The sequence below is a fragment of the Narcine bancroftii genome, chromosome 10, assembly GCF_036971445.1.
Source record: "Narcine bancroftii isolate sNarBan1 chromosome 10, sNarBan1.hap1, whole genome shotgun sequence".
Lineage (NCBI taxonomy): Eukaryota > Metazoa > Chordata > Chondrichthyes > Torpediniformes > Narcinidae > Narcine > Narcine bancroftii.
In genome coordinates, this window is record NC_091478.1 from 22,879,529 (window position 1) to 22,951,617 (window position 72,089).

The window sequence follows — 72,089 nt, forward strand, 5'->3', positions numbered from 1 at the left end:
TGATGCGGCCCTGTTACTTGTTGTCTCTTTTAATTAAATCACAATTTTAAAAAAAACCCTGGTATCTGGCACCTAAGGAGATGCCAGATAAGTGGTTTTCCAATGACTTAAAAAGTACTCTTACAATGTCTAACAAATATATATGCATTAAGAGTAAACAGTTTAAAAGACACAAATACTGTACTGTACTTACATAGCACAAACTTCACTTGCATGAATAAATAAACCTGAAAGTATTTTATTTTCAGTCACATTCTTTGAAGACATTTATCCATAGCTACCTCTGAGGGTTCTTCCCTCTCCACGGAGCTATCTGAAAGGCAAATAATAACATCATAATTAGCCATCCCTCTCCCAAATTTACAGAGAAAGCCTCTGACCAGGGCACCTCTTACTAAGGGATAAGGAGACATTTTAAGAGAGTCACCCCAAAGCATCAAGCAGCTTTATCCTGTGCGACACCATTTTATTTAAACACAACTTTATTCAATCAGCTGCTATGAGGAAAGCATGACCAAAGCATTCCGTTGGATGAATATTTGCTCCCATCTTCAACAAAGGTGTGTGCTTACTTTTCCAATTTAAACATTTGTTTACATTTTATTTCAATTTTGAATTCCTCAATTTTTTTTTGCCAGTTACTTAAAGTTGCCGTTGCTTGAATTCCAGATAACAGGGATTTTACTGTTCTTGGGTTGTACTGGAAATCATCCACCTGCAAAGATTCTTTAAAAAAAGTTTAAGTTCACTGAATAGAAGTATCCCTTAATATACCTACCTGTCTGTTTAGATCAGTGGTTCTCAACCTTTTTCTTTCCACTCACTCACTCTCTCGCATACCACCTTAAGCAAACCTTTACTACTCCGATGACATATGGATTACTTAAAATGGTATGCGAGTGGAAAGAAAAAGGTTGAGAACCACTGGTTTAATGGGTTAGAACAGATCTAGTCGGATGGCAGTTCAATTTGAAGCAATTTGGGAATGATCTTTTGCAAAATGAACAAAAGCTGCCATTGTTGAACTTGATACATTGCTTTTGAGATCCTCGTACCCCAGCTACCAAATCTGAAATGACATTTAAATGATATTATCACTGCATGTTTGCTTTGAAGAGGGTTCTTTGAATGGTATCATGGTACCTGAATTTTTATCAACAATAAGATTGGGCTCTAAAAAGAATTATGGTGACATACAACCATGCATATGAAGTATTTCCTCATCTTCGTCTTAAGTGGGCTATCTCATTGCCTCTCTAGATCCAGACTGTCTACTAGAGATAGCTGTCTTTTTGCACCACTCTGTCAACTCAATACCACCAGAAAAAAAATTGCAGCAGTTCACAAAGGTAGCTTGCCATCACCTTTTTGAGGGCAATTTGGAATAGGTAATAAATGTCCAGATCCAAAAAGGATGGGGTACGAGAAATGTTTTACTCTTTGATCTCTTCCACCTCCTTCCTCCTGCTTCATTCTCTTCTCTTGCCCCCACCATTCTTTCTTTCTCTTTTCCTCATCATACCCTGACACTTTTCCACCACATTCTCTCTTATTCATTAAAATTTTCTCTCTCTCCTAATTATCTTTCTTGCTCTCCTGGTCCCTCTATTATGAGCAGGATAGAGAGAGAGGCTTTGAAGCCCAACATTGAAGGTGCAGGGAGAGAAGTAAGGACTGGACCCAGCATGGATAAGAGGTTTGTCTGTCAATGGAGGGGCTTGAGAGAAATCTAGCTGAGGTAACATGAAGTGTTAAATGTGGTCCCATCTAATGTTGAAACAGACATTTTGGGAAGACTTACTAATATTTGCATTGTTGTAGAAATGGAAATCCTTTATGGATTCTTTTTAAAAAAAGGACTTTTATATTAGGTTTTACAGTCGTTCTCTATCCATGCTAATATGTTACCATGACAACCTATGACCCCATTGGTTTATGACAGCCATTTGTATGAAAGCTTATCAAAATGCCCTTTTAAAGTACAAATATGCTACAAACCCTTATTTAGCTTGTCAGCATATCATCAGGGAAAGTTCCTCTTACCTTTTGTGAAACAGTATTTACTCTCAATATATCCTCTTGATTTTGTGTAATCATGTTATGATTTTTGAAGTGTCCTATACCATGTCCTTGACAAATACCAGCAAATTGGAAAAACTGACATTAAGTGAACTGAAGCACAAGCTACACATGCCAGAAATCTAAAACAAAATGGGTGAAAAGCTCAACACAACAGGCAGCATCGATGGAGAGAAAACCAAAGTTGATGGTTTGAGTCCATGACCCTTCAATTCTGATGAAGGATTATTGACTTGAAATTCTAATTGTTTTTTTCTTCTTCACCTTAGCCTAATTGTTACTTTCTCAATTTTTAAACAATCCAAACAAATTAGAAAGGAACACTTAAGAATCTGGAGAATTTTGAGTCGGCACAAATTTGTCTGCAATGTTTGTGCATTCACCTTTTTTATATTCTTAGTGGAGGCAGTCAGGTGGAACTTCTTGTAGTTCAGTGGCTCTTTGTGAATGGATGGGATGAAAGGGAGGATAATGTGAGGGGATCTAGTTTTCTCCAAGTTCCCTCTTTTGCTTTTTCTTACTGTAAGGGGCGAGGGCAGTACTAATGGCGACTCTGACTTGCGGCAGGCAGAAGGCAATGCTTTGTAATATTACGTGTTCCATGCTGTTACGTGACATAAAGGAATCTTGGATCTCGAATTGTCATGGTGATTGATATCAGTGGACCCCCTGTATTGATTTTAGGCAGAGTAAAATTTGTTTTCCTTCTTGTATATTTTGGAGCTTTAATTCGTTCAATTTACTTTAAACTCTAATCCAGTCAGAAACATTACAAGTTCAACCCTCTATTCCTGAACCATGTCGCTTATTTTTGCTGCATTTTGTTATGGTGGCTATGGTATCTTTTACAAACCAAATTTCAAGAGTGGGAAGCAGTGACCTAGCCAATGTTTTTTGCATTCTTCGTTGTTCCATTGTGTTTGTATTGCATTCACTAATCTATATTTAATTTTATGGGTTTAAATACAAAATACAGAAGCAGAGATTTGAGGTGCAAAGCCACAGTTTGGAAATTAGCGATTGGTCATTAGTGTTTTCGGGTTGTATCTCATTTTTGAAAATACCTGTATGTTTTATCTTGTCTTTTACTCAGCATTTTTAGGAAATAGTCTATTTCTCTTGAATGAATTCTATCTCATTTCTTGCTAGCTTATGTGTCTGCTCTGCCATATTCCACTGTGCTGTATGCCTTGAAACTAATGTGGTAAAATCAGTGGATTGTGACCAACAAGCTGGCTGCCATTGCCCGAAGTGGCATTTCGACTGAGATCAGCATTTATTCCGAAAAGAAGTGGCAAAAAAATACATTGCAGCAGTACATTAGGTTGATAGATTATTGATTCATTCAATTGATTTTGAAAATCTGAAATAATCAATTAAGTAGAACTGCCAGGTGAAGCTTTTATCAAATGGGCAACTGACCTAATGTGCCCAAGATCAATGGTAATTTACTGTGTTTTAAAGAATTGGTTTATGCTAACTGTTCATCTTTTAAAAAAAATTGGACTGAAACTTTAAATAGATTACAAACTGCTACTATAAAAATGATTTAAAAACAATCAGAAATGCTCTTTCCTGTAGTGATTTACAAACTGTTAGTAAAATACTAATCTGAATACATTTTTGTGTCAATTAATAAACATACTTGTCTTTAAAAATTGCCCAATGATAGATTTCCAAACTCATGGACAAACAATAAACTCCTCCACCTCGCTTTGCTGAAGACCTTGACATGAAGCTGCAAACTTCAAAGATCACATTGTTGAGCCATTCCAGAAATTTCTGTAAAGTTGATGCCTTACAAATGTGCTTTGCTCTAGAATGCTAACTTTACAAGTTGGCGTAAGGATCAGGAATTTTTGATACTGTTTCAAGGATGCCTTTTTATTGAAAGGAATGTAAAAATAGAAAAATTTATTTTTTATAGAGGTATGGAAAACGATAATTTTACACGCCTGCCTGAAATATGAATGAGTTAACTTAAGTTAGAGGATAACAGATTAAACAGTGAAAGTACAATATGTGGAGTCATTGTGCAGTAACTAATGGTGCGGCAAATTGAGGGCAAGTAATGCAGTGTAGATCTCTCTATTTTGATTCTGGCACGTGTAATAACGATAGATAAATAATTATTTTACAGTCCATGGATATCTGAATTTGTATTTTACATTTCATATCCTGCTCTGCCATTTTTGCAAAAGTTTTCATAATTGCAAAGTTAAACTTGCAGTAAACCAGGAGTGCATGACAGTCAAATTAAACATTTTGCATTAAGCATGCAGTGAAGATTAGAACCTCAACTAATGTAATAAATAAGTTGCAACTTTTTGTACAATGCAGCCCTCCTGGCATTCAATGATGTTCTATCTATGTTGTAATTAAAGATATATTGGCAAAAATGCATTGCTTTAGAGAGTTTGAACTGTACTCTAGTAAATTGACATAATTTACATTAGCAGGAAATGGTCTTGTTCTGCTGTTGTGCTAGAATCCAAACAAATGGAATCTGCATCAGGAAAGGATTAGGGATGCTTGTGTCCCACAAATACTTAGTCAGATGTCTACAGTGGATGCAGACAACTGTTTTTAGAAAAAGTAAGGGATAACATGCACACTGATGCAGTGCAGACAGTATTGACTCTTCTGCAGGCCCATTGTATCTTAAATAGTTGTCATGTAGTGGGTGGAGTGCAGTGGGCGGTTTGATTCTGCTGAGTTTGAGCACGCATCTTAAGCACGCTTTGTTCTGTCTGTAGGATTGACAAAAAAAAATTGGGAATTTCCTTAATTAGTCGAGGCTAAGGTTTAGTATAGGTCTTAAATTCAACTATTTGTTTTATATTCTGGACTATTAAAGGTTGAAATACCTGTCTTTTATTCCTTAAGCAATAGAATTTGTGTAGGCTTCAGCAAAACAAGATGTTCAGTTAAATGTAACCTTGTCTAACAAGTCCTATTGCATAATTTGGTGCAAGATGCATCTAACTATACAATGTTGTTTTCACAATGTCATATGGAGGAAAGACCATTTGAAATGTTGCTTTTCACTTTTGAGTCCTCTGTTCCAGGCCAATAAAATGAAAAGACATTTATCCCTCTCCCATGTGCAATGTGTATGAGTCACTGCGCAGAGCTATCAATAATTTGACATCAGTTGACTGGTCTTGCGTGAAGAGCCCATAAGAGTGTCTATTGGAAATGTCATATTGCTGCAGTAGGAACCATTCAGGCAACCAGAATGATTTATGAGGGCATGAAGCTGTGTAAAAGAATTTCATCTTGTATTAATCTATGTTTAGGAATGTCTAATGCTAGAATAAATGTGGATAGATTCTATTCCCAGTACATTATTTAATTCAATGTGATCATTTTGTATGTAAAAGGGATTTGGGGAAAGTTACTGAAGTGGGCATAAGATGAGGGCAGCAAACAGGCAAAGCATATTAGATGAGAAAATGGGATTTAATTAATTTGTGATGAGATTGGAATATTAATGGCAATGCCAGCATTTATTGTTCACCCTAATTGCTAATTGTTCCAGAATCTAGTAGACTAGTATTTAGTGTTGCTGTAAAATGTAATTGTTTGAATTTAAATCCCCCAACTCTGAGGATCCAGAATAAATGGTCCAGAATTCTGGCTTCAGATTCCATAACAACCATTCTGATATTCTGCTGCATTAATATAATTTTTTAAATAAATACTGAAGACATTTTGACTGTATTTACTGCAGTAGTCCTGGGATGTTTTGTGCTCTCCTCTTGCAGGCTGAGCTTTCTTGCTTTATTTTTGGCAGCCTGCTTTAGCATGCTTGGGCTGTTGCAAGATTGCACACAGGTTTTTAATGAGGATTTCTAAAAAGAGCGTTTATAAGCACTACTTAATCTCTGCCAACTATTCGTAACCATGTACCTGGGTGTGGTAATATTAATCTTTCATTATTTATTTATGGAGCTAGCACCATTTCACCTTTTTCTGCAGTTTTGAGCTGTTTATTCAGAGATGCATGGCCATAGCATTGCTCTATAGTTAAGCTTTTTTGTGGGTGGATCCTGTGGTTATCAAGGCATTCTGCTTACTGGGAATGGAATATGTTGGCACCATGTCCGTACCCCTTCCCAGGCATGACAGAGTAAACCATTCCTTGTGATTTGGCAATGTTTTCAACTCTACTGTTGTTACATCCAGGTTTTTCTTGACCTAAGCAATTCTTCGCCCACCTTTTGGGAAACTGTGCAACTTTGATATTCAGCAGGGAGGCTACAAAACTTAGAAAGTAGAAAGGCAATTCCTAACCTCAATCTGAGCTGATTCAAATCTGGCTCAGCATTAGACATTTGTTTCTTGAAATGGGTCCAAGAAATTATTTTCCATTATTTCTTCTTTGTCAAGTCACTTTTTCTTCTTCTGGCTGTTCTTCTGGTCCTATTTTCCACCTGATTATGGGTGTGTAATCTGTGCAAGCTCTGTCATCTTTCAGTTGCTTACAACTTCTAGACCAGCCATTCTCAATGGGGCCATAGGCCACCACCTTGCCCCCCAGCCCACAGCACACTTAAGAGGGCAGTCTGAAATCATAAAATAATTTGGGTTTATGTAGTCAATGGGAGAGAATTATGGAAAAAGCAAACAAAACTAGACTGGTTCATAAAAACGGGCTCCATAAATTTTGAGCAGAGTCTTAAGGGACAAAGCCAAACAAAAGGATGAGACTGGTTGTTCTGGAGGGTATTTGTGTTAACTACATATGAAGTGACAATGGGGAGTTTTTATTTGGGACAATGGCAATTGATGTGCATTGGGAAGGCTATGTACAAGGTGGAAGAGCATTAGTTCGGTGCCTAGGGACATGCCCCAACTTTTTTTTTTGCCAAATGTGTGATTGTATCATTTTCATTTGTGCTGTTCAAAAATTTATTCCTTCACTGCACAATGTTCGCTGTAGTTTTCAAAACATTATTCACCACTGCAGGAGAAGGGTTGGATCAAATGCCAATTGTTAGCTAGAATGTTGTTTCCTTTCTTTTTCAATCTTTTTATTAAACATAATATAGTCAGCAATATGAGGAAAATGGAATACAGAATTGAATAGTAAAAATAGAAACATCAATATATTGCAATACAGAATGCAATGTATAACATTATAACATATTGAACAATACTGTCCCTTTCTCCTCAATTTGGAATATTCAAAAAAGAGAAAAAATTTGTTTAAAAACCCCATCTAACCTACTAAAATAAAGAAAAAAAACAGCAAAAAGGAAAAAAAAAAGACTGGTCAGTCTAAACTGAGAGTTCACTACAAGAGATCAGTACAAACTTCCTTTCCAATAAAAAAATAAACAAGAGAAATCCAGAACAATCTGGAAGGTGAAGTCAAAATATAAATTAACTCGTACAAGAAAACAGATGCCAAGTTTCTTCAAACTTGAGAAGTATCAAAGGTCTAGCCTCTAATTAAAAAAAACATAACATGACATAACTTGAGCGAGTCATTGCATCAAAGTAGGTGAATTAGCATCTTTCCATTAAAATAAAATGGCTCTTCTGGCCAACAGCGTAGTAAAGGCTACAACCCAATGTGCAGAGGCGGGAACTCGACCCACCTCTCGAACTATAATTCTAAAAATAGCAGTCAATGAATTAGGTTGCAATCTAATACCCAGTATAATTGACAAAGTCTTGAAAATATCTGTCCAATACTTCTCCAATACAGAGCAAGACCAAAATATATCTATCACACATAGGACTAACATTAGGAAAGATGTGGGTCAATTTTGACATATGAAGCCAATGTACCACTTTAAACTGAATCAATGTGTGTCAGACATATATAATGAAGTGGTATTAACCATTCCAAAAATCTTTTCCCAAAGTTCCTCTGGGAGAAGTGACTGAAGTTCCAATTCTCAAGTTCCTCTAATTTTATCACTAGAGATCGATTGCAATTTGAATAAATTATTGTAAATATTATCTATTAAACCCTTATCAGGAGCTGCTCTTCCTTTTACAATTTCTTAATAGACATACCTTTAATCTAATACTTGTACATTATGGATTTCATTCCAATTTTGCAAATTTTAGATGTTTAAATATTTTTTAGTTTTCTAGTACTATTTATCTCAACTATTTTTTTCTCATTGTCTATAATGGATCAAACCTTTTTGGAAAAGCAAAGAAATTGTCTATTTTCCAAATTTATTTATAGATGGATGTTTAATGTTTTTTGATATAACATCTAACAAGTAAAATATACCTATCACTTTTATTTTTAGCTATTTCCAAGTTAGAAGTCTTTTGAATAAGGTATTACCTAACTTCCTTATAATCATACCAACCTGATTTGGTTGATACTCTTTTACATTTGAATCCTTTTCATAAAGATTTAATAGGGAATGTTGTTTCTGAGTAGATTTGAATTTCTGAAATTTTTAAAAAAAAAAAGTTTTAAAGTAATACAGTTATCAATTTTTAATGGGTGTATGAATTATCTAAATCTCAAAAATTAAATGCTATAAAGGAAATATTTTTAATCTGATGTGTAAAGTAAGAAGAGCAGGGAAGTTTCATTTTGCCATCAAGGGAAAAGAGTTGGGGAACCTTTCTTCTTAGACTTGGTTAAAGCACCGTTTTAAATCATTTTCTTAGCTGGTTGAAAGTTGTACATTTTTTGACAGTATTGAAGAATCCTGTAAATTTTAGGAGTCCTTTTAAATGGCAACCCATGTTGGAAGGGCTACATTTGACAGTTGAAAAGAATGCCATCTTTTAAGTGATTTTTCAAATAAAACTCATGGTGTCCCAATTCAAAATGTCTTCCTACTGTTGGAACAAAATGGTGTTTGGTGCACCACTTGCATCAAGGAAATCGTTCTAGAATTCATTCTAGCTGCTATGGTCTAGGAAAGAATTGCTGCTAAACAGCAAGTACTATTTTTGGCTTCAAGCATTCTAATGGTGGCATGGTTTGCACAATGTTGTAACAGCGCTGGCAAATCTGGTGCTGTGTGTTGGTAGTTTCATGAATTTTCCCCATGTATGCATGGGTTTCCACTGGGGCTCCGGTTTCCTCCCACCATTGAAAAAACCTACCGGGGGGGGGGGGGGGGTTGTAGGTAATTTGGCTGTAATTGGGTGGAACAGGCTTGAAAAGGTCTGTGACAGTGCTACGTGTCAAAATTGAAATTAAATGAAACGCTTTGCAGAATTTGTATAGGCCATTGATGTGAAATCTGGAGCACATTCCTGCACCAACAGCCAAGCCCTCCAGTTGCTGAGATTACAATAAAGTGGCAGCTGCATACTACTTACTGAAACTACTTGCATCCCTTTTCCCATTGTTAATATTAAAGAGATGGCTCATGAAACTACACTGCAAAACAAAGATCATTAGTTACTTAATTCAGGCCAGAAATAAATCCGATTCCCATTCGGTAATGGCTTAAGAACTATATCCAGTTTATTGATCAAGTTCAGAAAGAATTTGCCACATGCATACGTAAACAGAATTATTTTAAGCTAAGTTTGGAATGAAATTATTGCTGCTCACGGTGAGATCAATTTATTTTCGGTAGTGGGTGGAGAGGGGAAGAAATTAAAATGCATGCAGTTAGCTAAGCTTATTGTTAAGAATGGCTCACTTGCCACAGAACAACACTACCATAGTCACCCCAATTAACATTTTATTAAGGCTTTCTCTCAATAGGATGATTCAGGAGTAGCAGAGAATTTGAGTTCAGACAACTGTGTAAAGAGCACAATAACAAAGAAAAGGAAGATCAATTTGCACCAAGCAAGGACAGCATGATAGCATTATTATGGGGTTCAATCAAAAGCCTGATGGTTGCAGGGAGAAAATGGTCTTGTTGTCTGTTGGAGCACAATTTCACACTCTTGAGCCTTCTCAAAGAAAGGAGGGAGAAGAGAGTGTGTCCAGACTGAAATTGGTCCCTCAATATGTTGGCTGCCTTTCCCAGTAGCAGAACATGTAGATAAGGTTCACAGAGGGAAGGGAAGTTCACATGATGTTCTGAGCTGCATTCACCACCACCTGTTGCATCTTCTGATCTTGAGCTGATCAGTTTCAATACCATGTTCATGTTTAATTATTCATGAAAGGGGATCACTTTGTACAAATAGAACTTGTTTGGAATTGTTAAAATGGGGTGTGGTGGTGGGGGAGGAGAAATTAAAAATCTGTTATCTAAACTGTGCCTGCCTGGGGCATTAGAAATTTAATCATGCATCTCAGTATCATTTCCTTTTGATCAGTCTGCCTTTTTGAGTTACTCAGAGACTCTTGTTTATATGTGAAATATTTGGCTGTAATTCCTCCTTTGAGCTAAAGAAGTTGTATTTGACTCATTTCCTATCCTGTCATCAGCACTTCTCGTACTGCAGAGCATTTTGTGCTTGAGTCCAGATCACTCAAACCACCTTGCTCAAATCAGTTGGATGTTCCCTCCTGCTGCTTAGAAAGTCAAGAGATTTTGAGGTCAATTTACGTTTAATGCATTACTGAAGGGAGTACTGCGCTATTGAATAAACTATATGCAAATAAATTCAAATTAAAACTTACAAATGACCATTTGGGTTAGTGCAATGTTTCTTGACCTTTCCCCCCACTCACATACCACTTTAAGTAATCCCTTACTAACCATGGAACACCTGTGCTCTGTGGTTAGTAAAGGGATTACTTAAGGTGGTATGTGAGAGAGGGGAAAAGGTTGAGAACCACTGATCTAGGTGCTGTTGAGAGGAAAGTCATTCCACTCTCCTGTCTAATGGTTTCCATTACTTGATCCTTGCAAGATGTCTTATTTCACAAAAAGCTTGTGGAAAGTTTAAGAAGTTGAGGAAAAAGATTAGCCAGTCAGCATAACAGAATTGTCATGCCATTATTCAGATTTAAAGATACTTTCCTACAGTTATCAGACTCATAAATGGACCCCTTGAAAGACTGCACCCTGGCACTGATTAACTGTACTTTTCTCCATTCAGTACAACTCCGGTTATCTGAAATGGTCGGGACCGGGCCTATTTTGGATAAATAATATTTTCAGATAACTGAACATTTTTTAAAAACCGCAATAGCAAATCACTTGTAACAGTGTTTAAACAACAAGGCAAGGTTTTTTAAGCATGAAATAAAGTTTAATTCTCACCAAAAAATGACCTGAACAAAATAAGATAAATCCAACAGCAAAAACTCAAAATTCTACTCAGAGGTTTTTCAAAAATATTTCCAGCCTGTAACATCAGTTTAGCTTTGAAAATTTTTTGGATAACTGATGATTTCTGATTGTTTCGGATATCCTCATTTATTCAAAAAAAAAATGATCGGAGCCAAACAGATATCATGTGCGGGTCCAAAAAATTTCAGCTAACTGAGGGTTTTGGAAAATCTGAATTTGAATAATCTTGAGTTGTACTGTACTTTTGCCTGCTGTCAAAGCAAAGGTTCTGGCATTTAGAAACATTACAGAACTATTTAAAAATGGAATAAATCCACTTATGGATGGGTGCAGATCAATGGGACTAGGCAGAAAAATAGTTTGGCACAGACTAGAAGGGCCAAAGAGTCTGTTTCTATGCTGTACTGTTCTATACTATTGACCAAGCTTATTTCGGTAGTGTTTAATGGCTTTAACTGTCATTTAAAATACAATTGGCCAAACTAAATACTATGTTAAATTTAACCTTTTTATTTTAAGATGTAGAATTATTGTACAGTGCAATGGCATTTGGGATTCACAAGCTTTATCTTTATTAATATTCAGCCAATGTGCCTGAATTGACTAAACTGGGTCATTTATCTCCTTATGGTGAAGGCTGTTAACTGAAGGTATTTTGACACGTTGTGAGGATTGACAAACACTACATCATTGCAAGTTGCTTTATTCCTAAATAGCCATCCTTGTGCACCTAAAGACTTCCAATTTTTTTTCAGTTGGCCTGCAGTTGATAGTGAACCGCTGGGCATGGAAATAAGTGCTTATTTAGATGGCACACATATGATCAAGGTTATGAATAGTTAGGTTGAAATTTCAGTTATAACAATTCTCACTTAGTTGTTAATAAAGGAAAAACAAAATCATTGCAACACTGCGTTCCTGGTCTTTCAGGTGAAGTTGGTGCAATATTTTAATAGCTGGAGAACAGCAATGAAATGAAGAGATGCTTATCTGTGCATGTAAAGGAGTAACATTGTGCATTTGATTATTTGTAATTGCAAAATAACCAATTTGAGACAGGATTTCTAATTTTTAAGACCAAATCCAGTGTTGTTTTGATAAAGGATTTTAGCCCAAAACGTTGATGCTGCTTAACTCACTAAATTCCTCCAGGAGATTGTTGCTCTGGTCTCTTCTGTGTACCCAGAGCAACCACTAAATGGACTGATTTTTTTGAAATGCCCCTTGAATGAATGAAACTAGATGCCTTTCAGAGCCATCAAAATTTCATTAAGGAGGTTTAAAAATTGAAGATTCCAAAGTCTTTTACAATTCTTTAAGCACATACCTGTAGTACCATCAGAGCAAAAGATTGTTACTTAGTAATAAATCTCTGTCATTATCCATCTCTGATGGTTTTCTATACTTTAAAAATTCAACTGCTCATTCTATGATAATATGGACTGTCCATTATGTTCATAGTTTTTCCTATTGTGAGATCTTGTGAAATAAATTTTTTCAATTTAAAAAAAAAACTTTCTTTTAATTGGTACATTGATAAGATAACTAATATTTCGATTTTGTTTTAAAAAAGTTTGCTCAGGATCTCTTCCCGTTCCATCTGCTCTTGACGGGCTTAATTTGATATTCTGGCTGCTAATATTTGAAGATTAATTTGGAAACAAATATTAGAGAAAGTTGGTGACATCATTTAAAAATATTGTTGATTGATCCAGTACATTTTTTGCCATGAGAACCTTTTAATATTTGCACCAATGTTTTGAACTACACTTAGGCTGTTACAGCTGGTGTTTTCCCAGCCGCATTAGATTGTCTGTGTGGAGTTTGCAACTTCTCCCTCTGACTACAAGGTTTTACCAGATGCTGTGGTTTTCTCACACATTCCAAATGCGTGCTGGTTGGGAGGTTAATTGGTTATTGCAAATTACCCTTGCCATAGGTTAAAGGTAGAAGAATTTGGAGGGAATAGGGCAAGGACAAATGAGATTGAGGGGATCATTGCGTGCTGGCATGAACTCCATGGGCAGAATAGCTGCCTATTTTGTGACGTGAGAAATAGTAGTTGCACAACCCTTGATATTTCATCTGCATTTGGTATGATTATACTTGAATCTCTTGAGACAAGCTTGATAGAAGATCCTTGATCTAAAATGGGCAGAAGATTTTAGCAGACTAGTCAAATTCTGACACCTCTTTCAGTTTGGTTCATTGGATGATGGCACTATGGAAAATCAAATGGAAGAGCAGACCTTTGGAACATTAAAGTTAACATTTCTGAAAGTTCATTTTGATTGTCAACTGTAACCAAGGCATTCAGTATGAGAACAAAGGCAAAATACTGCAAATGTTGGAAATCTGACGTCAATGCTGAAAGAAGCAGACCAGATGGCACTTGTGGGTAGCATTAATACTTTAGGTTAATGACCTTTCATGTTTTGTATATCCTGATCAATAGAACCATGGATTTCCGTTGGCGTGACCATTTGTTTTCTGTTTCCTTGTTTTTTTTTACACATAGATGCAAAACAGCAGAGTGTATTGTTGTTTTCAACATTAAATTCTGAATGTTATTTGCCTGTTTCATGTTACACTCGAGGCTCTTTCAGGTGGCCAGAATACCCCAATATAAAGCCGCAATTCTACCCCTTTGCGGCTGTCAGGAGGCCACCTGAAAGAGCAGGAGATGCCTCCGAGGCACACTTTCCACCCTTACTCCGACAGAGATAATCGCCAGTCCTAACTTCCCGCGCTGGCCGCCCCTGCCTCGACGTCCCCCAGGGACAGAAGCCGAGTGTGCTCCGAGGCGCCTCTCCTGCAGTTGTCCCTTTCGGGTGGACAGCGCAGCGTTTTCAGGGCTGCCACCTGAACAGCCATTCCAAAGGTCTGCATCTGTTTCTGCAGACCCATTCTTGACAGAGATTGCACCTGAAAGTGGCTTCTGATTAAGTGATCTAAGCTTTAAAGTAACTATCAGTGTTTTGGACACTTGAAATGCCTGTGCAAGGATGGCACAGTTGGTGGAGCAGTTAGCGCAATGCCTTTACAGTGCCAGTGTTCGGGACTGGCGTTCGGATCCCATGCTGTCTGTAAGGAGTTTGTACGTTCTCCCCATTTCTGCATGGGCTTTCCCCAGGGGCTCAGTTTCCTCCCTCCATTCAAAACGCACCGGGGTGGGGGGGGGGGTGTGTGTAGGTTAATTGGATGCAAACCCTAACCCTAACCCTACCCCCCCCCCCCCCCAGGTGCGTTTTGAATGGTATGTGAGTAGAAAGAAAATGTTTGAAATCCACTGCTATACATCAGTACTTGTAATGGATTTTCCCACGCCCTTTTATAAATTCTGCACATATTTTCCCACACTCTTATACATTGCACGCGTATTTTTAAAAAATTGTGCATGTATTTTTCCCACACTTTTTATACATATGCACAATACAACATACGTGCACAGTTTTTTCATGCTCTTTTAGAAATTGTGCACGTGTGTTTTAGTCCTGCTACAATTTTTCTCATGCTTTTCTATTTGTTGTGTGTTAATAAAAGTAACATTTGATTGCAAACCAGTGTCCAGACTCGTCTCTCACGAGCCTGACACTTTCTTAACACAACTATGACCATTGTGGGGACCAACAGCGTTACTGTCGGCATTACTCACCATTATCAATCTAATTTCAACCTCTCATACAAGACCGGAGAATATATTTGAGCCATTTTTGGGGGTGGGGAAATGTGGACCTAACAGTGTTTTAACTGCTAAAATATTTCCATTTTAGGAATTGGGGTTAATAATTTTTAACATTTAGCGTAGCAGTTAGCGTAATGCTATTAAAGTGCCAGCGATCTGGGTTCTAATCCATTACTGTCTGAAAGGAGTTTATATCTTCTCCCTGTGTCTGAGTGGTTACTTTCAGGTGCTCTGGATAATGAAGGGATGTTCACCACAAATTGAGATGGTGTAATTGAAGGAATATGATTGAGGAGAAAGGAGAGATCTTCACCCCCAAAAAATTAAGATGAACCCTTAGATAATAGAGAATTCTGAAAGTACCCAGGAAACCAATCTGTAAGCCTGGAGGGAGCAACAGGGTATATATTACAGATTGCTGCTTTAATTGCAACTGGATAGTTCTTGCATGGAGTAGCAAAACTGGTTAGTTGAAATTGTTGATTTTGAGGTTAAGGTGAGATGAGAGTTTGTTGTCATGAACAATGTACAGATGCAATGAAATTCTTGGTACAGAAAGACAGGTACATAAACCACCCTAACAAACAATAAGTACAGATTTAAAAAGTGATAAATATTTAGTTATAGTGGTGCACAAAAGGTTGTTTAAATAGTGCAGACAGATCTTTGGTGGGTGACGGAGGTCTGCTATCTTGGTTGAATATTTCAAACCCAACCTAGTTCATTATCATCTGACTGTACGCGTACAACCTGATGAAAGTGTTTCACCTGACCACGGTGCACACATACACTCAGCAAATAAAAAAATCACATACACATAAAGAAGTACTTAAAAATAAATAAATAAATATATTTTGGGATGATTTACTCGATTACAAGATTCAATTCATCAATCTCACAGCCTGTGGGAAGAAGCTATTTCCAAGCCTAGCAGTCCTGATTTTGATGATCTTGCACCTCTTTCCAGATGGTAGTAGGTCAAAGATGTTGTGTGCTGGATAGAAAGGGTCCTCAATAATTTGTTGAGCTTTATTTAAGCAACACTCCCGGTAATTGCCTATAGAAGAAAGGGAAGCCTCCATGATCTTCTCGGACTTTTTGACGATCCTCTGCATTGACTACTGGGCCAATATTTTGCAGCTGTTGTTCCACACAATGATCCAGCCAGACTGTACACTCTCAATTGTGCTCTGTAAAATTTTGTCAGGATTTGGTCAAAATTTTGCCAGTAGCCTTTGCCCTCCTTAATCTCCTTAGGAAATGTAGGTGCTGCTGCACCTTCCTGATTAACGAGGAGGTGTGAAAACAAGAGGGCAGTTTATTTGGTCGGTTGGTGGTTGGAAATGCAATCTTCCACCATACAATGTTATGATGTATTGACTTACATTTTAAAACACTAGCAACTGGACTAAACATTTTGGTTATAAAAGCACTCAATAATAGATTTTTTTTTTAGCCCCATACCAAGTTTTCTTTTACTGTTTAGTTAGTTTTTTTTAAAAAAACAAACCTATTTTACAGTAATTTGCTGTCTCTGCTGTGTTAACTGGTTTGTTTCATAACATCCGGTAGGCGGATGGAAGTCTGTTAAATAACCTTTACATGATGTTGATTTTCTCAAATTGATCTCGCCATCACCCATTGAAAAGGGATGTTCCTGGGTGCAGCTCACATTTAGAATAACAATGCATGAAATCTTAAGCATTACAGCAACATTGGGCCAAATATTATTTTGCTAGAACTGTGATTTATTTACCACATGGAATTCTTGGTGAGAAATAGTAAAAATTAATGAGAACTTACTAATTCTGGATGTCATTGACTAGTGGAGTTCTGCAGGGATCTTTTCTGGGACCCCTACTCTTTGAGATCATTATAAATTATTTGGACAAAGAGGTAGAAGGATGGGTCAGTAAGTTTTGGAGGTGACACGAAGGTTGGAGGAGTTGCGGAGAGGCTATAGACCAGTGGTTTTCAAACTGCCCCGCTAAACTCACATTCCACCTCAAGCAACCCCAATGCCATAAGTGCTCTGTGATTAGTAAGGGATTGCTTAAGGTAGTATGTGAGTGGAAAGAAAAAAGGTTTGAAAACCACTGTTTTAATCGTACCTAATTGACTCGCGATGTGTACGGTTTCAGAACTCCAAAGGAAATGGGCCAATGACCATTTTTCTCAAGCACAATATTTCAGTCACATTTGGGTCTAGAGCAGTGTTCTCAACCTTCCCTTCCCACTCACATTCTACCTTAAGTAATCCCTTACTAATCACAGAGCATTTGTGGCATAGGGATTGCTTAAGGTGGAATATGAGTTTAGGGGGCAGTTTGAAACCACTGCTGTAGACAGTTGTCATTAATTACAACAGGAGATAGGAATCAGAGTTGGGCAAGGAAGTAGCAGATGGAAATCAATCTTGGAAGTATGAAGTGATGCATTTTGGAAATTTGAACTTGAAGAGGGAGTTAATGGCAGGATTCTTAACAGTGTGGAAGAACCGAGGGACCTTTGGATCCAAATCAGTAGATCTCTCAATGTTGCCTCAGAGGTTGATAAAGTAGATAAGAAGCCTTATGGTATGCTGACTATCATGACTCAGGGGATTGAGTTCACGAACCATGAGGTAATGTTGTAGTTCAATAAAACTCTGGTTGGACCACACTTGGAATATTGTGTTCAGTTCTAGTCATCTCATGACAGGAAGGATGTGGAAGCTTTGGAGAGGGTGCACAGGAGATTGACCAGGATGCTGCCTGGATTGGAGAGTGTGTCTTATGAGACAAAGTTAACAGAGCTAGTTCTCTTTGCAGCAAAGAAGGATGAGAGGTGACTTGATAGGAGTCTGCAAGATTGGGAAACCTAGATAGGGTGGGCAGACAGCACCTTATTCCAGGGACAACAGTAGCAAATACCAGAAACATCTGTTTAAAGTGAGGAGGGAAAAGTTTGGGGGGGGGGGGGGGGGGGAGATTGTCAGAGGTATGTTTTTTACACAAAGAATAGTGGGTGCCTGGAATGCATTGCCAGGGCTGGTGGTAGAGGCTGGTACATTAGGGATATTTAAAAGACTCAGACAAGCACATGGATGCAAGAAAAATGGAGGGTTCTGGGAGTGAGGTAGGGAAGGTTTAGATTGTTGAGTAGGTTTCTGGAGGTCGGCGCAACCTTGTGGGCTGAAGCGCCTGTACTGTGTCGTAATGTTCTGTTTATTTTTTTAATTAAAAAGATGTTAGAAAGTTGTAGATGCTAGATGTTTGATGTTGAGACAGAAAAATGCTGGAGCTGCTCAGCAGGGCTGGAAGCATCTGTGGAAAGAGAAGTTGCTGAATTTTCACTTTAATGATCCTTCAGAGGCAGAAGAGCCACCAATCTTAAATGTTAACTCCTTCTCCATCCTCAGGTGTTTCCTATCCTGAGTCCATTTATTTCCGTGTTTTCAATAGTGAAAAATCCAGATCAAAAAAGCAGCGAATGGTCAAGAACTAGTTCTTTGCGCACGAACATTCCATTGGTGACTCGGGGAGTGATGTGCTATTCCCAGAACATCCGAATTGCAGCTAAAAATACTATTCTGTTGCTGTGAAAGTGCAGCCTGTGTGTCCAACTGCTTTGGAAATTTGTAAAGCATTTCCTGCGCTGAAATGTAAATACCTTCCTTGGCAGATTCTTTATCTGTGTTCCTCTGATTCTTTTTGGCTGCTTTACTTTCCCGGACAAAAATAAATTGAAAAATATTCAATTGAGAATTGAACAAATGAATGAAAACTCAGACCTGTGAAGGGAATAGGTATTAGTTTGAACATGTCACCAAAAAATTTTCTCCTTTTATATTTCCCTGTATTATGCATTGTTTGGAGACAAGGTGATGGGGAAAAAAACCAAATACAATCTTCATTTTCAATAGAGGCCACTGTTTAACTGGCTGAAAAAACATTGTGTTTCTTCTTTTTCCACTCTTCCCATCTCCCTTGATAAATTATGTCTGACATCAGGGGTTCCTGGTAAGGAGTCAAAATGAAGGGTCAGTCCTGCAATAGACCATGGTTGGAAGGATTAGAGAAAAAATGAATCAAGATGGTGATGCAAAGTTTTGACATAAAGCACAGAGGAGTAAGCAAAAATGATGGGTTTAGCCTTCCTAGTGATGAGGCATAAAAGTGCTTCTAATTCCATTCCTAATCTACTTGCATATTTTGTTTCTTTTAAATCTTGGATTAAGTGTCAGTAGCTCTCATCTTGTCGGCCAACAGCAGTCTTTGTAAATTTGACAGACCTGAGGCAAGTGGTAAGAAAGAAACAGCATCTCGGCCCACCATCCCTCTTCCTTCACCGCTGCTGCCTGACCTCCCGAATTCTCCAGCAGCTCCCCCCGTCTTGATTATAGCATCTGCAGTCTCTTGTGCAAGGCCAGAGTTGGCGAGTCTCGGTGAACCTGTTAGTTAGTCTTTGTGAATATTTGGGATTGCTGTGACTGGTTTTGCCTGATGCATAAGGGATACCAAATAAAGTTTGTGGCATACCATAGAATTAATATGTTGGGATTGTTATTTCTGAGTATTATTGTTCAAATGTAATGACTGTTTTTGAATAGAAGGGTCACTTTGCTTTATTTCCTTTTTAAAGCAAATGCTGATGAAACAACAGGAGAGATTGTCAGAACGAGAACAGGATATTGAAGAACAAATATACAAATTAAAAACTGATAAAAGTGTAATTGAGGTAAGTGAAATTCATTGTTTAAACCTTTTAGGCTTGCAATTTTGCATGAATGTTAAATGGAGATGATTTAACATGGATAGCTGAGCTTTTCTTGGATTGGATCAGTGCACTATTCAAGCTGATGAATAACGTCATTAAATAGTCAAGTCATCATTCTACCATTATTGGTTAAAGCTTCAATTCTAAATTCCCATCTGGAACTACTAACTTTACTGCGTCAAGAATTTTTTTAAATTTTTGTCTCTTTTAATTCATCTGATCAGTTGGTATTTTGTTCAAAAACCACTTGTGGCCTACCTGAAATTTCAGTTTGGCTTGTGTGTCTGAATTTAAACTCCAATTTTAATACAAGCATGACATCTTTGCAGTTAAAGGAATATACTGGTGTCCGATATTTTGGGTGAGGCACTAAACATGAACGTAAAAGATTATCAAATATGCTCGTGAGGATGTCCTGTTATTCTGGCCAACATCCCTTTGCTTAACATCACCAAGACAGATTGTGGTAACCTTGCAAATTGACTGTGGCATTTACTTCCACAAGTAATTATGCTAAAATACTTCAGATTAAAATAATGTTGAAAAGTGGTCTGAGCTATCCGGAGGATGGAGAAAGTATTAAAGGAATTTGTGGATTATTTCTTTCAATTCCTCCTGGAGTTTCAACAGAATGGAGACAAGAATGCCATTTGCTGAAAATGAAATGTGCACTGATAACCTTTATTAAATTTTGAGCAATTTACCTGTGGGAGTGTGGAGAGGAGAATTACATAAACACTGACATGATTGCATGTCTTGTGCTCCACTTGAGCCTCCTCTCATCTGCACTTAACACTACCAATGTAATCTTTTTCTTCTGCATGCAATTATGCTCCCCTTAATGTATACCTACACTAGTCTCTTCACTCATTCCCAGTCAAGGGTAATTTCTACAGTTTCACCAATGTTCTGGGGAAATCATCTGCTTGATTTTTTTTTTGGTACTTTGTATTTGTGGCCTCCGTGTTTGTACAGCAGATTTTCTGGAGTAGAAATTCGTCCTATGGTATATTCTATTCTATTCACTTCATTGGAACTGAATTTCAAAAGACGAGGTCAATGCACATATATTACTGTGGTGCACATTTAGTGCATCTAACAGATTCAATTTCTTCCCATTTGTGCCTTTTCATAATCCTAAAGATTTCTAGCGTTATGCAATAACATCTCTCGAGGTCAATAAAATGAAGGAAACTTTTTATTGTCTTTAGGAGAGGGGCAGAGTCCACACCCTCATCCACATTAATGGTGCTGACTGAAAGGCTTTCAAGTTCTTAGGAATAAATATCTCCAGTGGCCTGCTATGGGACAAACACATTGAAATTACAGGCAAGAAAGTGCACCGACACCTCTACTTAGAAGGCTTAGGAAGTTCGGCATGTTCCCCCAGCCCCTCAGGAACTTCTACAGGTGCACTATCAAAAGCATACTTGGTAAATGATTTGCAGCATGATGTGGGAGCTCCTCTTCAACATCAAAAGAAGCTGCAGAATGTGATGAATGCAAACATTTTTCTCCCCTTTATGGACTCCATTCACATCTCCTGCTGCCTAGGAAAGTTAACCAACACTCTGAAGGACCCATCACACCCTAGACACATTATAACCATATAACCACTTACAGCACAGAACAGGCAAGTTAGGCCCTACTAGTCCATGCTGTAACAAATCCCCACCCTCCTAGTCCCACTGACCAGCACCCGGTCCATACCCCTCCAGTCCTCTCCTCTCCATGTAACTATCCAGTCTTTCCTTAAATGTAACCAATGATCCCGCCTCGACCACGTCTGTCGGAAGCTCATTCCACATCCCTACCACCCTTTGCGTAAAGAAATTTTCCCTCATGTTCCCCTTATAATTTTCCCCCTTCAATCTTAAAACATGCCCTCTAGTTTGAATCTCCCCCACTCTTAATTGAAAAAACCTATCCACATTTACTCTGACTGTCCCTTTTAAAATCTTAAACACCTCTATCAAGTCCCCTCTCAATCTTCTACGCGCCAGAGAAAAAAGCCCCAGTCTGCACAACCTTTCCCTGTAACTCAAACCTTGAAATCCTGTCAACATTTTCGTGAACCTTCTCTGCACTCTCTCTATTTTGTTTATATCTTTCCTATAATTTGGTGACCAAAACTGTACACAGTACTCCAAATTTGGCCTCACCAATGCCTTGTATTCCCCTCTTTTTTTTGGGAGAAGGCTTAAGACTATGAAAACATGCACCAACAGGCTTAATGACAATTTATTCCCCACAGCCATCAGGCTCCTGAATGAACCCCATAGTAAGGTTTATCATGTTACCCTTGATGTTAACTGATCTTTCTTTGCATTGAAATCCTATATTCTGTAATTATGTTCTTTACACGGCTGTATGAATACAATAAAATCCCTATTATCCGGCACCTATGGGGATGTGGAGGTCAGCTATGAGAATTTTCAGGTTGTCTGAAACTCATTTTTACAATGCCTAACTAATTAATACACCTGCATTAAGAATACACCTTTTAAAAGACAAAAGACAGTGCAAAATGTAAAGTAATTTGGAAAATAATCAGTATTGCATTCTTTAATTATGTAAAGTTCACTTTAATCAAGTAATTCCCATAACTTACAAAATTTAAATTTAGACCCTTGTCGTTTGTGCTGTAACAGTGTTATGCTAATCATACCAAAGCCTTACTAATATACCTAATACTAATAAAGATATATAGATTCTTACTAGGCAAGGATAGGGAGATACTTTGGGAAAGTCACTCTAGCAGTGAGTGGCATTCGCTGGCTCTTCATCCTGGAGTCCTGGTCAGGCCCTCAGCGCAAATTGACTCACCTCCGCACCAGTGTCCCGGTCAGATCCTCAGCGCACCTTCCTTTAAATTTGAATCCCACTCACTGGTGCTGTAACAGCATTGCGCTGGCCGTTACACTAACCATGCCGCCATCATAATCCATCCACCACCCCCCCCCCTCCCAAATTTTCCATCTGGGCACTCTAGCCGAATGGCATAAACATCAACTTTTCTGGTTTCTGCTAACCTGATTTCCTTTCCCTTCCCCCGTCAGCTCTCCACTCCCTTTCTATTCTCTATTCTCTATTCACTTCCTCCACTTGCTTGCTGCTGTCCCCTCCCTCCCTTATCCACCTATTGCCACCTGCCTTTGTGACCAATACCTCCCCCTTTCCCTTACCAATATTTTTCCATACCTGAAATGTTGGTTATGTGTATTTTTACATTTGCCATATAAAAGACACTGTTTGACCTGCTGAGTTTCTCCAGCATTGTTTTTACTTCAATCACAGTGTCTGCAGACTTTTGTGTTTTACTATTGTATTTTTGAAACTTTGATGGCCATTTCCAAAGTGAATACTTTTTTATGCTCCTTGAAGATAAAGTACAGTGTCTTGTCAATGGAAATTATTCAATGCCCCTACTTCCAGTACAAAGTATATTACAAAAATAATACCTGTTGTAATGCTCAAATGTTCTAGCTGCTGTGCAATCATTTCAGTTATCTGTGTATTTCCATTTGATTATTTGAGGCCTTTTGTTGAAAACAGAAGCTGGCATCTGTAATTTCCAATTTCTGCATTATTCATGTTATCTGCAATTAAACAAATGGCTCTGGTTTGAGGTGGGGTGAACCATGGGGTGAAAGGCTTTGTAATTTCTGCCATTGCCTCGTTTTTCTCAGGAAAAAGTCCATCAATTGAAAGAGGAAGTTCGCTTGCAATATGAGAAGATGCGTCAGATTCTCGAAGAAGATCTGGGAAAAACCTTGGAACTGATCGATAAAACACGGACAAAATTCTGTGACGAGAATGCTTCACAAGTGCATCAGCTGAATGAACGATTGGAAGAGGCCAAAAAATTACTGAACTCCGTTCAAAAAATGTGGGACAGGACTGAGGATATTTCATTTATGAAGGTAGGTTGTTAAATCAATTCAGATCAGCAATCAGGGACTTGAAACCAAGTATGGCATTTGGGAGAAGTGAGTGCAGGTGGTGGAGTTGTAATTCGAACCCCCTGTGAAAGTCGACCATTCCATTTCTTGGAAATGGGTAGTTTTCCTGAAAAATATGGCCGCGGGAATTGATGATGGAAAAAGATGATGCAAAACTATCCATTTTAACATTCAGCACAATGTTAGCTGCATTCCTCCAGCTCCCTACACTCTTCCTTCTCTGTTCAGAGCTACCCCTCCCTCTCGCATCTCAGCTTGTATTTCTTCTGCCCTCCCAGCCATATCCACCTATGATTACTCAACTGTTGGCCAGTGTTTCTCCCCCGTCCCTTCTTCTCTCTTCCCACCTTTTTATTCAGCCTCCTACCTGCTTTCTCCTCATACCTTGACGAAGGGCTTTGTCACTGGAGTTAGAGCACCTATTGAGATGGGAATTTCCCTTCACATGGAGTGACTGTTTGTCCCAGATTCCCATCCGTCCACTAATGGCCGAACAACTCCTGGAATGGCAGAAAGTCTCCCATGAATTATTCTGGTTTGCCTGTTAATTTAAAATGCTAGAACCTCAATTTGATTTTGTCATGTTGAATCTTGTAACTTTGCTTTTATCCTGGCATCTAATTTTTTTTAAACCAAATTGATGCCAAAGATTGGCATTTTTTTTGTGCTACCTGGATAGCATATGAAACTAAGCCTTTCAGTACAATAAACTAAACTGCTGCCATGAATTAATTCATCATGTAAACGGTTTCTTAATTTTGAAAGCAGTTTCAAAAGACATTACAGCACATGTGACCTGGGTTCCAATCTGGTGCTGCCTGTAAGGAGTTCGTATGTTCTCCCCGTGTCTGTGAGCGTTTCCTCCTGGTGCTCCATCTTCCTCCCACCCTCCAAAATATATGGGGGTTGTCAGTTATTTGGGGTGTTTAGACAGCACAGGCTGATGGACCGGAAGGGCCTGTCACCATGCTCTTTGTCTAAATTTAATCATTTTCAATGAAAGGGAAAATCTGGTGCTTTAAAACTTATTGTAGCTGCTCAGCCTAGTACTGAAGGAATGAAATTGTTTTCAGAAAAAGGATATGAGCCATGGTTTGTGTTGGTGCTTTAAAAAAAAATGGGATAAATTAGGTTGTGGCTATAATTATTTAATTGTAGTTCTCTCCCTTTTGAAGGGAGTGAGTTGTTACACCTTAAATGTTTACCAAAGGATCTATCTTTTTAAATTGGCTTGTCAGTTTTAACTTGCCATTGGCATGTAATCCGAATAGGAAAACAGATTTTTAAAAATTCCTGTGCAGGTTTAGCATAAATAATTGGGGAATTAAATTCCAACTTGGTTCGCCATTACTGCACAGTATTTTCCTTAAATTATGTATATTTTTTTAAGCTTGCTGTCTCCTCCACAGTAAACAAGTAGGATTAATAAAATCCAGTTGTTTTTTCATAGCATTAGGAATGTTAGGGGATATGCATACAAATAATTTATGGTGATATTTTTAATTTCTGATTTTTCAAAAATTATTTTCCAGAAATATCAGGATTTTAATGCCTCATTGCTTCCTATGGTGTTTTTTTAAAAAACAATTTTTTATTTTTCACACTGTGAATCATGTCAACCAAAATATGTACAAATGTTTCTCATTAAATTTACACAGTGACCTTTTCTCTCTTTTTACCCCCTTTCCCTCCCTCCCCTCTACCCACCACCCCCCCCAATCCATTCGTATTCCACATATACAATACAATAAAACCATAAAACAATATCTTCACACACAGGAAAAATGCGTCGTCTATTTATTACACACTGAATCTAGTTGTTTTGTCGTCTTATTCTCATTTTAGGGGATGGAGGTCCTGGGCATGCTCTCTCTGATATGTTCCATGCATGGTTTCCAAATTTATTCAAACATTGTGACTTTGTTTTTTAAATTATGTTATTTTTTCCAATGGAATACATTTATTCATTTCCATGTACCATTGATGTACTCTCAGGCTCTCTTCCATTTTCCAAGATGACATTATACATTTTTTTGCTACTGCTAAGGCTATCATAATGATTTTTTTTTGTGGCTTCCCATGGTTGTAGGAGTGTAGTCACGAAAAAATAAACATTTGGGTGTTTCTTACAAATGTCAAAGGACATTTACTACACACAAGAAGGCTATTCAACCCACTGAATCTGTGCCTGCTTTTGGTCAAACAATCTGATCATCCCTTTTCCCCTGCTCTTTCTCAATAACCCTGAAATTCTCTTTCAAATACTTCTCCATTTCCCTTTGGAATGTACTGATTGATTCTTTTGTCAGTGATTTCTGGATTCTAAATTGCTTTCTTTCTCAACCATTCCACATCCTCCCCCTTTAATCTTCTACCTAGAATTTAGTTTCTATGTCCCCTGGTCCTGGAACCTTATGCTAACCCTTTAAACTCCATGTTCTGGTTTTAGCGTCTACCAACAAGCGCATATTCTCTGTGCCCCCATTTTCCAGGACTGGTTTATACTCATTCACTAGCTGGTTCGTACTGGTGTTCATACTGTAGTTTACTCATGGACCCAGTCCAGAGTATATATTATGAAAGGTTAAAAATGGCGGAGTCCAAATCCAAAGGATTAATGGAAACCATTTCTACTTGGTCTTAACATCATGATCTTGTACAGTATATGTCTATCAAATCTCCTCTCTTCCTCAACCACCTCAGTTTCACAAGCCTAACTTCTTACTTGGAAAGGTTTGTTATTTGTCACATTATACCTGGTACAGTGAGAAGGGTTCTTCCATGAGCAGTCTAGCAGGTTAACTCTAATTTACCTCTAGCAGGTAAAGCAGAGAGGAAAGAACACAGCCACAGAGTGCAGAATTACAATGAAAAGAGCAATTAGTATAAAGCAAGGGCAGCATGGCAGTGCTGTTGTGGGGTTCATTTTGGAGCCTGATGGTTGTGAAGACGAAACTGTCTTTAAGCCTGTTAGAGTGCAATTTCACTCTCTTGAACCTTCTTCCCAATAGGATGAGGGAGGTGTCCAGGGTGTGATGGGTAAGTTGGCTGCTTTTCCTAGGCAGTGAGAGATGGAGTCCATGAAGGGTAGGGATATTTCCATGTTGTTCTGAGCTCCCTTCGCCAGCATAATTTCAATCTTAAGTGGAGCAGCTCCCATACTATGGCGTGATGCTGCCTGCAAGAATGCTTTTGAATGTGGAGAAGTTGTTGAGTCATGCCAAACTTCCTTAGTCTTCTCAGAAACTAGAGGTGGTGTGCTTTCTCCCAAGAAGTTCAAACTATCTACTACAACCACTTCAGTGGTACTGATATGTACACAGATGTGGTCGCTTCCCCTTTTCACCTGAAGTCTATGATTTGTTGAGATTGAGAGAGAAGTTGTTATTTTGACACCATGCCATTAGGCGTTCTGTCTCCTTCTTCTATTCCATCTCATCTTTATCTGATACTTGGCATTTTTAGAACTGTGCCATATAGTCTATATTATGATTCCTTAGACTTTGGCATAAAGAATACAACTCAATCTGCCCTTTGTCTGCCCTTTCAGCTATCTATCCATGCCTTCTATTACTATATTTACTCTTTATTACACTTTCAAGCGAGATGTCATCCGCAAATTCATAAATATGATAAACAGTGAGGAGAATAGTAGAAGAAATGGACATAATCTGCATCCAATTCTAAATAACACTGCATTGAAAAAAGCAGTGGTCCCAGCACTGATACCTGGAGAACAACACTATCTATTGCTCACCAGCCTTGCCTCTGCTCTCTACCTGCGACATTGCAGGCACTAGACTTCACTCCATCAAGGATATCTACATGAGGTGGTGTCTTTAAAAAAAAAAAGCAGCCTCTTTCCTCAAAGACCCCCACCACCCAGGCCATGTTCTTTTCGCTCTGCTATGCTTGAGGAAAAAGGTACAGGAGCCTAAAGACAAGCACTTAGTGCCATCAGATTCCTGAATAATTATTGAACCAAAGTTACTTTTCGTGCACTATTATTTTTATATTATTGTTGTAAGATGGTTCAAAATATGAATGTTTGCCCTGTGATGCTGCCGCAAATCACCGAATTTCATTACTTGTTCATGACGATAAATTCTGACAATCTTTTAAACTGATGTCCTATCATTGGTGCTAATGATCATTTCATTCCTTGAGCCTCATTTGTATAAACTGGCCTTTTATGTGCTAATTAGTCAAATACCTTACTGAGTTCTGCCTAGATAAACATTACTGCATTCCCATCATCCATTTTCCCCCCCTCACCACTTTAAAAATTAAATTGGGGTAAGTTAAATGAGCGTTTAAATTTAAATTTTAGGCATACAGCATGGTAACAGGCCCTTTTCGGCCCACTAGCCTGTGCCACCCAATTACATCCAGTTAACCTACAGCCCTGGTACATTTTGAAGGGTGGGAGGAAACTGGAGCACCCAGAGGAAACTTATGCAGACATGGCGAGGAGGTACAAATTCCATGCCACTGTTGGTGTTGCTGCTACACAGTGCTGTGCCATTTTGGATCAAGATGTTTTTTGTTTAACAATTCCACACCAACAGATGCAGAAAAATAAATCTGGGGGTTACATATGACAAAGATGATTACTCAGAGCAAACCCACAAGCAGGAAGTTTGTCACGCTGGCCTTGTGGTTTTATTTCCATCATTTTTTTCTTTGTATTATCTTGCCTCCCAATCCTTCATCCCTATAACATATTTCAGCAACATTTGTTAAGCAAATATCAGGAAAAAAAATAGTGTCCTATGTAACGTTGTGATTTGTTTTTTTTTCCAGAATACAAAATCAGTAAAAATTCTTCTAGAAAGGTAAGCATTAATTTTATGTTGCATTTACAAACAATTTGGCATTTGCATGTGAGGGAATGTTGAAAATGGCCATTTTTTCTAAGACTTGCAGTGCAATGAATACCAACAAGTACAGCTTTCCAGAGAACAGATAAACTAATTGTGATATTGACAATAAAGTCAATTCCATTAATTGAAGATTCCAATAGTATTGCTTCCCCTCTAAATGGTTGTCTTTGCAAATTTGAATGATATAGAATTAAGCCACTCAGAAAATTGTCTTTTTCCTCTTCCATGGCATCACATGGCGATCATGCGTAGATATCAAGTGAAGCAGGTTAGCAGCCAGAATTAGACTGATAGCCAGTTCAGATTAGATTTCTAGACTTCGATCTCAGATTTATGTCAAAATACATACATGACATCACATATAACCTTGAGGTTCTTTTTCCTGTGGGTGAAGCAAAATTACCACTTATTGGTAGTTCCAAAAAAAAACCTGACTCAGCATATGGCAGCAGTGAGAACAGAGCATGTGCTGGGTGGTGTGGATCTTTGGCAATTGCTGCTCTCCGACAGCAGCATTCCCTAAAGATGTTGTTGATGGTGGGAAGGGTTTTGCCGGTGATGTCCTGGCTGTGTGCATGACCTTTTGCAGGGCTTTACACTCAGGGGGATTGGTGGTATCTGTGATGCAGCAGGTCAACTTGAGTGTTTGAATCTTTGTCCATTTTGACTCAACCTTGATGGGACCAGCCAGATAGCTACAACAATCTGTTTGCTCATAGTTTTGCTATTATCTGATTCCACCTGCATTGAATTCGCCCATCGTTATTGAATGAAGATCAACCGGGACCAATGCCTGAAGAGGGCGCACAAAATCAGTGAACCGGTGTGGACTCGAAAGGCCAACATGGCCTGTTTCTGCTCCGTAAATGGTTATATGGTTAATAGGTCAGAATTTGGGTGTATCGCAGTGATTGACTTATCTCTTGCTTTTCCCAGCATCCACGGGACACACAATAGATGTATTAAACACATCGAAATGCTGGAGGAACTCAACTGGTCTTTTCAGCATCTAGAGGAAGCAAAGATATTTTGCTGACGTTTCAGGCCTGAGCCCTTATTCAAGGAAAAGGCAGAAGCAGAATGTAACAGAAAGTCTTAAAATTCAAACAGTGGGGGAGGAATCAGTCCAACAAAAGGTGTTAATAAGGGATTAGGTAGAATTTATCTTGTCTTTGAAAGGAAACAGCAAATGAGGGGATAGATGACAGTGGTGTTGGGGGGGGGGGGGGGCGGGTGGGTTTGGTTTAACGAAAGCCAGAGAAGTCGATGTTAATGCTTTCTGGTTGGAGGGTGCCAAGTTGGAAGATGAGGTGTGGTTTCTCCATTTTATGGGTGGTCTCAGTCTGGCAGTACATGAGACTCAGGTCTCCTCTACATCAAAGAGACTGGATGCAGGCTGGGAGATGGCTTTGTTGAGCACCTCAGCTCTGTCTACCACAATAGTGTGGATCTCCCAGTGGCCATGCATTTCAATTCTCCATCCTATTCCCTTGCCAACATGTCTGTCAGTGGTCTAATGTGCTGCCAGACTGAGACCACATGTAAATTGGAGGAACAACACCTCATCTTCTGACTGGACACCTTCCAACTGGATGCCATTAATATCTACTTCTCTTAAAAGCTTACATTAAAAGCTCCCTTTACCCCTTGCATCCCCCATCTTCTCTCCATTCCCTATCTCCTTTCGCACAGACATGATAAGTTCTCACCCAGTCCCTTAACATATCCATTTAACTTCTTTTGTTGGTCTGGATTCCTCCCCTATTGGTTGAATTCTGAAACTTGATGATATATCCTTCTTCTACCTTTTCTGATTTCCCCCCCCCCCCCCCCCCCCCCTTGAATAAGGGCTCAGGCCCGAAATGTCAGCAATATATGTCTCCCATAGATGCTGAACAGACCAGCTGAGTTCTGCCAGCATTTTGGTGTGTTTAATAAAATCACGGTGTCTTCAACCTATTGTGTTTCACTCATGGTAAGTGTATGATTAGTGGAATTCAATACCATCCAAAACGAAGCAGCCTACTTGATTGACACCCCATCTACCACCTTAAATATTCACGCTCTCCGCCACCTGTGCACCTTGATTAGTGCGTACCGTCTGAAATGTACCACAGAAACTTGCCAAGGCTTTTGTACAAAGGAAACAGTGCAAACTGCAGCTTCTCTTCCTGTTGCCTTTTCTGTTGCTCGGCCTGTATCCTGAAACTCCCACTCCCAACAGTAGGACAGGATACTTTCACCAGAAGGTGGTTGTGGTTCAAAAAAGTGCCTTTTATAATTACCTTCTTGTGGGCAATAGGAATAATTTTTTTAAAATTATAGTTGCCACGTGGAAGACAGTTTGATAAGCAGAAAAGTAGTTGTTTGGCACATAATAATTTCTCTTCTTCACAAGATAAGGATTTGTATTATAATGTCAGGAGGATGCTATTAAAATACATCGTTTTCATTATAAATAGGGATATGAGAATTAAAAAGTAACAATAAAGCTAACCACAAGAAATAAGATTTTTTCCCATTTATTTGGATATAAAATTGTGCTCATCGGCTCCATGCCGAATTAACATAATATTGTCCGATTTGTCAACTTGAGAGATAAAGGGGATGGGAAGGAGATGTCGTTCATTAGCAAAACCATTACTAGCTTAAATCGTGTGCTAAAATAACTTAATCACTCCAGTGACAGTTTCATTAAAGTGCACCTTTTTCAGTGCTGGATCGGTTTCTGACATCCCAGAAGCTTAAGACTGGTTTGCAAAACACCATGGTTGTCTGGCACTTTTGCAATGTGTCACCATCATTATCTGTAAGTGCTTCCTTACATATAAATATAGTTAATACCCATGGTGCCAGATTGTTGGGAGGAAATCTGTAATAACTGACTATTGTATACATATCACCCAGTGAATAATGGCTCTGATTTTCAGCAAAAACTCTTGAAGTTGTGGTTCCAAGTTGATGAAGACTAGTGTTGCCTAGTCTGTACAGTTCAAAGCATGTGTGCGCAGACAATACTAAAGTGTATTGTCTGGGTGGTAGTCTTTAAGAATTATTGGAAAGCTTGATGATCATGATGTGAAACTGAAGGCAATATTTTCTTGTTTCTTCAAGGACTCAGGCATGCACTGGAAATGGACTGCCACCTCCTAAATTTGGTCACCTGCAGCCAAAACCTTTCCTTAGTGAAATTGGCAAGAAGGAGAAACACATCAGGAAGTTGCTTGAAGGTAAAAAACAAAATCCCATTTAAAATGAAAATAAGTGCACAATAAGTTATGACCAAGGATTGTTTTTAAGTATCGTTTGGATGCCAGGCCAGATTAGACAAAAAGTCATTTCATACAGTTTTCTACCTTTGTACATGATCCTTTAGCAGAAACTGGGGACATTTTGGCTTTCCTTTCTCTGTAGTGGCCCACACATTGAGATCAGGTGTATGCTGCCCTACCTTGGCTTAAGCCATTTTTTAGACTCCATATTCCTGGATACTCTTTCCTCAAAAAAAATCTCTCAGATTTAGTGTTTTTTAAAAAAAATCAATATGTAGCCTTTAGTGTGTTGCATTTTCTGCCGCACATTTTTGAAATGTTTCCTGAATTGCCTGGCTATTTTTAAGGGTAGGTCCTCTAGATGTAGATTCTCCTGTTGGAGGAAAATGTATTCTCTCAAAGGCAGCATGGTTAGTGTAGCGGTCAGCACAATACTATTACAGCGCCAGCGACCCAGTTCAAATCTGTCGCCACCTGTAAGTTTTGTACATTCTCCCCATGTCAACCTGGGTTCCCTCCAGATGGTCCGATTTCCTCCCACATTCCAAGAAAGTACAGGTTTGGTAGGTTAATTGGTCAAATGGGTTTACTTGGGCGGCGCAAGCCTCAAGGGCTGGAAAGGCCTGTTTCTGACCTGTATCTCTAAATTAAATTAGCATCATCAATTCTTTTTAACATTTCCAAAACTTCAACTATGTTTTCAACTTAGAAGATTATTTTTTTGTAATTTTTCCTCAGTTTAACAGAAGGCCTGGACAATGTTCTGGCACTCTGGGTTTCATTCTCTCCAGACTGGTATTTCCTTTCTAAGAAGTATGCATGCGACTCTTTTGTATGTTCTGGGTTTCGAATACCATTTTTAGTTTTGTTTTTGTAACAGAACATTTTATGATTGATGAATTATGACTCTCTTCGAACCTCATCGTTCTTCGCACTCCACCTGTTAACTTGTACTGTGATCTGTTTTTTGCCTCTGAATAGATGACCTCTCATTGGCCTACTTTGAAATCTATCCATCGCTGTTTTGCCCAGCAATTTAATCCATTGTCATTAGTATAATTTTAAGATCCCAGAATTTGGTGGGGTACCACTAATTATTTGCAGTTAGAATTCATACATATTATCCCTATTTTTATTACAATCTGCTATCCATGAGCTTTATTTTTTTTAACTTGCAATCTTGCGTAGTATGATAACAAGTTTCTTTTGCAAATAATGTAAATTACACACATTGGCATTTCCTCCAAAGTTCAATTTAACTTTGGACAAAATATTCTCTCTATCAGCCCATATTGGATCCTAGTTCAAATTTCTCAAAGTACCCTGAAGCTGTTTTCTAACTTCTAATTATGGATTCTCATAATCTTCCACAATTTCAGACCAATCCTACAATCGATCTTAAACAAGATTCCAGTTTAAATGCACAGTTCCTGAGCTGGACAAATGGTTTATGGCTAAAACATCTGCAGTTTTCATCACCTTGCTTTGAAACCCTAGAGGTGGAAAATGTCAGATCTGGGGATTTGAACGTCTTTAATGCTGTAAATTTTTCTATTGCGTTTAAGTGCTTGTGTTAACATTGTTGAGTTTCAGTCCTGTATTCATTTTGTTTTCCCCTGGAATGTTAAATGCATTGTTTGCTTCCTCCACTATGAAAATTGATGGAAAGTAATTCAGCAAGTCTGGCAATTTCTGATTTTCATTTTCAGTATTGCCTTCATCTCTTTTTGGAAGGAATCACTTTGCCCCGATGATCCTCAAAAATATTTTGACTTCCTCTTGCTTTTCCTCACTAGCTTTTCATATATCATTGTTAAAACTTTGGCCAACTTGTTTTTCCTCCTTTTGACTTTCTCTCCCAATCCTTTAAATCTACCCTGTTCTTCTCATTTTTGTATGAGAGTTCCTTAAGTTTTCATCCCTCAAATGTTCTGTGTTTTATTATTTGATAAATGTATCTTTTGGCCCTGAGGTAAACCTTGTCCATTCTTTATTAAGCTCATTTTTGTGTTTTCTCAATTTTCATAGTTTTAGCTAATTTCTCTGTCTTATCCTGATAAAATTAATCTTGTTAAGATGCTAATCCTCATATTATTGATATTGAATTAACTCTACTCTGATGAGCTTCTATACACTAACCAATATTGTATACGAATTTGAATTAAAAATAGATCCATGTGAAGCAACATATAGAATTAAATGAGCAACAATTGATTATATTGAACACATTTACAACAGTACATAGTTTAAAGGGATTTCTAAAAAAAGGAAATGTTTTTCTTCCCAACTGCAAAAGTCTAGTGCTTTACCATCTAATGATCAACACTTAGGCCTTTGTCACAATTAATTCAAACGTAGTTTTTGCTAAACCCTGTCCTGCATCCCACATTACGATGTATATGGATATGGTGTTAGGTTTAGCAACCCAGAAGATGAGACTTTATTTTCACTAGATCACTGTAACATTTGAAGTTATAATTTGCGAACTAGCAGCAAGAAAATGGAATATAAGAGCTGTTGGTTTGTGAACAAAGAAAACTAATTCACTGGCACTTGTCAATGAGCTTGATCTCACTTGTGTGACATTGGCTAGCTATTAACCAATTGCAAGCAGTTGACAACCTTGAGCACTTTTATAAAAACTAATGTTTTGGTTGGGTGCGAAAAATCTTTAAACCTTGCCTTCAAACCTTTGGAGAAAACAAAAATGCAGATACTCTTGGATAATAAATAATTTCACAGAATTTTCCCTTTAATATAGTGAATTCTACAAGTATGCATACTGTAAAATGTTTACACAGAACATTACCACACAATATAGGCCCTCAGGCCCTCGATGTGTTGCTGTTCTATATATTCCTACCAAAAAAAAGTACTAAACCCTTCCTACTTCATAATTCTCTATTCTTCTTTAATCCATGTGCCTAAGAGTCTCTTAAATGGCCCGAATGTTTCAGCCTCTACCACCAATCGTGGTAAGCACCCACAACTCTGTGTTTAAAAAAAAACACATGATGTCTCCCCTAAACTTTCCTCCCTTTATCCTGCTGAAGTGGCTGAATTTTTTTATGGTAGATGACAAATTGCTATCCTAAATACAAAATGGAATTCAATTTGAGGATCCTAAGAATGTCCCTAATCCACTGTATATGTCACTCTTTTAAAGTGGCCAGTCCTCTGAATCATTCCTTGTCATAACAGCCATTGCATGTTGAAACAGGATTTCAAATTGAAAATGGAAACAAGTTTTGGTGAGTTAATTGGGTGCTGATTGTAGACGTGGCTGGTTATTTTAAATCGATCATGTGCGTCATTTCTATTCAGGTGCTGGGGAACAGACTTGATTAATGTCTTAATGTGCTCATCACTTGAGGTGGGGGGGTGGAGGATCATCTGCATTTCAATGGCGTTAAAGAGGTTATTTAGTATATTTGAAAATGTGGTCTTTATGTGCCCAGAGATTACAATTACTTGTGGTTGATGTATATCTGGATGCTGAATCATATTCTTCATTTTATTGTGTGGGATTTGTAGATAAATGGCCCCCTGGCAAAAGTTCTTTAAGAGAGCAGAAGAAATGCCAACCAAATGTTTTGTTTTCATCCTTAATAAAAAATCAACAAAATAATGAAAACACCTATATGTGGACTTGTTTGCGGCAGTTGAAGATTCTTGGTGTAACCTGTCTCTCTTTGGTGTACGTCAACAGGAACAATAAGCACGCCCGTACCGTTTCTGCAGAGCGTTCCTGCATACACCTGCAACATTTCCAATGCAGTTGGAGAGAAACGCAAGCACTCCACTGCTTTTCCAATGCCCACGACATCTGGTGTGGAAAATGGCTTCCTGGAGGTAACAGCTGGGAATGTTGCCAGTCAGTTTATGGGCCAGGGCGGGCCTGTGGTGGAGGGCCAGTCAGCACAGTCCCTTGTGCCCTGCAGTTCTTCCCAACATATCGTGGGACTGACCAGCGGTCCACAGCCCGTCCACACGGGCTCTGTCTTCAATACAACTCACTATCCCAACGGCACACCTTCCCAGCAGTCTGTACTTTCTCAGTCTGTCGGCTACGGTGGCCGCAAAATCCTTGTCTGCTCTGTGGATAACTGTTTCTGTTCTGGCGTGCCTTCTGTATCGAACCACAATGGACACCAGCCGTACAGCAGATCGGGCACCTTCCCGTGGTCTGTGACATCGCAGGAATACGCACATGCTCTTCCACCTGCTCCTTCGGTACCTCAGTCCCTTATATCTTATGGAATGGGATCAGCATCTCACAACAACACTGCAGGCAAGATAACTGCAGGATACATGGCCAATCCTTCACTGAACACTACACCACAAGCTAATATTCTAAATTCTGTCTATCATACATTTTGAACAGTGTGCGTTTTCCTTTTTAATTTTTATTCGTTCTGTAAATGTTAATTTCAGATCATTTGCTTAAAAAAAAGTTAGAAAATACATTCCGCACACGATGTAAACTTTTTGTGCAATTGAATTCCAGTGCTGGTTTTAGTAATCCATTATTGAATGGAAACATATTCTGTATTAAATGGCTTCCTTTGTTGGTTGTTTCTGCCGGGAGTGCCACAACCATAACAGAATTTTTATATGAAAACTCTTAGCACTTTTTGCAGAGGCGTTTAATATTAGTTAATCATATAGTGCTCTGGTATAATAATAGCAGCAATAAGGCAGAGGTACCATTGGACAGTGAAGCACAAATTGCGCTGAGGGCATTGGCAGAGTCTGTCTGACCTGTTGAATGGGGGGAGTCTGAGGGGAAATAATGTCCTGACACTGGGATTGTCACAATGCTGAGTGGTAGCAGATCGTCTCTGCTAAGTTGTCAGGCAGGATGTTCGATCATTGATTTTTAATAGTTACCCGGTGTTCTTTTTACAATAATCCCTTTGGGTATGGACTTCCCATGTGGAAAAAAGAAATCAAAGAAGAAAATATTTTTCTCTGGCAAGTTCAAGGTGTGATCTGGCGTCTCCTGGATCTGGAAACAGCACCCTAATTAAGCACGGCAGATTTGGCCTGTCACTTTAATCATAGTTTTTAATAAAAAAACAAATGTCACAATGGGACTACTACAATGCAGAATGAGAAACTGGTCAGGCTGGGTTCCTGGTCAGCTAGAAGAAAGGCAGATTATTTTAGGTTTGGCAAATGCTGTCCTTGTAAACTATATATTGATAAATAATTGGGAGTATGCTTAATGCATAACTTGAACATTTCTTAACCAGTATTCATTCTATAGGAAAAAAAACTGGAGAATTGGGAATCTTGTTTTATTTCTAGAAAATGGTGGGGATAGAGGGGTATTTACAGTTCTGCTCAAAATGTTGATGATCTGTTTGTCGAACAAACATCTTCTGTTGTTGAATGGGCTATTACAGTGGAACCTCATTATTACTAACCCATGGGTGGTTTTATTGGATGGGGTGAATGGGGAGGGGAGGGGGTGTGCTTTGCTTTGCCAAGGTTTCAGCTCCAATTCTTGATTTCATTCCTTGACCACCGATTGCTGGGAAATGTGTTCCACCGCCGTTTTAAAATTTGATATTTTGTTTTCCTTTCTGGGCAGTGTTGGTGGCAGTAGAATATATTCTGAATGGGTAAGAATGATTATAATCATGCAAAAAGAAAAAGAAGACTCATTACAAATGGTGCCGATGGATCTGCTGGTCTGCATGTTATAACAAAGTTTTATTTCATGAAGGGATTGAATTCCTTAGACTTTTTTTTAATTAAAAATGAAATGGAGCTTCAGCGGGGGACCTGGGGGAAGTTTAATGTAACAGAAGGTTTGTTGTAACGAGGTTTGGCTGTATTTTAACTGTGTGGTGGTGGTCCATAGATATTTGACCACAGGAGCTCTGTTTTGCTTTGTCCCTGCAGAAAAGGGTGAATGTTAGTGTTTGGAAAACTCTTGTAATCAGTAAAATCAAGAACTGTTGGTATTTTGTCTTTCTCAAATACTTATAGTTACCAGGTTATGCAGGGTTTATCTTAGCCTCCTATTTCATGTCACTTTATCAATATCTTCTTTTAAGGCATTGAATAAACATGTATACATGCAGAGTTGAGAATTGTCTGTTTTTTTTCCTATACATGAGAAGACGTCATTTTATTTAGATGCATCTTTGACTGACATACACAGGATCACAGAAATGACTTCTGTTGAGAGCTGGGCTGCCATCTTTGGGCCAAGCCTCTCTGGAATGTGGTGGAGGATGACAGAAAGTAGACAGGTCTCTCCATCCTCACCTGCTGTCCAGTAAAATACCCAACTCTCAACAGGAGGTGAAGCAAAGATCAGGCAGAAACTGAAGAGGAATTGTCTTCAATTTTCATTCATATGTGACTGGCTAAATAACACTGGACAATGAAGACTTTTGCTTCTTGAACACTTTTGGGTGTATTTTATGGATTTTGGGCTGCTGATCACGAAAAACACCTTCAAAATTTCCTACCACTTTTTTTTAGATATAACCTCCTTCTGTGATTTCCTGTCATATTTTAAGTTTACTTCAAGCATATGAAACCATGAAGAGCAACATGTCATTGAAAATTCATTTCTGCATTTGCACTTGAACTTCTTTCCCGCTGATCTTGGTCCAGACAGTGGTGAACATGGTGAAAGGTTTCACATGTGACCATGGACCAGGGCAACTGGAATCCATCATTGCTGGCTGACTATTGTTGGACATTGACACAAGAGGCATCAGATGCTGAGTACAAACAAAAATTAGCAAAACATTTTAGGGCATTTGAACTAACGCAATGAGTCAGCATCATTATGTGATTCAACATGCTAAATTCATTGAAAGTCAATTTAATGTTTCTCCAACTTCCTATGTGATACAGCAAATCTGAAATTATCTTTGTGTTCAACTTGAAGTTGTCTATCATAATCCTCGTTATTTTTTTCTCAGGAACCAAACCTTTTTGGGGGGGAGGGGGGGAGATAATTGTTATCCAGTGTAATCTACTGCGAGGGCATTTCAGAGACATGCCTGTTCTTTGCTTTACCTGATTTAGAAGAAAGCCCAGCTTACATTTGCATTGCACAATTTCCTAAGTCCCCAAGGCACTTTACAGATAATAAAGTACATTTGATGTTGAAAATGTGGAAACTAAATTATTCACTGCCATGCTTCTGTGGTGATGACCAGAACTCATTTTGTGATAATGATTATGGGATAAATATTGGTGCGATCACCAACTCTTGTCATTCGGATCTGGAGAGCCACATTTCATAATCTCCATCAGAAAGATGGATGGCATCTCTGACCATGCTGTACATACTCAAATTAGCAATGGTGTGGCAGCCAAGATATTTGTGCTCAGATTTTGGGGATCACTCTGAAATCTACGGTTTTCTAACCTTTGAGACCCCTTGTACTTCCATTGAAAACCCAGATGATCTTGACATAATTTAAGATGAGTGAAAATTTTATTTTTGAAAGTAGTCACCTGTTTGTGATGCACTTAATGACTTTGCTTGACTTTTGACAAGTATTAACAAAATCTGATTTCCATACGAATTTGACTGATGAAGCTAGGTAGCATACCTGTATGTGACATGTCGGTCTTTCATAACATTACTAAATTATAGTGATTTTAAACGCCATCTGCACTCTGACCTTCCATTGTAGAATGCTAGCAAAGCAATTGGTGTGGTTGAAGATCTAGTTTTTTATTAACTGTGTGTTGTAATTTTAGGGAAACTGAACTTGTTAACCCCATTCTGCATGATAAATTTTACTACTTTGGTTTCACATTTTGACCTCTTATCCCCACCTCCTGTACATCATGTAGAAGCTCTGTGCATTTATTTCTTAGTGGCTAGACTGAAAATGCTTTTACCAGTGTAATTTTCTTCACCTCCCCCCCCCCCACCTTCTCCTTTCCAATAGGTTTTTTTAATCAAACTCACCCTTGACAACTGCATTCCAAACATTGTGCAAATGCACATCAATTTAAGTTGCTTTGCACACTGACAGCATGCAAACCAAGATGAGAAGCAGTTGGTGAAAAGGTAATGGTGAGATTATTGCAATACACAACAGTGTAATTGTACTACCAGCAGAGCATCTGTGATCTTTCCTGTTTAGCTCCATGGCGAGGTTATTGGCTTTTGCTTCTCCCATGAGAACAAATGTAAAAAAAAATTAAATGATATTTCCAGAATCAGGATTTATTGTCATTAGCACTTCACAAAATGCGTTGATTTGCAGCAGCGTCACGTGCAAACATTTCTATAAACCACCGTACAAAATAAAAAAAATAGTGCAAGATAGTCAAAGTAAGGCAGTGTCTGGGTTCATTGTTCATTCAGGAATCCGAGGGCAGAGGGGAAGAAACTGTCCTTGTGCTGCTGAGTGCTCATCTTCACGCTCCTGTACCTTTTTCCAGATGGTAGCAGAGTGAGGAGGGCGTGGCCTAGATGGTGGGGGTCCCTCAGGATAGAGGCTGCTTTCTGAAGCCGCCTATTATAAATGTCCTTGATGGAGTGAAGACTGGTGCCTGTGAAGTTGCAGGTCAAGTTAACAACCATCTGGAGTTTTTTCTTGTTCTGAGTGTTGCTATCTCCGCACTAGACAGTGATGCAACCAACCAGAATGCTCTCCACGGTACACATGTAGAAGTTTTCCAGAGTCTTTGTGACATAGCAAATCTCTTCAAACACCTCACCAAGTATAGCTGCTGGTGAACCTTCTTTGAGATTGCGTCGAGGCTCAGGACAGATCCTCGGAGATGTTGATACCCAGGAATTTGAAGTTCTTGACCCTCTCCACTGCAGAGCCCTCTATAAGGACTAGTACTTACTCTCCTGACAGCCTTCAGAAGTCCACAATTATCTCCTCGGTTTTGGTAACGTTAAGTGCAAGATTGTTGGTGAGACATGATTCCACGAGATTGTTGGTGAGACATGATTCCACGAGATTGTTGGTGAGACATGATTCCGCGAGATTGTTGGTGAGACGTGATTCCGCGAGATTGTTGGTGAGACATGATTCCGCGAGATTGTTGGTGAGACATGATTCCGCGAGATTGTTGGTGAGACATGATTCCGCGAGATTGTTGGTGAGACATGATTCCACGAGATTGTTGGTGAGACATGATTCCACGAGATGATCTATCTCCCTCCTGTACACTTTATCTCTCCTAATTGTGATTCTATGAACAACCGTGGTGTCATCACCAAATTTGTAGATGGTGTTGGAATTTTGCCTAGCCCCACAGCTATGGGTGTACGGTGGGTAGGTTCACCTGTGTTGATAGTACAAATTGGAAACGACGTATCCTCTTCACTATGTACTGTTGTACTTCCATTCATTACGTATGTATATTGTGTATTTAGCCTGTTATAGTTAATGCTTTGAGTTCTTTGTAAAGGGATAAAGCATTCTGCATTTTCCATCCTCACCTGTCCAAATAAAAAAAATCCTGCCAGATTTTCTTCAGAAATGTGTTCATGAGACCTAGCAGAAATAAGCTATTCAGCCCATCAAGTCTGCCCCACCATTTAAACATGAGCTGATCCATTTACCCATCCAGCCCCACTGCCCAGCCTTCTCCCCATAATTTTTGATGCTCTGGCTAAACAAAATCCCATCAATCTTTGCCTTGAATGCACCCAGTGGTCTGCCCTCAACAGCCAGCTGTGGCAACAATTTTCACAGATTTATCACCTTCTGGCAGAAGAAATTCTCCCTCATCTTAGTTCTAAATACATGCCCTTAAATCCTGAAGTTGTGCCCTCTTGTCCTAAAAACTCTCCCACCATGAAAAACAACCTTTCTACGACCACTCTCCATTCCTTTCAACATTTGAACTGTTTCAATGAGATCCCCCCTCATTCTCGTAAATTCCAATGAATACAGGCCAAGACCTGTCAAATGATCCTCGGATGGTAACCCTTTCAACCATGTTAAATAAACAGGATCCACCTGCGCCTCTCGATGTACTTGTCCACTGACCATCAATCTTGGCTCAGGGGAGCATTGACTTGTGAAATACCAAGGAAGGTATAGGGTGTAGCGGCCCACACGAAGACACAAACCAGCCCATAAAATGGCCGATGAACATAGTGACCGCATGGATTTGGGAGTGACACTGGCATCGTCCCAGATGACTTCCCGCACAGCGGGAAGATGGAGGACTCTGGCCGGAATGCTTTCCAATCCTGGGCCAGTGCTCCAATGACATGGGGCCCTGATGTCAGCCTGGGGCCCATAAAAGCATGATGGCCAGAGCAATAAATCAGTCACTTTTTCCAAGGGTTTGGTGTGCGTATTGTTCTTCTCCACACTCGCATAGCGCGAACACTACAAAGGAAGATGTTTTTCCTCTCCAAAGCTTGATTTCAGAATCTGGAAATCACTATACATTATGGCATGATTTTTTTTAAAAACATTCATTAGGTTTTTTTTCAGGAATATTTAATGTCTCACTACAATCCCAACCCCTACTTTCTTCAGATTACTTTCCAGCTTGTGTCTATTTCTATTGATGGTAATTTTCTTGGGTAAGTTATTCCACATGTATCTTGGTCATGAGCAGGCCTGTTCCACAGTGGGATCTGGATGAGTCAGTGGTTAACATTGATGTTCACTGAAATGGTTTTGATGTGTCGACAGTACTGCTAAAGGGCACAGAAAAATTTGCATTTGTCAGAAAACATAAGTCTTTGATCCAGGCATTTTGTCAAATTGCTGCACCAAGTTTTTAAGTAGAAAAAGATTAAACTTTTGTTGTTTTGCCTCAAGATGCTTCAAAAAATTTTAACACTACTTTGGATGTAGCTTATGACAGTGGGTAGACTCATTCTATTCCAGTGGTTCTCAACTTTTTCCCACTCACATACCACTTTAAGTATTCCATATGCCATGGGTGCTCTGTGATTTGTAAGGGATTGCTTAAGGTGGTATGTGGGTGGAAAGAAAAAATTTGAAATCCACTGTTTTAATTTTATGTGATTATCTCTTTTGTCTTGTCCACATTGAGACTCAGTTTGTTACTGTCGAAAATTTCATGAGATTTTTCACCTCTTCTCTGTAATGTGTCTCATCGTTGTCGGTGATGAGGTCAACTTCTGTTTTATCATAAAATTGATGACACTGTTGGAATTGGATCTGGTGATACAGTCATTCAGTTACAGAGAAGGGAATTGAGTCCTAGTGAGAACAGCTTCTCCACCAACCTCTGGGGAATGATTATATTAAACTCTAAAGTCAATGAATAGAAGCCTGGCATATGTTCTCCAAGTGGATCAGGATGGAGTAAAGTGACAAGGCTACAGCATCATCTGTGGAATGGTTTCTTTCATAGGTGAAGTTGACTCTTTATGTGCATGGTTTCATAACTCCAAAGGAAATGGACAGTGACAATTTTTCTCAAGCAAAATATTTCAGTAACAATTGGGTCTATAGCAGTGGTTCTTAACCTTCCGATATTCCGATAGCTGTCAATCTCTTCCTTAAATGCACCCAGCAACCTAGCTTCCACAGCCATCCATGGAAGTGAAATCCAGAGGTTTAAAGTTTAATTGGTTTCTTCTGTACTTCACTCTTCCCAACTGCATAAGAAAATGTTTTTTACAAGCATGATTTCAATCCATTTCTCTTTCCCCCCCCCCCCCCAAACTTAAATGTGGTGTTGTCCTCAGGGGGTGGCTATACAGCTCCCATTGAGAATGGCTGAAGTCCAAGACATAATCAGTGGGGTGAAATTCTCATTCTTTCTATAAAAACACAGGAATAGCTTGTTAAAATATAGATAGGTATAGTTCATGATAACAGAGAAATGTAGACTAAATCTGATGAATTTGAAAAGTAAGATTGATTTGATGTCAAAATTTTAATGGTTCAAAAGGTGAGAAGAAAACTGACTTCATGTTTTCTCCTCAATGATCCAGACACGAGGAAAACTTTTTTTCTCTCTCCGCGGAGTAGCGAATCATTAAAGACCAAGATGGATTTTGGCACAGTAGGAGAATTGAGCGTCGTAGCGAAAGGGAGGGTAACTGGAGCTGAGGCCTCAGTCGTGATCTCCTTGAATAGTGGAACAGGCTTGATGGGTCAGATGGCCCACTCCTGCTCCTACTTCTCTTCTGACTAGTAAGGAGTGACACTACAAAATTTCAAATCAATTGGTTACTGATGGGTCTTTGAAAGTTTTGTGGGCGAGCACACACTTAAAGCAAGATGGAATTAAAGTCTAAATTTTAATGGTTGAAAAGGTGAAAGAGAAGAAAACTGATTGTTCATGTTTTCTCTATCATCAGTTTCTGTTGATTTGAATCTATTGTGTCTTCAACTTCCAATTCGTAGTGCTAATGCAAACTCAACCCTGCCCCAAACTCCCACCTTAATGATTACTTCCCAGCTAGAGATTTTTTAAAAAACCCAAGGCCACAACCCCTCCATTTTGTATGTAGAGCATGGCTAATGCCTTGCCAAGTGGGCTCTGTGGCATCTGGTTGCCCCTGGTGTCTATCACATCCCTGCTTTAGGAGAAATCGTAGGTGGAGAATTTGTTGCCATGCTTACAATAAAATTACATTCCTATTTTCGTGCCCAAGGCCCATGAAAATCATTTTACAATCAATGTAGACTTTGTTGCTTAGATACAATAATTAGAAATATGTAGCCTGATTGGAGAGTTGGGAACAGTTCACATGGACAAAATGCCTGAATCTAACACTGCTCCGGATCCACTATCTGATCAATCATTTGTTTCTTTACAACCCTATTGACATTTAGAGTTCATATGTACAATATTAATGTAAATAAGTTTTGAATATGGTGTTATTTCTCTTCCTTAAACAATTCAACCCAACCAAAGCATCCTTTTTAAACTGTGCTGCACTGGTTACACTTTACACTTGTCACATTATAACGAGTGCAACAAGAAGGGTTCTTTTGCATGCAATCTTAACAGGTTAGCTCTATCATTCATACAGCTGTATGGAGCAAGAATACAATGTAAAGTATAGAGTTACAATGGAAAAAAAATAGTTTAGGATGTGGAAGCTTTGGAGAGGGTGCAGAGGGTATTTAACAGGATGATGCCTGGATTGGAAAATATGTTTTAACAGAGCGAGGGTTTTCCCTTTGGAGTGAAGGGTGAGAGGTGACTTAATAGAGGTCTATGAGATTGAGAGGCATAGATAGGGTGGACAGCCAGCACTTTTTTCCTGGGATGAGAATAGCTAATACCAGAGGACATCTGTGTGAAGAGTGAAGGGTGGAAAGTTTAGGGGAGATGTCAGTAAGTTGTTTTTACACAGAGTAGTGGATGCATTGCCAGTAGTTGTAGTGGAGGCTGGTACAATTTGGGACATTTAAAAGATTAGATTGCCACATGGATGCAAGAAAAATCTATCAAAGAGGGTTATGGGTGTAAGGAAAGGTTTAGCTCAGGGGTGGCCAATTTTTTAAATTTAGACATATAGCATGGTAACAGGCTGTTTAGCCCCACAAGTATGAACCAGGGGTGCAGGTTAATTGGGTGGCATGGACTCATAGGCCAATGTGGCCTGCGTGCAGTATGTCACCCCTAGTTTAGATTGTTGAGTAGGTGGCACATCGTGGGCTGAAGGACCAGTACTTGGCCATTTTGTTCTGTGTTCTAGTGCCAAGCAAGGACAGCATGGCAGTACTGTTGTGGGGTTGACTCAGGAGCCCTTTGGCTGCAGGGAAGAAATTGTTTAAAAGCCCACTGGTGCACAGCTTTGATACTCTTGTGCCTTTTTCATTGATGGAAGGAGGGAGAAAAGTATGTGATGGGTCCTTCTTCTTTACACTGTGCCTTTGTGCAAGCAAAACACTCCCAGCGAGGCAGTGTGGATGATAGCCAAAAGCCTTGGTTGAAGAGTAGCATCTTGCAGAGGATTTTAAGAACATGCAGAGATGTAGCAAGCCAGCAAAGATATGGAATGAATGGGTAAAGAAATGCATGGTGGATGCTGGAGCAAAGAAACTGTTGGAGGAACAACATCTGTGGGGGGGGGGGGGGCGCGGGGAAGTGAGGAAGGAATTTTTGACATTTCGGGTCAAGACCCTGCATCAAGGCTCCTCTAAATATGAAGATGGCCAGTATAAAGAGGAGAGTGAGAGGATGAGAAAAAGTGGGGTGGGGGGGGAAGGATGATGGGGCGAGGGGAGTGGGGTGAGGTGATGATGCAGCAGGGAATTCATTAATGTTGGACACTGACATGAGAAGCCTCAGATGCTGAGTACAAACAAAAATTAGTGACAAACATTTTTAGGTTAGTTGAGCTAACATTATGCAATTAAACATGCTAAATTCAATAAAAAAATTAATGTTTCTCCAATTTCCTTCATGATGCAGCAAATCTGAATATCTTTTGTGTTCAGCTTGAAGTTTTCAATCATAATCCCCAATTTTATTTCAGGAAGCAAGCCTATTGAAAAAATTTGTTGTCCATTGTTAGTGGGCTTGGGCTAATTTGGCTCAGTTAAATTTGCCTCTTTTTGATGGGCTGGGGGGGGTGGGGGGGAGAGGTCTGGATATATTTATAAGCTGATCAGATCAATGCAACATTGCAGCTAAGCTGAAAGAGCAAGGAAGGAGAAGGCTGTGTGACTCTCCCAAATGGAAAAATCCATCCAACAAACTGACACACAAAGCTTGACATAATCAGCATCTGACGCTCTGATGTGTTCTGGTACCCAGGCAACTTAAAGTTCCCACGTGACTGAAAATAACAAAAAAAAATCTGGAGAGTCCTTGGGGAAGCAGTATCAAATTATTCTGGAAGGTGAATGCAGATTCAACTCCTCCTTGCTTGTAAGCAGCAATGAACAGTGACATTTTGTGGAGTTAAGCTGTGAAATTAAAACCTTTGGCAAGTTCCTTGTGTGTTGAATAGAGACTGAGCTCAGAATCTTGGTCTGCAGTCTGTATGCCAGTGCCTGCTGTGGTGTCAGCTAGCAAGAGTGGGAGCCTTTTTTCCCCTCACATTTTGACAGCTTTTCAACCAATTATTTTTTTTAGCACTTTGTTCCAAAGCTTATAATGTTTCCATGTGGCTTGTCAACTTCACTAAGCGAAAGTTTGTCTGTGTGAGAATGCAGAGGATTTGTTTTATATTTTCATGACGAAACAAGCCATTACCCCCATCCTATTAATTGCTATCATTTGTGAAAGTCCAGCCAGCCACTGTTCTACAAGGCACGTCAACGGACATCAACAAACATCGATTTGAGACTTGACCCTTAACCGTTTAGAATAAAGGGTTCTGGGAATTTCCATTCCGTGAGGAAGAATGCCTTAATAGTCACCAACAATTCACATGGGCCCATCCATCAATGCTCACACATGCTTACAATAACCAGGAGAGAAAGCAAACAAGCCATCTCCTCACTTGGAGAACGAAGAATGACTTCTTTTTGTAAAAGCAGTTTCTGAAAGGATTTGTTTACTGAGCGAACCTGGACTGTATCCATTATTTTATCCTTGTTTGAAATCCTTTTGGGGAAAAAAAAAGCCTTTACAGTCCTGAGCTGCAAGATAGGGTTTTGTTGTTTGTGTGTGACTGCTTTTAAACCAGCTACACGGGTCTGTTGAGGTGTAAGCCAAATATTTTAGGTCTTGTGTCTACAATTTCACCGTCATTAGCAACATTCTGGGAGTTCGATATTGAACGTAATTGCTGACGTGTTTGAGATTCTATTCTTGCACTGGGTTAAACCCATAAATAAAAACATATTGATTAATTTTCCTTTCTCCAACTCCTGTGTATAGTATCCACCCTATACCTACTGCCTGTGGGTCCGTGCTCCTCTCCCATCCTGACCATTTTGTTCAGGCCCCTGCCTACAATTCTGAAATGTTGGTTATGTATCTTTATCTTTGTTACATACTGTTTGGACTGCTGAGTTTCACCAACATTGTGTTTTTAATCGTAGTGGTGGATGTTAGTTGAGCACTACAGTTGTTCAGAAAGGCATCGTCTTTTTCAGCTGACGGATTTGACATGTCAGTTTTTACAATTTAATTTTCAGATCATTTAAATTCTTCAAATTTTGGAACAAAAACCAGTACAGCTTGAAAAATACATAAAAATTTAGGTAGGATATTCATCTTGATAATATTGGCACATCCAATTAATGTAATCACAAGAGGGGACCACTATGTCAAGGACTTCTTAAGGTAAGAACGTTTTCTTTAAATTATTAAATTTCTTGATAATGTTAAATACATGACTCTAAATAAATAATACATTCAGAGAACGAAATTGCAGGGGAATAAAGAATATCTAACAAACTTCTCTTTAGTTCTTAAGATTACTTTGACTCCAAATCCTTTTCTTGTTCTCTTTGGAATGAGTGGGCCAATATTGACGGCTTACGATCCCACGTCATTGCCCTCGCCTCCCTTATCGTTAGAAGGATCATATTAATGAGATGGAAAGACTCTGTCCCTCCCACTCACACTCAATGGTTGTCAAATATGATGGCATGTCTGACTTTGAAAAAAATTAGATGTTCCAATTCTGAAATGAATCTTGTTTCCTTAATTATTTTCAATATTTGTAAGGCTAGCTTACTGTTGATTTTTTTTTTCACCCCATTGATAACCTTCCTTTTTTATTAGTAAATGGACTGTTTATGTTTAGCCAGTAGCCTCTGAAGGGAGGGGGGTTTAGGTCTTAACATCATTTTTATTATTATATGTAATTTGTTAATACTTTATTATATGTAACATTTACTTGATGACATCAACAAAAATATTGAAAAAGAAATTCTTCCAATTTAAAGCAAATTAATGGAGAAACCAATGAGCAAACGGTTTTGAAATCTTAGGAAGGAAAGAGGGATTAGAAGACTACAGGGATAAATTTTGTGTCCTGGGGAAAAGCTCTTGTACTCTATCAGTTCTGTGGACATTCCCTTTCTCAATATCACTTCAGGCCTGGACTCCTGATACTCAGCCTTAAATTGCCAGGCATGCTAAAATGTGTCCCCCTCCCCTTGAAATGCTCCCCTTTAAACGAGCCAGCCTCCTCAACTTTCTGAGGCAGAGAATGTCAGAGTTTTATGATATCATCCACTATGTCCATGATGTCACCCTGCTCATTTCAACAAGTGACAGAGCAAACCATGAATGAAAGACCACAAATAAAACAGAAGGTGCCGAGATTGGTGAGAAGTGAAATGAATATTAACCTTTCAGATTGAAGACCTCGACTAGACACGCGAACTCTTTCCCCACAGGTATTGTCTGTTGTGTTTCATCCTGCCAACATCCACAGTTCTTTGCTTTCATAATCTAAAATGGCGGTGCTGGCCCGACGGGCCAAATGGCCTACTCTAGCTCCTATTGTCTATTGTCTATTATGACAAAGTATAACTTTTAGTAAATATGTTAAGTATTTTGCGTTCAGCCAAATAAAGATTCAGACACACAAAAAATGAAGGTAATAGCTGAAATATCACGAACAAAGAATTTTAAATACGTATTTTTGAAATCCAACATTTGTCTGATATTTACAATTCACAAGGATAAAATTATTTTGGAGGGTAGTCAAAGATGGTGTTGAGCAATAATTATCTGGAACACAGTTTAAAAAGGGCAAGAAGGGACGCTGAGGAGCCTTGGATGCTGAAGGCTTCCCGATCGTGTTAGAGGTTTGGATCTGCAGTTCACGTTGCCAATGGTTTGGACTGAAGGCTGTGCAACTGAAGGAGCGCTGGAGGCGAAACCATGGATACTCAGTAGGCGCTTTCAAATTGCAATGTAAAATGGGGTTAACCGGGCAACTTGAAAAGGTCCAACCTGGCCAACCCAGTGAAAACCCAACCAGGTCCCAGACCTACCTCAGAGGTGGTCAGGGAACATAGTAAAACTTAGCTGGGTGTCCTCCTCCGATGATTTGAAAGGGGAAATGCCAAGCCCAGTTACTCTGGTGACGTTAGCGCTTGTGTGCATGCATCACAGGGAAACCCCTGGTTGGCTCAATGCAGGATGTTGTCACAGTCCTGCCTCATTGTGCCACTGCTGTGAATGGGGGGGGGGGGGGGTGGGGGGATGCTTCTGCAACAGAGAAAGGTGCTGCTGCAATATGGGGTGGTGCCGCGACATGTCACTGCAGTGAAAAGGGAGCGGTTGCTGTCGCGATGTGCTGCTCTGGTTCGTGGCAGTGGCTCAATTCGGGTGTGCTGGAGCAATAACTGTCTTCCTTACTGATCATCCCTCACTCTGCTGGAACCACTCTGGTGCTGGCATCAGGGGCTTGGATGGGCGGGCTGGTGGAGCCAAAAATAGGGGGTCAATTTTTACATGGTATCGACTAATTTGTGAGATATACAGTATTTATTTCGATGGTTCTGCTTGCTATGTATATGGAGCAAGTGGAAATGTTCCTGGAGTGAAACCATATCGTTGATATCTGTGGGAATGACATAAAAACAGAGAAAAGTGGCCATTCACAGCAAGAAGCTGATGTTGTCAGGGCTGGAGCAGTTAACTAGAGGAACACAGGAGATGGCAGATGCAGGAATCTAAAGCAAAACACAATCTGCCAGAGGAACACAGAGGGCGGAGTGGTATCAGTGAGAGAAAAAGAATGGTCGACTTTTCGGGTGGAGCCCTTCATCAAGAATGTGAGTGCCAGGAAATTGGAAGTTTTCAAAGTCATGGGAGGTGCCCCAGATATATATGGGAAGGGAAGAGGTGATGGAGTCAAGATCTAAGGATATAGGTTTGCTATATCCTGCCAGGGCAGTCCCATTTGTGGGCATTAGGTAAAAGGTGAAAGAGTTAAGTGCGGGGTTGGGGCACCATCAGTTTGGAGACTGGGGAGGGGAAATCTCCTGATGAAATGAGATCTGTGCCAGTGTAGGAGACAGTGACCTGGTGTTTGATAGAGAGGTTAAGGTCCAGGGTTTGGTGTGAGGAGGTATCTGAGAGCTGTTGGCTGGCCTTGGCAACGTAGAGGTCATTTTACTAGACCACAACAGCACCACCCTTGTCTGTTAATAGAACTGGCCTAATCCTGATTCAGAATTTCTTATTTTACCACATGGTTATGGGTCACTATCTCCAAAATGATCCCCTTATTGACACACCTCCCACTTATCCAGCTACATTCTCCAGAATCATTCCATTTCTTTTTCCTGTGGGTGAGGCAGAGTCACCACTTAATGGTAGGGCAAAAAAAATTGTACACTACTTACACATGTAAACAAATAAAGAAATGTAAACAGACTGTAAACAAGCTAACTGCAATACAGAGAGAATTTTAAAAGTCAATAAAGTGCAAAAGTAAGAGTCTTTAAATGAGTCCCTGATTGAGTTTGTTGTTGAGGAGTCTGATGGTGGAGGGTAGCAGCTGTTCCTGAACCTGATGGTGCGAGTCTTGTGGCCCCTATACCTCTTTCCTGATGGTAGCAGTGAGAACAGAGTGGGTACTGGATGGTGTGGATCCTTGATGATTACTGCTGCTCTCCAATGGCAGCGTTCCTTATAGATGTTCTTAATGGTGGGGATGGTTTTGCCTGTGATATCCTGGGCTGTGTCCACTACCTTTTGCAGGGGTTTGAGCTCAGGGTATTAGGTCCCCATACCTGACCGTGATGCAGCCGGTCAACGCACTTTCAAACACACATCTGTAGAAATTGCCCAGAAGTTCCGGTGTCATACCAAACCTCCGCAAACTTCTAAGGAAGTAGAGGTGGCAATGAGCATTCTTCACAATGCCATTAGTGTGTTGGGTCCAGGAAATATCCTCTGAGATAGTAACTCCCAAGAACTTTTCTCACCCTCTCCACCTCTGTATTCCCAATGATCAATGAACCGTACACCTCTGGTTTTCCCTTCCTGAAGTAAACAATCAGCTCCTTGGTTTTGGTGACATTAGGCCTTTGCGCACCACAGGGTAAAAATGAAGATTCCCTGGGAAATTTTCCCAGGAACCCTCCCATGAACCTGCAGTGTGAAACATTGGCCTGGGAATCTTAAATGGGTCCAAGGTAGGGCCGCAGACCTGGGTAATTTTCACAGACCACCCTCTCCCTGTGATGTGAAAAGGCAAATGAACAAGCAGGAGAAGTCTCATAATGTCAGCACTTGCATGTTGAATCATGTAAGCGATTAAAATTAAAAGATTCATACTTCCTAATAACAGCGGCTGCTTTGTCACATCACAACAGCAGCACAATGCAGGATGAATGGTCATCCTCGTTAACCATAATTCCTCACGCAGCTGGAACCACTCTGTATTTCCCAGAGTAGTTCCAGCTGCATGAGGGATTATGGGAAACGAAGTCAGCCATTCAACCCGCATTGCGCCACCATTGCGACATGCCAGAGTGGCCCTGAAGTGCGGAGGGATGGGGCAACCGACCAGCCGATGGACGGCCGAGGGAGGGGGCGGGCAAGTGACCGACGGACAGGAGGATCTTACTCTTACTCCTGTGAGTGCGTAACATGTCATCAGTTTGGGGCAGGATTCCCCCCTAAATTTCTAGGGAAGCCAAATTCTCGGGAATTTGGACCAAGGTGTGAAAAGCCTAGGAGGTCCTGCATTCCCGGAAATTTCACCGGGTCCAAGTAGGATCACTACTCGGCCGGTGGTGTGAAAAGGCCTATTGAGTGCAAGGATGTTGGTGCACTATTCAGCCAAGTTTTCAATCTCGCTCCTGTATGCTGACTCATCACTTTTTTATACAACCCTCTGCCGTGGTATCATCGGCAAATTTGTAGATGGTGTTATTGTACCGAACCTCAGATGAATGGGGTATAGAGAGAAAACAGGAATAGGGTAGTGAAATCAAATGATCAGTTATGATCACATTGAATGGTGGAGCAAGCTCGACGGGCAGAATGTCACTTACATGTATTTTGTATGTTTGTCTGTTTTTCAGACTGCGAGCTTCAGACCAAGTGTTGGGCTGTAAGCTTCAGAGCACACGTTGAGCTGCAAGGTTCAGAGCACACATTAGCCAGCCATTCTCAACAGGGGCCCATACAGACTCTTGGGAGTCACAGCACATTTAAGAGGGGTCAGGGACTGAAATCATGTTTTTTGCGTAATCAGTAGGAGAGAAGTCCCAAGATCGTATTATATGGCGAGCTCTCCACTGGCCACCGTGACAGAGGTGCACCAAAGAAAAGGTACAAGGACTGCCTAAAGAAATCTCTTGGTGCCTGCCACATTGACCACCGCCAGTGGGCTGATAACGCCTCAAACCGTGCATCTTGGCGCCTCACAGTTTGGCGGGCAGCAGCCTCCTTTGAAGAAGACCGCAGAGCCCACCTCACTGACAAAAGGCAAAGGAGGAAAAACCCAACACCCAACCCCAACCAACCAATTTTCCCTTGCAACCGCTGCAATCGTGTCTGCCTGTCCCGCATCGGACTGGTCAGCCACAAACGAGCCTGCAGCTGACGTGGACTTTTTACCCCCTCCATAAATCTTCGTCCGCGAAGCCAAGCCAAAGAAGAAGAAGGAGAGAAGTACGGAAGAAACCAACAAAACTTTACTGCTTCGCAGGGAAGAGGGCACATAAACTTTGAGCAGAGTCGTAATGGGGGCCATAGCCAAAAAAGGTTAAGAATGGCTACGTTCGACAATAGCCAAATCCCTTGGCTAGTTCCTTGCTGTTCTGGAACCAAGCTGCACGTTATATTAATATCACTTAATTATCAAGAAAGAGCGGTCTGTGATTTGTGGCTTCACTCGAGTTTGATTCCTTCAGATATTCTTATTATGATTTTAAAAACATTTGTTTAATTTAATTCCTCCCTTGATCTCTTTTTCTACAAATGTGACTGCTGGCAGGTCCCCATTCTTCATTGCTCTCCAAAGATTCTGCTGCTTTCTCCTGAATCCTTTCACCACAAACCCACTCCTAACAAACACTGGAGCCACAAGTGCTGGAAAAAGCATGTCCTTTCCAACCATCACCACAATTAATCTTCTCAGTGAATCATCCAGTCATTTATGAGTGATTTGTGGTTCTTTTGTCTGTGTCGTGCTTTCACATCCTGAAGTGCTTCTTAAACACTGGAGTGCCCATGACATGCAATTCTGGTGCAGCACTTTGAAGGCGGAAGACAGGTGTGACATAGACGGCTAATAAATCTGTGCATACTGGAAAATGAAGTGAGCAGAGGTACTGAAAGACCTCAGCCGGTCAGGCAGCATCTGTGAAAGAGATGCTTTTGTGTCTGTTCAGTAATCAATCTGCTGGAGGAACTCAAGAGGGATGAGAGTTGTAGGGAGTGAAATACAAAAGTCTGCAGACAATGAGATTGTAGTTAAGAAAGGCTGGAGAAACTTTGCCAGTCTCACAGCATCCATAGGAAATAAAGATACAGTGTCCTCCATAATGTTTGGACAAAGACACTTTTTTCCTTTATTTGCCCTTGTGCTCCAGTTTTAAATTTGTAATCAAACAATTCACATGTAATTAAAGTGCACACTTCCAGATTTTATTCAAGATTATTTGTTGACATTTTGGTTTGACCAAGTATAAATTACAGCACTTTTTAGATATAGTTCCCCCATTTCAGGGCACCATAATGTTTGTAAGTACTCAGGTATGTTTAATTGCTTCATTGGTGCAGGTATGAGAGCTAGGCTTGCTTCTAAGCTTTTGATCACCTTTGGAGTCTGTAGTTGCCACTTATCAACACGAGAGCCAGAGTTAGGCCAATGAAAGTCAAAGAAGCCATTATGAGGCTGAAAAACAAGAAATAAAACAGTAAGAGGCATCGCCCAAACCTTAGGATTAGCAAAACCAACAGTTTGGAACATCATTAAGAAGAAAGAGTGTACTGGTGATCTCAGTAATTGCAAAGGGATTGGTCTTCCAAGGAAGAGAATTCTCATCTTAATGAAAAAAATCCCCAAACTCCTGTCCGACAGATCAGAAACACTCTTCAGGAGGCAAATATGGATAGGTCGATGACTTCATGAAGCCTTCATCAAGATGAAGATGAAACTCGAGCAGGTTTGCCCCAGATTTTGACATCTGCAGTCTCTCGTGTGTCCAATTTTTTCTGACAATTCCAAGGAAGGTTCCTCCCCCCACCCCGGAAGCATTGATTGGTTTATTTTTCCTCCAATGCTGCCTGCCCAGTTGAGTCCTTCCTGCATTTCTGTTCCTATTTGTAGCATCTTGTGATATAGTGTGAGGATCACAACCCAAGTCCCAACGTGGACAAGACAAAAGAGATGATCATGGACTTACAACAGACCAGGGATGACCACCCTCCACTACTCATCAATAAATCTGTAGTGGTGAGAGTGGAGTGTACCAAGTTCCCTGTAGTCCACTTAACCAGGACCCTATCCTGGGCATGTGACATCTCACTTGTCAGGAAGGCGCAACAGCGACTGCGCATCCTGAGAAGGCTGAAGTGGCCAAGGCTTTCGGCACCATTATGTCAACTTTCTGCAGGAGTTCTATTGAGAGTGTCCTGGCCGGCTGCATGACAGCGTGGGACGGTTGCTGCAGAGAAATTGATCAGAGGTCAATCCACAGGACCATAAGAGTAGCAGAGAGGATCACTGGCATCTTCCTCCTTCCCCATCCCATTGAGGTGATCTACTGGGATCGTTGTCTGAAGAGGGCGTACAAAATTATTGGGACCCCTTCACACAGCATCTTTCAGCTACTCCTGTAGGGAAAGAGATACAGGAGATAGCAGAGCCAGAACCACCAGGCTGAGAAACAGCTTCTTCCCATGAACAGTGAGACAGCCGAAATACTCACTCACTGAACTACTAACTAACTGAACTACTCACAGTAACCCTCTTGAGACTCTACTATTTATTTTAAAATATTTATTTATTTTATATGTGTTTGTTCATCCTGCATATGTATCACTTGTCTGTATGTGTGCTGTGTCTGCTTGTACGTTTTTGCACCGAGGACCAGAAAACGCTGTTTTGTCAGGTTATACTTGTACAGACGCATGATAAATGAACTTGAATTATTACTGATGTGACATTTGAGTCTGCTATAACAAGGTTATCAAACTGATTGAGCCAATGGACTGAGTTTTACAAAGAAATTTAACATATTTCAATAGTGCACCCTGTCTTTATATAATATATATGTGATAGGTTCACTGCTAGCCTCTCATTGTGAATATATTATATAACGACAGTGCACACTATTGAAATATATTAAATTTCTTTGTAAAACCATGTTGCCCAAGCTTCTAGATAGACGCATGTATATGCAGGCAGTAAAGGGATATGTATCATGTGTGAACAATAGAGTCTTCATTTATTTTGGACATCATTGCTTGGTGGAGACATCATGGTCCGAAGGCCTGTTCCTGTGCTGTACACACCTATGCTATGTTCTAATATGCTTCAGGCTGTCTACACTGTAAATGGCATTGATAACCAGGAGTTTGGGGTGAGGGTCCAGAGTTCAACAATGATGTCTGCAGACTTTTGTGTTTTACTTCTTACACTTGAGTAGATTTAGGTGGTTTTGTTTGGAGCGTCAGAGGAGGGGAGACCTAATCAAAGTTTATAAGATTATGAAAGGCATTCATAAGCTAGGTAAGCAGAGTCTTTAACCCACAGTGGAAATACCAGAGAGCATTGGTTTAAGATGAGGGGAGGAAAGTTTAAAGGAGATGTTTGGGGCAAATTATTTCCTCAGTGGTAGGTGCCTGGAACGGGCTACCAGGTGAAGTGATGGAAGCAGATATGATGAGGGATTCAGACTGACACATGAGCAGGCATGGAATTTAGACATACAGCATGGTTACAGGCCCTTCTGGCCCACATGCCCATTCCGCCCATTCACACCCATTTGAAGCACCCGGGAAAACCCACGCAGACACGGGTAGAACATACAAACTCTTTACAGACAGCACCAGATTTGGACCCCAGTTACTGGTGCTGTAACATCATTGTGTTAACCACTATGCTAACCTTGTGCAGATAGGTGTGCAGTTTAAATTGGCATTGTGGTCAGCACAGACATCGTGGGCTGAAGGGCCTGTCCCTGTGCTGTATTCTATGTTGCTAATTTGACTTTCTTTGAAAGTTGCTGCTTGGATCAGCCCTCTGGTCAGTTCCTGTTCAACATCTGTATGAATATGCCTCTCAGGTCACATTGCTCCATTCCCAGTATTATACAAGTGGAGACAGCTGTTGTGGTTCCAAGGCCTACAGGAGCATTTTGCCACCGAACTAATTGGTTGTCGAAGAGAAAGCATCACTTCACCCCTGTAAAGTGGATTGTGGAGAGTCATTTGACCTCGCCACCTGGAACCTGGTGGGAGTGTGGTTTGTGAAGTGTCATGTGACCTCTCCATCTCGAATCTAGTCAGAAGTCATATTACCTACCAATGAAGGTTGGACTCAACCCACTCATTAGGGTGTTCCTGACCATTGGCCCTTTTAATCACCTAGTGTTTACCTGGGCCAGTCCCTCCAGCTTACTGCACTATAAAGACCACCACATACAGTAGCTCTTTCTATTTTGCTCTTTGGCCTTGAGACCAACCCTGCAGTGGACCACACTGGAGGAGTCGTTGGTAAGGTGTGCACTACATAGGGATCAAGGCTGTTGTAGTTATAGATAGCATCTATAATGCCCACATTAAACAAGGAATGGCAGGTAGCGCATTGTAGTCCTGGGATATGATAAGTCTGTATAAACAGTTGCTAGTATCAGTCGTGTTGTCCAATACAACTGGGTTGCATTGTGCTTGTGTGATTGAGAATACTTGCGTGTGTTATCCCTGTTGCGATCCCCCTTACGTGTGTTTCAATAGATTATTTCTGTGTTCAACCTGTGAACAGACCCACTATTCATTCAACCCACTGAACTTGTCTCCCCTTCACACAACTCTCCCACTCCCACTACCTCAACCCTCAGTTCTTTTCAGATGATCTCTGCTGCATGCAGATTGACCAACAAACCGTGTGGAATTAGAATTCTGACCTGCCAGCTCAATCCTTAAATCATGAAGTAATCCAACTTTAAACTCTGACTAATCCATGCATTCCTTTTGCAGATGGAGATGGTACTTTGGGAGTACATTTTGATTGGCTGGTCCTGCCCTGGCTGGAAGAATTTGATGAAAGGGCCGGTCGGTGAAGGAGGGATTTTATTTTTAGAAGATGGTAAATCTCACTTTTTAACCTTGGACCAAGCACATCTGAAATTAACGCAATGAATGCACAGCACAAGTAGTTCCAGAATTCCCTGTTTGCCAGGCAGGATTATAATGTATTTCATTTCTGCATTAATTTGATGCTTAATGCAGTACTCTGTGTGAAAGGAGCCAAAAGTTGAACGCTGTCTTTGCCTTCATCACGGTTAAACCCAGGGTGATGACAGAAGAGGTGCATGCCAGTGTATTAGCTATCAGCAATCTGATCGGAGGCTAAAACTGCAATACTTCAAATAGCAATATGTCAGTAAAGAATTCCCCCCCTCTATACCTCTGTTTATCTTTTTCTCTCTATTTCTTTATCTCCCTCTCTCTTTACCTCTTACACTATCTCTCTCTTTTTCTATCCCTCTCTTTCTCCATCCCTCTTTCTCGCTCATTCTCCCTCTCGACTTACAGTGCTGGCTACTTGGACTCTAGCCATTGTAATAATTTGTACTCCGTATTGAGCCCACTGTGAGATGTAGGTTGTTACCAGTTGGAAGAACTTGACCTTTCAAGTGTAGTCATAAGTGGAGCAAACTATCACCAGGTGCTTCACCAAAGCAGAAAGGACATCAGAGGCAGGAGAGGTTACAAAACACAGCACAGGCTTATTGGATCCATGGCTTTGAGTTTCCTGAAAGTGAGACCTTGAATTTAATTGATAAATCTTAGCACTTAATAGTTTGTGGGCCACTGCACAGGTGCTACAAAACAAAAGGCCTGTTCATCTGTCTCCCGGTTTTGTTCTCAAGGGAGGAGAGTTGGCCAGGACACAAGCAGGACGATTTGCTCTCTGAGCATCTTCAGATGACTGCTGAGTGTTGGAGCGTGGAGCTATTCACCCCCTCCGTTTTCTATGGCAAATGATGACACCAGGCGAGGCAGAAACATGAGAAATAGAAGCAGGCAATTTGGACTCACTTCTCTTCGCTGCCATTGAACAAGGTCAGAGTCAGAATCAGAATTTATTGTCATGAGGATGTCATGAAATTCATTAATTTGCAGCACCATCAACGGGACAAACATTTCTATAAACCACCTTGTAAAATAAATAAAAAATAATGCAAGATAAAGTCAAAGTAAGGCAGTGTCTGTGGTTCATTGTTCATTCAGGAATCTGATGGCAGAGGGGAAGAACCCGTCCTTGTGCCACTGAGTGCTTATCTTCAGATTTCTGTACCTTTTTCCTGTTAGTAGCAGAGTTTAGAGGGCATGGCCTGGGTGGTGGGGGTCCTTGAGGATAGAGGCTGCTTTTGTAGGGCACAGCCTCTTGTAGATGTCTTCGATGGAGTGAAGACTGAGTTAATAACTCTCTGGAGTTTTTTCCCCGTCCTGCGCATTGGCACCAGTGATGCAACCAGCTAGAAGTTTTCAAGAGTCTTCCATGACAGACTGAATCTTCTCAGACTCCTCATAAAGAATAGCAGCTGGCGGGCCTTCTTCATGATTGCATTGACGTGGAGGCTCCAGGACAGATCCTCAAAGATGTTGACACTCAGAAATTTGAAGTTCTTCACCATCTCCATGACTGACACCTTTCAGTGTCTTTGTCCTGCACTACCCTCACCGATCTTTTGCCCTCTGCAACTGAAGCCCCCGCTGCTCTCCAAGGTAGAAAATTCCAATGGTGAAAGCAAATTCCATATCTGTTGTGAAGAGCCAGTGCCTTATTTTAAGAACGTAGAAAAGCACAGAAACAGACCCTTTGTCGCCTGTGTCTGCACTGAACACTGTGCCAAATTAAACTCTGTTGCTCGTGATCCATATCCCCCTCATCCCTGATGTTGATCTAAAAACCTCCTAATTGCTGCTATTGTATCTGTACACACCAATGTGGTAAAGACTCGTGACTTGAAGCTGTGGATCTCAGCACTCCAACCAAGGGAAAGATCATAGAACATACAGTGCCCTCCATAATGTTTGGGACAAAGACACTTTTTTCCTATATTTGCCTCTGTGCTCCATAGTTTTAAATTTGTCATCAAAGAATTCACATGTAATTAAAGTGCATATTCCAGATTTTATTCTAGGTTATTTGTATACATTTTGGTTTGACCATGTAGAAATTACAGCACTTATTATACATAATCCCCTCATTTCAGGGCAACAATGTTTGGGACATTTGGATTCACAGGTGTTTGTGAGCACTCAGGTATGTTTAAGTGCTTCATTGATGCAGATAAAATAGAGTTTGGTTTGCTTCTAAGCTTTTGATCACCGTTGGAGTCTGTAGTTGCCAAACTGTTGATTTTAGTAATCCTAATGTTTGGGCAATATCTCTTGCTGTTTTCTCTAATTTTTCAGTCTTATAATGGCTTCTTTCACTTTCAAATGGAAACGACAGACTCCAAAGGTGATCAAAAGCTTAGAATCAAGCCTAGCTCTCTTATACCTGCACCAATGAATATACCTGAGTACTCACAAACACCTGTGAAGCCAAATGTCCTAAACATTATGGTGTCCTGAAATGAAGAGACTATGTATATGTGCTCTTTAATTACATGTGAATTGTTTGATGACAAATTTAAAACTGGAGCAGAGGGCCAAATATAGGAAAAAAGTATCTTTGTCCCAAACATTATGGATGGCACTGATAAACATTACAGCATAGTACAGGCCCTTCAGCCCACAATGTTGTACCGATCCATATATACCTTTAAAACCCTTCATCCTCCCTATCTCATAACCCACTATTTTTCTTTCATTCATGTACCCCTATTGGACCAGGCTCCACCACCATCCCCGGCAATGCAGTCCAGGCATCCACGGCTCTCTGTATAATTTTAAAAAATGTACCCATTATCTCTCCTCAACTTTCCTGCCATAACTTTGTACAGATATCCTCTGGTGTTTGCTACTCCTGCCCTGGGTAAAAGTTACTGACTGTCTACCTTTTCCATGCCTCTCATAATCTTTTAGACCTCTATCATGTCACCTCTCATTCTTCTTTGCTCCAAAGAGAAAAGCCCTAGCTCTGCTCACCTTATCTTGACATGAAGGAAAGGCTGTAGATGTTGTCTACATAGATCTTATTAAGGATTTGATAAGGTCCCACATGGTCCCTCTTTTCACAATCGGGAGGTGTGATTATCAGTGATTAACCAGCATCCATTGCAGATGAATTGTGTGTAGTTTCTATGTCTGTGTGAGTGTGATCCATGTTGCGACTTACCCCTGCATGTAAATAAAGATCCTTGGTTGTGGTTAAACTGTGTTCAGACTCATTCCTTATTACACCCTGTGAACTTGTTCTTCACATCACAATGATCCAGGGGAATACTAAAATGTCCAGCAGCTCCGCAGTTGGGAGTGGGGTCATCATTTCCTCTCTCTTGGCTCACGCTCTGCCAACCTAATTTTTGTATAGTGCATGGATCTGTCCGCTACACTTGCAGGATCTTTCCTGGATGCAGCACACCAAAGGCATTGTGAAGAAATAATGTCAGTGCCTCTACATCCTCAGGAGTTTGCAGAAGTTTGGCATGACATCAGAAACACTGGCAAATTTCTACATATATGTGGTGGAAAGTGTGCTGACCAGCTGCATCTTGGTCTGGTATGGAGACACAAGTATCTATGAGTGTAAAGCCCTGCCAAAGTTCATGGACATAGCTCAGGACATCATAGGCAAAACCCTCACTTCCACTGAGGACATCTAGAAGGAACGCTGCCTTCAGAGAGCAGCAGCAATCATCAAGGATCCACACAACCAGGAGTCACGTGATGGAGTAGTGGCCGGTCAGGGAACTCCAGCCCTCTCCAGAAAAGTAAAAAAAAGACAGTGAAAAAACAAAGACACAAACACCAAAATAAAGTGAAAGTAAAGGTGTGGAGAAAATGGCAGCGAAAAAAGAAAAGCCAAAAGCAACGGGAAGAAGAGAAGAAGAAAGGACGTCAGAAGAAGAAGGTGAAGGCCTTACCTGTCCGAGGAGGCCTGCCGCGGAGAGAGAAGCCCGCTCCCTAAGGTCAGTTGAAGCCCCGAACTCGGGACTACAAAAATGGCTCACGGAGCCAAACAAAAGTGCGCAATCGCGCATGCGCGACTCCTCAAAATAACACTGACGGGAGGGGGGACCAGCTGAGGAGTCGATCTCCACAGCTGAAATTGACAGCTAAAACAAAACAGCAAGAGGAAAACACAGAAAATAACGAGAGCAAGAAAGAAGAGAGTAAAAAGAAATCAAAGAAACAACAGATGACCAACCCAGAGGAAGAAGACCAGCAGCAAGACACTTCTAGTAAAAATAAGAAGACCAAAAATACCCAACAAAATAAAACAAACAAACCAACACGAAAACCAGAAGAGACAGAGGTAAAGGACACAGATCCTGGAGTGGACTCAGAAGAAGAAGAAGAGGAAGAACACAGAGAAATGGAAGATGAAGGGAAGGGCAAGTACATGAATATATTTTTTTCAAAGAATATATGGAATCAGTAAAAGAATGGCAGTCACAAGAATTCAGTGAAATAAAAAGAAGAGTAAAAAGTACAGAAGAAAAAATGAATAGATTAGAGATGATCATGTCAGATATAGGAAAAAGAGTGGACAAGGTGGAAGAACAAGAAACAGCCGTAGAAATGGAAGTAGATGACTTAAAAAAGAAATTAGAAGAATCTGATAAAAAAGTTAAAGAGACACAAGAGCTATTAGCTCAGAAGATAGATATAATGGAAAATTATAATAGAAGAAACAATATAAAGATAGTGGGCCTTAAGGAAGATGAAGAAGGCAAGAATATGAGAGAATTTATAAAAGAATGGATCCCCAGGGTCCTAGGAAGACCAGAATTACAGGAAGAAATGGAAATAGAAAGGGCACACAGAACATTAGCCCCGAAACCACAACCACAATAAAAACCAAGATCCATTCTATTAAAATTCTTAAGATATACAACAAGAGAAAATATATTGGAGAGAGCATTGAGGAAAATAAGAGAAGACAAAAAACCACTGGAATACAAAGGTCAAAAAATTTTTTTCTATCCAGATATAAGTTTTGAACTCCTGAAGAAGAGGAAGGAGTTTAATGCAGCAAAAACGATCCTATGGAAAAAAGGATATAAATTTATGCTAAAGTATCCAGCGGTACTTAAAATAGTTATTCCAGGGCAGCAAAACAGACTATTCTTGGATCCGGAGGAAGCAAGAAAATTTGCAGAACAACTACAAAACAGACAGAGAGAGGAAGATATGTAACGAGAACAAAAATGACCACAAACTATATTTATGTGTGTATGTAGGTATAGGTGTGTGTGTGTGTATGTGTGTTGTATGTATAAAAAAAATAGAATATAGGTAAGAACTAAGAAGGGAAAGAAAGGGAAGATAGGAAGTATGGGGGAATTAAGAGAGTGACCTTTATTGTATACGAAGATTAAAATTTTTCTGGCAGGGGGCTGGGTGGGGAAGAGTTACGGTCACTGCGAAATCAGTTGACACTTGCAAGTGAATTCGCAAATCCAAATGGAGTGGGGAGATGTGGTTGCCCGACAAGGGACAAAGGGCAACTCAGGAAGGGGAGGGGATAGTGGGGTTAAAGGAATTTTAGATAGGAGAATAAGGGAAATGTTTTATGTTTTAGAAATGTTGTCTTATAAAGTGTTCAAAAAAAGAAAGCAGAAATGGATAAGAAGGAAAGGTGATGATGAGGAAACGGAAAGGAAAGATAAACAAAGTATGAAATGGCTATGTTGAACTATATGACTTTAAATATTAATGGAATACATAACCAAATCAAAAGGGAGAAACTGCTAAATTTACTGAAAAAAGAAAAAATTGATATAGCATTCATACAAGAAACACACTTAACTGAAGTGGAACACAAGAAATTAAAGAGAGATTGGATAGGACATGTAACAGCAGCGTCATATAATTCAAAAGCTAGAGGAGTAGCTATATTAATCAGTAAAAATGTACCAAGCAAAATAGAAGAGGAAATAATAGATCCAGCAGGGAGATATGTAATGATAAAATGTCAGATATATTCGGAGTTTTGGAATTTACTCAATGTATATTCACCTAACGAAGAAGATCAAAAATTTATGCAAGATATCTTTTTGAAGATAGCAGACACACAAGGGAACATACTAATAGGAGGGGATTTCAACCTTAATTTGGATTCAAACATGGATAAAACTGGGAAAAAAATTAACAGAAAGAACAAAGTAACCAAATTTATAATTAAATCGATGGAAGAAATGCAACTTTTGGATATATGGAGGAAACAACACCCAAAGGAAAAGGAATATTCATATTATTCGGGTAGACATAAAACATACTCAAGAATAGACCTATTCCTGTTATCAGCTCGCATGCAAGACAGAGTTAGGAAAACAGAATATAAAGCTAGACTATTATCGGACCACTCACCCCTGATATTGACAATAGAGTTAGAGGACATCCCACCAAGAATGTATAGATGGAGATTAAACTCCATGCTACTTAAAAGGCAGGATTTTAGAGAATTAATTGAATGACAAATTAAAATGTACTTTGAAATAAATACGGAATCAGTGAAAGATAAGTTTATACTATGGGACGCAATGAAAGCGTTCATCAGAGGGCAAATAATAAGTTATGTAACCAAGATGAAGAAGGACTACAATCAGGAAACAGCAGTTGGAAAGGGAAATAGTAAATATAGAAAAAGAATTAGCAATGAAGGAAGACACAACTAAAAGAAGAGAATTGGCAGAAAAAAAAATAAAATATGAAACACTACAAACATATAAGGTGGAGAAGAACATAATGAAGACAAAACAGAAATATTAAGAACTAGGAGAAAAAATGCACAAAATTCTAGTGTGGCAGCTTAAGACAGAACAAACTAAGAGAATGGTATTGGCATTAAGGAAAAAAGACAAGCAAATCACATATAATCCAACGGAGATTAATGAAAACTTCAGAGAATTCTACGAACAATTATATCAAACTGAAAACGAAGGGAAAGAAGACAAAATAAATGAATTTTAAACTAAAATTGAACTACCGAAATTACAAACAGAGGAACAAAATAAATTAACAAAACCATTTGAAATAGAAGAAATACAGGAGATAATAAAAAAAAACTACTGAATAATAAAACACCAGGAGAGGATGGATTCCAATAGAATTCTATAAAACATTTAAAGATTTATTAATTCCTCCCCTTCTGGAAGTAATCAACCAGATTGATAAAACATAAAGCTTACCAGATTCATGCAAAACAGCAATAATTACAGTAATACCAAAGACAGGGAAAGATCCACTCGCACCAGCGTCATATAGACCAATATCTTTACTTAACACAGATTATAAGATAATAGCTAAACTATTAGCAAACAGATTAGCTGACTATGTACAAAAAATAGTAAATCTAGACCAAACTGGATTATTTAAAAAAGACGAACAACAGACAATATCTGTAAATTTATTAACTTAATTCATGCAGAAGAAGAAAATAAAGCACCAACAGTAGCGGTTGCTTTAGACGCAGAGAAGGCCTTTGACAGAGTAGAATGGAATTATTTATTCAAAGTACTACAAAAATTCAGCTTACCAGAGAAATATATTAATTGGATTAAAGCGTTATATAAGGGGCCATTGGCAAAAGTGACAGTAAATGGATATATATCAAAACAATTTAACTTAAGCAGATCAACAAGGCAGGGATGCCCACTATCTCCCTTATTGTTCGCGTTAGCCATAGAACCACTAGCAGAACTGATAAGAACAGAAGATAAAATAAAAGGGATAAAAATAAAAGACAAGGAATATAAAATCAGTCTATTTGCAGATGACGTTATAGTATACTTAGCAGAACCAGAAATATCAATAAAAGAATTACATAGGAAATTGAAGGAATATAGAGAAGTGTCGGGGTACAAGATTAACGCAAATAAAAGTGAAGCAATGCCAATGAATAATGCGGATTTCTCAAAATTTAAGAAAGAATCACCATTCAGATGGCAAACGCAAGCAATGCGATACCTAGGTATATAAATAAATAAAAACCTCGGCCATCTATATAAACTCAATTATTATCCACTAATGAAAATATTACAAGACGACTTAGAGCATTGGAAAGACTTACCACTAACACTGATAGGAAGGATAAACTGTATTAAAATGAACATTTTCCCAAGGATACAATACCTATTTCAGGCATTACCAATACACTTAACAGAGAAATTCTTCAAGGAGTTAAAGAAAATAATAAGGAAATTTTTATGGAAAGGGGGGAAACCGAGAATAGCACTAGATAAATTAACAGAATGGTATAAACAAGGAGGCTTACAACTACCAAACTTTAAAAATTATTATAGAGCTGCACAATTAAGATACCTATCAGATTTTTATCAAACAAGGGAAAAGCCAGATTGGACTAGATTAGAACTAGATAAAATAGGGGAGAAGATACCTGAACATATATAAATGGGATGAAAAATTGGTACAATGTAGGAATTCTCCAATATTACATCATCTGCTCAACATTTGGAAGAAGATTCATGTAGAAAGAAATAAAACAAATTACCAACTACCAAAACTAATAGTGACACAAAATCAGCTAATCCCTTTTACAATAGATAACCTTTCCTTTAGAGAATGGGAGAAAAAAGGCATCAAAAGAATAGAAAATTGTTTTTTGGGAAATAAATTATTATCCTTTGAACAAATGAAGGATAAATATAATATAAATCACGATACAGTGTTGGCATACTACCAGCTGAAATCCTACTTGAAGGACAAATTGGGAGGCAGTCTGAGGTTACCAGAGGGAAGTAATTTTGAATATTTGATTACAGACACAATGATAATCAAAAAATTTGTAACAAACATGTATATTAAACTACGAGAAAAGGAGAATGAGGAAACAAATGGTAAAACTAAACAAAAATGGGAACAAGATCTAAACAACAAGATAAAGAATGAAACATGGGAGAAGTTATGCTCAGGAACTATGAGAAATACAATAAACACGAGGTTACGTATGATACAATATAACTGGATACACAGGCTATACATTACACCTCAAAGGTAAATAAATGGGACCCAACAGTATCTGACAGATGTTTTGGCTGTAAAAAGGAAATGGGAACAACAATTCATGCAATTTGGACATGTGAGAAAGTGAAAACATTTTGGGAAGATCTAAACCAAATATTAAATAAAATGACAAAAAGCAATATACCAAAAAACCCAGAGATCTTCCTCCAAAGTAACATAAAAAACAAAGAATTTGGACTCGATTTGGGTGGTGCACAAAAAAGATTTGTTAGGATAGCCCTAGCTGTAGCAAAAAAATGTATTATGTCAGCCTGGAAATTAGAAGATAACTTGAGAATACAACAATGGTATATAGAAATGAATAAATGTATTCCATTAGAAAAAATAACCTATAATTTAAGAAATAACATTACAATATTTGAACAAATATGGGAGCCATACATGAAACATAATAGAGAAAACCTACCGTGGACATCTACCACCTAAAATGACAGAAGGAGAAGAGAATGAAAAGAACTGACTCAGTGGAATTTCTTGTTTATTTTTATTGAGTGACAACATTGTTTGATGGGTTTAATGTATCTTATATTCTGAACTTTAAATAAATGGGAGGGGAGGGAGGGAGGGGAGGAGGGAAGGGTGGAGAAAACGACACTATATATTTAAGAAGGAAAATGTATGTATCTTGATCAATATGGTTTATAGTGTGAAAAATTAAAAAAAAGGATCCACACAACCCAGCACACACTCGGTTCTCACTGCTGCCATCAGGAAAGAGGTCTAGGTGCCACAAGACTCGCACCACCAGGTTCAGGAACAGGTGCTACCCCTCCACCGTCAGACTCCTCAACAAGAAACTCAATTAGAGACTCATTTAAGAGCAACTACATTTGCGTTTTATTGCTTTTTTTAAATTTTCTCTGTATTGCACAGTCAGTTTGTGACATTTCTTTATTTGTTTACATGTGTACATTGTGTATGTTTTTTTTAGCTCTACCAATATATGGTAGTCCTGCCTCACCCGCAGGAAATAGAATCTTAGGATGTAGCTGTTGTCACGTATGTACTCTGACAATAAGTTTGAACTTTGAATGAGTTCCTTGTTAGTGAGTGAGATCCCACCAGCAGCAGGTTTTAGTGAGAGCAAGAAAAAAAATACTGCAGATGCTGGAAATCTGAAACAAAAACAGAAAATATTAGAAACTCTCAAAAGAGAGACAGCATCTGTGGAAGTCAAAACAGAGTTACTGATTCAGATTGAGGACACTTCATCCTTCCCTGTTGCTGGCTCAGAACCCTGGACTGACCTCCCAATCAGCACTGTGGGTATACCCACACCCCAAGCACGGTGGTGGTTCAATAAGGTAGCTCAGCTGAAGGGCACTCAGGGATGAGGGATAATGCTGGCTCAGCCTGCCAAGATACATCTCTCATAGAATAGAACACTACAGCACAGTAAGGCCAGACATGTTGTGCCAGCCGATGTAAACCTGCTTCATAATCAATTCTAATCCTTCCCCACCTCACATCCATAACCCCCTATTTTTTTTCACCTGAGTGCCTTTCGAAGAGTTTTAGATGTCCCTATTGTACCAATCTCCATTATCACCCCGGCAATGCATTCCAGACACCCACCACTCTCTGTGTAAAAAGATGTCTCCCCTAAGCGTTCCTGCTTAAACCAATGTCCTCTCGTAGTGACCATTACTGCCCTAAAAAAATAGTATCATGAGTCTTTACCACATTAGTGAGTACAGATACAATAGCAGCAATTAGGAGGTTTTTAGATCAACATCAGGGATGAGGGGGATATGGATTTAACAGTGTTCTCTGGTCCTCAGTACAAAACATGCAGACGCACAACCAGACATAACACAAATAGTATAAATGTATTAAAAATGAGTGATCTGGAAAAGCGCCCTTGATGTGAATCATCAGCTCTCTTTCTTCTCTCTCTCTCTCTCTCTCTCTCTCTCTCTCTCTCTCTCTCTCTCTCTCTCTCCACCAATGCTGCCTGACCTGCCAACCATTTCCAGCATGTTCTATTTAATCAATCCCAATAGCCTTAATAGGGCTGTGATTTAAGGAGCGGTCCACTTTGCGTGCATTAGTAAGTCAGAGACTCCACCCTGGTGATGGTTCAAGAAGACAAAGGCCTTGTCAGTTGTTTAAGATGCTCAAAAGCAGTGGAATCTGCTATAAGCAATCCTCCCCCTTGTCTAACCTTGTCTAACATAACCCACCAGCCTATTTTGTATTCAACGTGGATGAATGCAGATTCTGGCTGTACATAAATTCTACTGGCACTTATATAACTACCTGTGAAAATCTATTATTTAATCCTTTTAAAATCTTTCTCAGTGGCAGGTTTAAACGATCCCACACTCTATGAGAGATAGAAGGTGATGTTCTTGTTCCTGCGCGTCTCTGACGAACAGGCTTCAATCCTCTGAATACAAAGCAGGCTCTGCTGCAGCAATGATTGCTGTGTTGTTTGTTAGGGAGAATTCACCTTAATGAGGCAGGAGGGTTGTTTTATTCTTTGGTGCTTGTGGCTTTGGATAATGCTGCTCAATCGTTGGCAGACTGCACACTGATTGTGTGTTCAAGCACTTCTCTGCATTTTATGCTGGCAAACATAAGGGTAGCATCTGTGAGAGAAAAAGATCTGTCACTGTTTCAGGTGGGAAGCCTTCATCAAGATCCAGAATGTCCACAGTTCCTTTTCTCTCGTTGATGCTGCACCAGCAGATTGTATTTTGTTCCACGTCTTGCATCACTCAGGTGGGGTACTGAGGGTATGTTCTGACAAAGCACTGCACTTTCTTCAATCAAAGCTCCCAAAAGCTAAACCTACTGTCATCAGTCTCGATACTGTTGGCAAAGCAGCATCTGTCCAGAGGCACTTCATGTGCAGTAGAGCTTTTGAGATGGGACAAGCACGGTTAGCGCAACGCTGTTACAGCACCAGTGATCAGAACTGGGGTTCAAATCCCGTGCCGACTGTAAGGAGTTTGTACATTCTCCCCATGTCTGCATGGATTTCCTCCTTGTGCTTCAGTTTCTTTCCACCCTTCAAAACATTCCAGGGGTTGCAGGTCAATTGGGTGTTATTTAGCAGCATGGGGTTGTGGGGCAAAAGGGCCTGTTACCATGCTGCATGTCTACATTTAAAATTTAAGTTTGAAATGTAAGCAAATGAGTGAGAGCACAATGCTCGAGGATGACACTCCAGTAAGTGTCGTGGATTTGTTGCATTGTTGGAGATGCTTTCTTTTGAATGGGATGGAAACGTATAAAAATAGGAGCAGGAGTTGACCACTCAGCTCTTCACACCTACTCGCCCTTCAATGCCCTATTTCCAGTCTCTTCCCAGGAGGTCTTTTGCATCTAGAAATGCATCAATCTCCTATTTCACCATTTGGCCCAATACTCGTCAATAGTAGTGAGTTCTATGGGTTGGAAACCATCTGAGTGGAAGTTTCTCCACATCTCAGTCCAACATGCCTTTCCCCAGATCCGGAGACTGTAATCCCTTGTTCTCACAACCCCTCCCCCTCCTCTTTCCTCCCCACCAGCTGAAAGAAACCTCTTCCCCTCATGCACACTCTCAAGCCCCGTTAGAATTTTGTCAAGTCAAGTTCAATGCCATCTGATTACACAAGTATAACCTGTAGAAACAGTGTTCTCTGGTCCTCGGTACAAAACGTGCAGACGCACAACCAGACATAACACACATAATGACAAACAATACATATAGGACATGTATTCATCTATGCAAATAAATAAATAGATATTTTTTCATGAATATGAGGATCTCAGATGGTTAGTCTGAGCAGTTCCTTTGAACCAACCTTCCATTCTTCAAAGTCTCTGAGAATTACAACAGAGTCACCAACCCAAGAATCAGTTTGGTGAACCCTTGCTGCCCTTCTCCTCCAGCCACAGACTCTGGACTGAAGCTCTGCATACTCTGAATACCAAATTGGCCACAGAAAGAGGGAAAGCATGGGGGGAGGGGGGGTTATTCTGACTGGTATTTACAGGGATCAATACTGGGACCTTGAAGGTTTAATGAAGTGATTTGGACAAGAGTGTCAGTAGTCTGATTAGTGAATTTGCAGAAGATACAAATGTTAATAGATTTGAGGAAGATTCAGCAGGATTCATATCAGTTGGGAATGTGGGCAAATGGAGTTAAAACTGGACAGATGATCCCTTATACATTTTGGGAGGTCACATGCAAGAGGAAAGCGTAGAGTAAATGGCATTGATGTAGGGGAGGGATCTTGGGGTGCCTATCCATGGGAGATAGTGTGGTAAAGTCACACAGCATAGTTATCTTCATGGGTTGTGGCAGTGAATATCATGTTGCCAGGTATAAAACTTTGGTGAGGACACATTTGGAATATTGTGTGCAGTTCTGGTGGCCCCACTATAGGAAGATTGGGAGGGTTTGGAGAGGGCATGGAACATAATCACCAGGATGTAGCCTGTCAGACGAGGCTGGAGGCTGTATTCTCCAAGGTGTCGGAGGATGAAAGGGATGAACCGATAGATCATGAGAGGAACAGATAGAGTGGATTGTGTGTTTGTGTCATGTGTAAGTGTTTAAAAAATATATATATAATGTTTGGGACAAAAATGCAAACCACTAGTTAGCCACAGAAAGGATGGCCAGGTTACAGTTTGCCAAGGAGTATTTAAAAAAGCCTGGAGAATTCTGGAAAAATCTCTTGCGGACAGATGAGACCAAGATTAACCTATATCAGAATGATAGCAAGAACAAAGTGTACCACCTCATCTGTGAAACATGGTGGTGGGGGTATTATGGCCTTGACGTGTCTGGCTGTCACAGGTACTGACTAGTGCAGTTATCTTCATCCATGATGTAATTGCTGATTACAGTAGCAAAATGAATTCTGAGGTGTATAGAAACATCTTATCTGCTCAAGTTTGAGCAACTGCCTCCAAACTCAATGGACAGCACTTCATCCTACAGCAAGACAATGATCCCAAACATATGCTTAAGCAACAAAGGAGTTTTTTCAAAGCTAAAAGTTGGAAAATTCTTGAATTGCCAAGTC

At 39.7% G+C, this 72,089-nt stretch overlaps 1 protein-coding gene across 1 annotated transcript; it reads left to right on the top strand.

Annotated features, from left to right (window-relative positions):
* The first annotated feature begins 19,558 nt into the window (after positions 1-19,558).
* Positions 19,559-37,924, top strand: LOC138744286 (E3 ubiquitin-protein ligase TRIM8-like). Its single transcript, XM_069900163.1, has 5 exons — positions 19,559-19,677; positions 23,406-23,639; positions 28,482-28,513; positions 31,676-31,791; positions 35,543-37,924. The coding sequence occupies exons 1-5, from the start codon at positions 19,585-19,587 to the stop codon at positions 36,211-36,213; spliced, it is 1,146 nt and encodes a 381-aa protein (XP_069756264.1). The 5' UTR covers positions 19,559-19,584; the 3' UTR covers positions 36,214-37,924.
* Positions 37,925-72,089: the final 34,165 nt, after the last annotated feature.

Bases quoted from the DNA above. Each gene is read 5' to 3' on its own strand.
- LOC138744286 (XM_069900163.1), top strand. From the start codon at position 19,585: ATGCTGATGAAACAACAGGAGAGATTGTCAGAACGAGAACAGGATATT. The intron at 28,514-31,675 runs GTAAGCATTAAT...TGTTTCTTCAAG, and splicing joins GTAAAAATTCTTCTAGAAAG to GACTCAGGCATGCACTGGAA. The intron at 31,792-35,542 runs GTAAAAAACAAA...GTACGTCAACAG, and splicing joins CATCAGGAAGTTGCTTGAAG to GAACAATAAGCACGCCCGTA.